This window comes from Dipodomys merriami, unplaced genomic scaffold, assembly GCF_024711535.1.
Source record: "Dipodomys merriami isolate MVZ:Mamm:240054 unplaced genomic scaffold, mDipMer1.0.p SCAF_3, whole genome shotgun sequence".
Classification (NCBI taxonomy): domain Eukaryota; kingdom Metazoa; phylum Chordata; class Mammalia; order Rodentia; family Heteromyidae; genus Dipodomys; species Dipodomys merriami.
Window position 1 is genome coordinate 70,279,086 of NW_027204492.1, and position 60,705 is coordinate 70,339,790.

The 60,705-nt window shown below is 46.6% G+C and overlaps 10 protein-coding genes across 10 annotated transcripts; all 10 read right to left on the minus strand.

Moving 5' to 3' along the window:
* Positions 1-11,205: 11,205 nt before the first annotated feature.
* Positions 11,206-11,442, minus strand: LOC138839528 (ubiquitin-like protein 5). Its single transcript, XM_070039096.1, has one exon. The coding sequence runs from the start codon at positions 11,440-11,442 to the stop codon at positions 11,221-11,223; it is 222 nt and encodes a 73-aa protein (XP_069895197.1). The 3' UTR covers positions 11,206-11,220.
* Positions 11,443-20,956: 9,514 nt separating this feature from the next.
* Positions 20,957-21,193, minus strand: LOC138839529 (ubiquitin-like protein 5). Its single transcript, XM_070039097.1, has one exon. The coding sequence runs from the start codon at positions 21,191-21,193 to the stop codon at positions 20,972-20,974; it is 222 nt and encodes a 73-aa protein (XP_069895198.1). The 3' UTR covers positions 20,957-20,971.
* A 2,981-nt stretch (positions 21,194-24,174) lies between these two features.
* On the minus strand, positions 24,175-24,411 carry LOC138839530 (ubiquitin-like protein 5). Its single transcript, XM_070039098.1, has one exon. The coding sequence runs from the start codon at positions 24,409-24,411 to the stop codon at positions 24,190-24,192; it is 222 nt and encodes a 73-aa protein (XP_069895199.1). The 3' UTR covers positions 24,175-24,189.
* A 3,016-nt stretch (positions 24,412-27,427) lies between these two features.
* On the minus strand, positions 27,428-27,664 carry LOC138839531 (ubiquitin-like protein 5). The gene has a single exon (XM_070039099.1). It carries the CDS (start codon positions 27,662-27,664, stop codon positions 27,443-27,445), a length of 222 nt encoding a protein of 73 aa, XP_069895200.1. The 3' UTR covers positions 27,428-27,442.
* Positions 27,665-30,650: 2,986 nt separating this feature from the next.
* LOC138839532 (ubiquitin-like protein 5) lies at positions 30,651-30,887 on the minus strand. The gene has a single exon (XM_070039101.1). The coding sequence runs from the start codon at positions 30,885-30,887 to the stop codon at positions 30,666-30,668; it is 222 nt and encodes a 73-aa protein (XP_069895202.1). The 3' UTR covers positions 30,651-30,665.
* A 2,997-nt stretch (positions 30,888-33,884) lies between these two features.
* Positions 33,885-34,121, minus strand: LOC138839533 (ubiquitin-like protein 5). Its single transcript, XM_070039102.1, has one exon. The coding sequence runs from the start codon at positions 34,119-34,121 to the stop codon at positions 33,900-33,902; it is 222 nt and encodes a 73-aa protein (XP_069895203.1). The 3' UTR covers positions 33,885-33,899.
* Positions 34,122-37,106: 2,985 nt separating this feature from the next.
* Positions 37,107-37,343, minus strand: LOC138839534 (ubiquitin-like protein 5). The gene has a single exon (XM_070039103.1). The coding sequence runs from the start codon at positions 37,341-37,343 to the stop codon at positions 37,122-37,124; it is 222 nt and encodes a 73-aa protein (XP_069895204.1). The 3' UTR covers positions 37,107-37,121.
* A 2,981-nt stretch (positions 37,344-40,324) lies between these two features.
* LOC138839535 (ubiquitin-like protein 5) lies at positions 40,325-40,561 on the minus strand. Its single transcript, XM_070039104.1, has one exon. It carries the CDS (start codon positions 40,559-40,561, stop codon positions 40,340-40,342), a length of 222 nt encoding a protein of 73 aa, XP_069895205.1. The 3' UTR covers positions 40,325-40,339.
* Positions 40,562-43,564: 3,003 nt separating this feature from the next.
* Positions 43,565-43,801, minus strand: LOC138839536 (ubiquitin-like protein 5). Its single transcript, XM_070039105.1, has one exon. The coding sequence runs from the start codon at positions 43,799-43,801 to the stop codon at positions 43,580-43,582; it is 222 nt and encodes a 73-aa protein (XP_069895206.1). The 3' UTR covers positions 43,565-43,579.
* A 16,018-nt stretch (positions 43,802-59,819) lies between these two features.
* Positions 59,820-60,056, minus strand: LOC138839537 (ubiquitin-like protein 5). Its single transcript, XM_070039106.1, has one exon. The coding sequence runs from the start codon at positions 60,054-60,056 to the stop codon at positions 59,835-59,837; it is 222 nt and encodes a 73-aa protein (XP_069895207.1). The 3' UTR covers positions 59,820-59,834.
* Between the last annotated feature and the right edge of the window lie 649 nt (positions 60,057-60,705).

Genomic DNA, 60,705 nt, shown 5'->3' on the forward strand with positions numbered 1-60,705 from the left:
TCTCTCTCTCTCTCTCTCTCCCTCTGGTGGTTGTGGGGCCTGAACTCTGGGCCTGGGCACTGTCCCTCAGCTCTTCAGCTCAAGGCTAGTGCTCTACCACTTGAGCCACAGCTCCACTTCAGGTTTTTTCTGCTTATATGGTGCATATAGAACCCAGGGCCTCATGAATGCAAGGCGCGCACTCTACCACTGAGCCACCTTCCCAACCCTGGATTCTTCTCTTGAAGACAGAACTCATCCTTTGTTTAAAGGGATGCTCAAACATCTATATCATAATGACCCAAAGTCAATAAGTGGACTTTGAAATCTCTGGGCACAATTGATCAAATAATTTAACAATAAGAATGATAGAATGTACCAGATGCCAGATCAAATGGAAACACATACTCTAAAGTGAATATGAGCAAACTCTTACCTACTTTTCCACCACATATACCCTTAATGTTACAACACTCATGACACCTATTCTCAGATGTGTCAGTACCCAGCTCTGAGTGCTGTTCTCTTTCTCCTTCCTTTGCTTTGAATTACTAATAAACTTTCTTGGTGCCAATCTTGATGTGTCCTCAAATTCGTGTGTGTGTGTGTGTGTGTGTGTGTGTGTGTGTACCAGTATTGGGTCTTGAGCTCAGGGTCCAGGCACTTCTTTGAGCTTTTGTTCTCAAGGCCAGCACCCTACCACTGGAGCCACAGCTGTACTTCTGGTTATTTGCTGGTTAATCAGAGATAAGAGTCTCATGAACTTTCCTGTCCAGACTGGGTTCAAACTAGGATCCTCAGATCTTAGCCTTCTGTGTACTATGATTACAGGCATGTGCCACCTGCACCTCACTTTAAATTCTTTTTTAAGATATTACAACATCAAATACAATGAAAGCAGGGGTTGGGGGACATACAAAGCAACAACGAAATCATGTTATAAATATGTTAGAAACAATCGCAAGAAAGAAAAAACATTTGAGGGGCTGGGAAGGTCGCTCAGTGGCAGAGCGCTTGCCTTGCATGCCTGAGGCACTAGGTTCGATTCCTCAGCACCACATAAAGAAAAAAGCCAGAAGTGGCACTTTGGTCAAGTGGTAGAGCGTTAACCTTGAGCTGAAGAGCTGAGGGACAGCACCCAGACCCAGAGTTCAGGCCCCACGACCGGACCCAAAAAAAAGAAAAAGAAAAAAACATTTGAGTCCTTATCTTGGGGATCATTTCGCCCAACATCAACTTATTTGACCATATCTGCTTGTCTCAGACATATACTAGTTTTTGCAAATAAGGGAAACCATGGGATCTCTGTTTCTTTGGGCCGGGCTTACTTCACTTAATATAATTTTTCCCAAGTCTTTCCATTTCCTAACATATGGGGCAATGTCATTCTTTCTGATAGGGATACAGGTGGACCCATTGCAAAAATGAGATGTACAAGTCGTTATGTCGAAAAATGAACTATACAACTTTGGCGGAGGTGTGGGGGTGTGGGGGGGGAAGATGGGAAGGGATGGGAAGGGGAAACAAAGGAGGAGGCAAGAACACCCGACTTCGGGTGTCCCCCATATCAGGACCTCCCTGCCCCAAGCACCAGTCAGACGACACCAGATGCAAAAGGCAAGAGGGTTTTATTTGGGCATGCCCAGGTTCCCAGGTGCACGTGACCTCGAGATCCGCAAGGTTCGGGTCAGTGGCTGGGAACCCCGAGCAGTCCCGGGGATGGTCCTTTTATGGGACCCCTCTGTCCGTCACAGGAGTGCCCGCGCTTTTTCAGCCAGTAAATTTAAAGTATTACAACCTGGTCTGCACGCAGGCAGCCAATCCATTTAAAACAAATCATGTGTTTTGGCCAATCACTGTTCGAGGGGGTCCCTCGGTGTACATGCCCCGAGTTGTGTGTCTCCCGCCCTTGGTATGAGGAAGTGACCTTTGTCAGCGCCTGTCCTTCGCTCACACCAGGGGGCTGACTGCGGGGTGGGATTAGTTAGTAGGGTGTGGGCTTGTTGATTAACTGGTGAGGTTAGTTATCAAAGGGGGAGTGTGGGGTAATAGAAAAGCAAAGCATGTTACAGAAGCCAGAAATAGCTTGGTTAGATACAAAACTCTGTTCCCCTACAAAGAGGCTCAGGGCCTGGTTGGTTGGGGAGGGGGTCTTTCATTCCCCCATTTCTTTTGTTAGTGCCTCTAACCTTAGAGGCCGGTGTTGTACTTTTTCATATTAACTACCAGTTTCCTGTTGCCTGAGGGCTTGATATTGTTGGGTCAAAACTAGGGCCTGTACTACCGATAGGCGGTCTTTTACAAATTGTATCAAGCGGTTCACAATGCAAGGGCCTAAAGTAAGGATTAGCATTAGTAGTATAAGTGGTCCCATCAAGGAGGATAATAGGGTAGTGAACCAGGAGACTTGTTCCATAATCCTTCATACCAGCTCTGTTGGGACTCAAATTCCCGCTTTCTTTTATCTAGCCTCTCTTTGAGTTTGTCTAGGGTCTCGATTATTACTCCTGTTTTGTTAGCGTAAAAACAACACTCTTCTTTTAAGGCTGCACATAGGCCCCCTTCCTTTAGAAAAAGCAAGTCTAACCCCCTTAGATTTTGGAGGACTACCTCAGCTAAGGAGCTTACGGAGTCTGTCAACGCCCGGACAGACTTTTCTAGGGTCTTTAAGTCTTTATTTACAGCCTGATGTAGGAGCATGTATTGATCTGCCTTCATCAGGGCTGTGGTTCCTGTGGCGATTCCGGCCATTATTCCTCCAAGGCCCAAAAGAACAGCTAGGGAGAGAGTTACAGGTTCTCTGTTGTCCCTGTATACAGGGTTCTCGAAATACTGGAGGACAAATTCATCGGGATGGTAGGTGATGGGGGGGCCAAATTTGCACTAGTACACAATAATCCCTAGTTGGGTTAAAAACGGCTGCTGACACACAAGGGGTAATTCCAGTGTTACAAGCCCAATTTTCCTTTGGCTTGCAGAACCTTTATCTTAGAACAGCCTTAAGGCACCACTGTGATGCAGAAGCTTGCTAGATTTTAAGGCTAAGAGTATTACCTCCATTGATAACACACTCAGGTTATTACCATACCAGAGCCAAACTAGGCTGTGACCATAGAGTGGATTTCCAGTCATTATGCACTGAAGTGCCTAAGACAAGCAAGCCAGTGATATCCTTGTCCCCAATATCCACTGTGGGAAGAGAGGGTTTCTGGATATCACCCAAAAGAATGTCCCACAAGATCTTAGATTTAGCAGCAGTCAACCAGGAAGCAGACTCAGGTGATGGAATCAAGCAGGAGTTCCTCCAAGTGACTGTCAGGCCGTCGTTGAACTTTACCCATTAGGGTATGCAGCAGCAGCAGCAACTGTAACAGCAGCAGCAGCAGCAGCAACAGCAGGATCTCTCAGTGGCTCCAAGGGACTGTCACACCTCATGCTCGGCTGTAAATTCCTACACAGACTGGTTAAGGATACATTGCATAGGCTTGGCAGGCTTTGATCCTGCTGGTTTTTAAGATCTTTTAAACAATAGCTCAGGACAATTTACCAAAATCACAACTTTTTTACTATCCAGATATTTTAGTAAATAGACACAGAAGGCTTAGTCTTGTAACCATCTCTGACAAATGCAGTCTCCACACCTTGCACACCTACAAGAGTTAACACTATTTTTTATGCCCTTTTTAAAAAATTATTTTATCTATTTTGCCTCATTTTTCCAAAACTGACTCTGGACCCTTGATCTTAAAATGGGGGTAGAAGGGCGAAGGTCCATCTTCTGTAACTTCTTCAAGCTGACTTTAGGGGCGTTGATCTTACCTAGCCAGGAGCCTATAACCTTAGCCTATTTTACAAAGAGGCCATCAGGGTTAGATGTCATTAAGAACAATATTTAACTTTTGACAACTGCACAGACCTTTTCTCCAGCTATAGCAGTGTAGCTTGTTTAGCACTCTGGTTTGTAAAAGCATCTTTCTGGATGACTTAGGAATGTGATCTCTAGTGACCCTAACACAATGCCTGAGTTACCTTTGCAGGCCTTTAGACAGTTATCAATAGAAACACACTCTCAGGTTTACAAACTTTTTCCTGAGAAGATGAATTTCATGTAACTGGTGTCAGCTCAATATTACTGCCAATTAGAGCTTTTGGCACATAAAGGGGTTAAGATTTAAACTACCCCCCACATTTTATAACATTAGCTTTTTATTATCACAGAGGACTGGCAAGTTCCTGTCCCTTACAAGGTAGTCATGAACATTAGGCATGCTTCCAAACTATCTTCCTATGACCTCCCGGCTCTGATCAGTTTTGAAGGGCCACACACAAATGACTCTAGGATCTGACATTTCTGCCATCCAAGCAGTGGCTTACTGCCTCTGGATGCTCCACCATTGCTTTTGTCCCAGGAGTGTCTTCTCTACATTGGGATAAATGCCTCATTGGCATTTTCCTTAGCTGGTTTCTGGACTTGAACTCGGGGCCTGAGCACTGTCCCTCAGCTCTACAGCTCAAGGCTAGCACTCTGCCACTTTGAGTCCCAGACTCGGGGCTTGAATGCTGTCCCTTAACTCTTCAGTCCAGGGCTAGTACTCTGCCACTGTGAGTCCCAAAGCATCTCTGCTTGCTCTTTCAGCACTCTGCTGGCTGAGTAGAGGTGACAGTCTCACAGGGACCTTTTTCTGCCCGGGCTGGCTTTGAACCAGTTTGCAGATCAATGAGTCTTATAAAAGGCCACTTTACTCCAATTGAAAGCAACAAGGTGGTCAACATAGAAGTAGCTTTTAAGCATGCTCTTACCTGAAACTTATTAAGAGTCAAAGTTACATCTGACAAACTGTAGGAATCCTCTGTGCTTTGCTCTGGACTTTGCTGGAAACTCGAAAAACCTATAAGAGCAAACTAGAATAGCAATTATTTTGGTAATCCTAATTTTTCCTTTGTGCACATTGAGGCCAATGTCAAGAACAATTTTACATTTAATCTTTATATCCAAAAATCCATTCCCTATTTTTTAAACCTCTTATTAATCACCTTTAATATTTTATACTTTAGTTATTATTTGCGTTTTGAAAAGATCCCTTGAAATCTTGAGGCCAAGTGTCACTCATTGCCTCTTGGCTTCTTGTTTTAAAACAGACATACATTAAGATTTTTAAACTCAGATGACAATTTTTCCTTAATGAGAAAATAACAATCATCATAACTGAACCAAAAAGTTAGACTTAGCGTCTTTATGACTTTTAAAAACATCCTAATTGTAAACATTAAAAGCAAGTCACATTATACAAATAACTTTTTAACCCTCTTTTTAAGGCCTTCCTAATTTTAATGTTAACACATCCAAGGGGAAGTTTTAGCAATACTAATCAGATCATCACATCACTCATTTTAATCATGTTTTCAGTGGCTATCCACAGGGAAAAGAGACAGAACAACGATGGGCCACTTGGCCCCTCCTATGGAATAGGCAGGCACACACCCAATCCGACTCTTTAGGGTTAGATGAACTGCGTTTGTGCCAGCTTGCCTCACCATGGGTGGACTCCTCCCAGGGCCTGTCCAACCATGCATGACCAGCTGAACTGCACTTCTGCTTGTTCACCCCTTACCCCTAAAGATAGGTCTTCTGTTGGCTTCTAAGTTTTTCCCCCTGTCTCTTCTCTTGGTTCTCGAATGAAATACACAGTTTTAGACAGACAGAACAGGTAACATCTTTGACAGTGTTAAACTAACATTTACATTTAAATTTTTATTATTTTTCCCCAAATTTTAGCCAAAGGAATTAAATGCCAAACTGCCAATGCATTTTGTTAAGCCAGATAACTTGATTACAGTATAAACAGACTTATGCATTTTAAAATATTAGCTTTTAAAATACCAGATTTTCTAATTTGCAAGTTAAAGAATCTTTAAAAAGCCATTTAAAACAATGTGAAGATTCTTTAAAATTTTTGGTAATGTCCAAACCTCATAATCTTTTGAATTTTAAATTTAAACTCACCCAATTGTTACAGCATGCTGACAATTCTCATCTTTGAACATGTTCACAGACACACACAAAACACTCACACAGATCTTAAAGTGCGCAAAAATCAAAATCAGTTGTATGTACGCCTTCTAAAGTTTTTAAACAAAAATTTAAGACAGTATTTCTTTTAGAACTAGGTACCTTTGTTGGGCTTCATTTTCACAGAGCTTGCTTGTTAGCAAGGCTTTTGAATCTCTTCTGAGTTGGAGGAGGGCTGGGGGAGGGAGTCACCTAAAACAAAACTGGCCTGATTTATTTATTTATTTATTTTACCCAATTTACGCTCTCGCCTGTCCTCCAGCAGCCTCCACTGGGAGAAGGTGCAGCCTGAGGCTTGAAGGGAACCAAACTAGCCCAGTAACCTTCCATGCCCCGCAGGGAGGGTGGGCATAGCAGGTCTGTGACCAAGCCCAGTTGGAACTTTTATTCCCTCAGAGATGTTTAAATAAATAAATAACAAAAACACAGATACACACAAAAACCAAGGATCCACATTTAAAACTGGTACCAATTTTAAAACAGAACTAGACAAGAACCAAAGGCTGAGTTGGGGACTAATGGGCCCCAGTTTATCCCTACCGGAACTCTGTGCTGTTCTCACTCAGCAAGCTGAATCCAGAGTCTGCTGGGTGAGCCTGCCACACTCACCCAGAACTTTCCTACCCCAGAAAACATAAAACAAACACACTAAAGTTAACAAGACAAACAAGTGGCCACAAAGACAAAATCAGGTCTCAGTGAATGGGGCGACATCTCACCACTTACCAGGGGACTCAACACCCCCTCTACTCATTCCAGAGAAATTTTTCTATTAGATTCCTGCAGACGTTGACCCAGGGGCCTTCCAAGGCAGAGGAGAATTCCCAGTCATCTTGGGGCAAGGGAAAGAAGTCCCTAGCGGCCGTCCCCTCAGACTGACAGGTTCTCCCCCACGCTCAGACCCCCTAAGCCAAGGCCTGAGGCTGAGATCTAACTGGGGCCACTCGCAGGTGGTCAGTGGCAATTTCATAATTGACAAACAAGCAAGTTCCCAAAACCTGACAATCTCGGCTCAGGCTGTAACTTCCAGTGATCTATAGTCAGACTTAAGGGGGTTGTTAGTTGCTGCCCCATCCCTTTAAGGGCAACAAAACAGACAACAGAGACAATTAACACTAAACAGAAACAGACAAAAACAGACAGGCGCCAAACAGAAAAAGCAACTTCAGATGGGAGTGGCCGACCACGGCTAAACTCCCCGGGAAGGAGAGAGATTCCACGTTCCCTCCTTTCCCCGAGAAGGAGAGAGATTCCACGTTCCCTCCTTCCTCCAGGTCACCCTGGAGTAGGACTCCAGGGCGGGGCCAGGAAGAGAGAGTTTACTTCTCCAGTGGTCTAGGGTTAAAGACAGAGGAGTAACAACAGCCTGACCCATGTTAAAAAGAATAAGAGTTAAACCAACACTGAACACAAAAAGAACCAAAAACGGACGGGTTAAGACAAACGCTGCGCGGCTCCGGTCACGAACCGAAAGCAGATTTTCAGACGGGGAAGCAAAATCCCCGGGAAGGAGAGAGATTCCACGTTCCCTCCTTTCCCCGGGAAGGAGAGAGATTCCACGTTCCCTCCTTCCTCCAGACATGAGCTTCGAAAAATCGAGCCCCTCTAATCCCTGAGGCGTCCCCCAGGGTGGCGGGGGAGAAGTCCGAGCTCGTCAGCTCCTTCTCAAGCCGCCCAGATACAGAGCTATTACGCGTAATAGTACAGACGCTGCGCGGAGACAAACACCAGACAGACAGAGACAAAGACAAAGGCCGGCTTACCTCCTGGTGGGTCCGAGCTGGAGTGGGTCAGGGGGCGATCCCGGACGAGCCCCCATGATGAAAGACCCCCGACTTCGGGTGTCCCCCATATCAGGACCTCCCTGCCCCAAGCACCAGTCAGACGACACCAGATGCAAAAGGCAAGAGGGTTTTATTTGGGCATGCCCAGGTTCCCAGGTGCACGTGACCTCGAGATCCGCAAGGTTCGGGTCAGTGGCTGGGAACCCCGAGCAGTCCCGGGGATGGTCCTTTTATGGGACCCCTCTGTCCGTCACAGGAGTGCCCGCGCTTTTTCAGCCAGTAAATTTAAAGTATTACAACCTGGTCTGCACGCAGGCAGCCAATCCATTTAAAACAAATCATGTGTTTTGGCCAATCACTGTTCTAGGGGGTCCCTCGGTGTACATGCCCCGAGTTGTGTGTCTCCCGCCCTTGGTATGAGGAAGTGACCTTTGTCAGCGCCTGTCCTTCGCTCACACCAGGGGGCTGACTGCGGGGTGGGATTAGTTAGTAGGGTGTGGGCTTGTTGATTAACTGGTGAGGTTAGTTATCAAAGGGGGAGTGTGGGGTAATAGAAAAGCAAAGCATGTTACAGAAGCCAGAAATAGCTTGGTTAGATACAAAACTCTGTTCCCCTACAAAGAGGCTCAGGGCCTGGTTGGTTGGGGAGGGGGTCTTTCATGTACTCATTGGCTCTTTTCTAGCTCTCCCTGCTCTCTGCTCTCTGCTCTCTGCTCTCTCTCTCTCTGTTCTTTTCTAGCTCTTCTCTCTCTCTTTCCCAGCTCCGACAGCTCTCTTTCCCAGGCCTTTCCCCACCGCGTGGAGGACCAAGATGGCCTGGTGCCAGCCAGAACGATGAATAAACCTACCCCTTACCTGAATACCACGTGCGTGGTGCTGTTCTTACTCGACCACATCTTTTTAAAAACCCAACATACATTTAATGGAGTGTTGCAAGTCAATTTTTCTGCCATTCTCAGTTTTAAACAGTTTTTGCCACTGCAATTGTAGACTTCTCCAGACTTCATCTAAGGACTCATGCTACGAAGGGACAGCTGCTGCTCCCTGCCTTCTCTGGGAGGAGACCAAATTCCAGCCTTTTACCCCTATTGTCGATTAAAAGGCTGGAATATAAGGTCCGCTACTGGATGGCTAGCAGACTCCACCCTCCTCGCACAAAGTCTCCACCTAGTATCTGCGTTACCAAGGCAACTGGGACACCTGGAAGAGGTCACATCTGAGTTTTACGTGGCCATACCTTTCTCCACCCATACTCTAGATAGGGCCTAGCTCAGGCCCAGAAGCCCTCTCTCTGCTCTTTTCTAGCTCTCTCTGCTCTCTCCTCTCTCCTCTCTCTCTGCTCTCTCTGTTCTTTTCTAGCTCTTCTCTCTCTCTTTCCCAGCGCTCTTTCGAGGGCCTTTCCCCACCGAGTGGAGGACCAAGATGGCCTGGTGCCAGCCGAAACGATGAATAAACCTACTCCTTACCTGAAAAAAAAAAAATAGAAATGTACTCATTATCTTGCCAATGTAATTGTAACCCCTCTGTACGGTATTTTCACAATAAAAAAAAAAAGATACAGCAGGACCCACTGTAACAACAAAATGTATCTCATGGTCTCTGCTGCCCAGGCTGGCTTTGAACCGAGATCCTCAGATCTCAGCCTCCTGAGTAGCTAGGATTACAGGCGTGAGCCACCAGCGCCTGGCTCAAGGCACTATGTTGAAAACAAACTTTACAACTTTGTGGGGGAGAGGAGGGAAGAGTTAGGGGGTAGGGGAAAAACAAAGGAGGGAGAGTAACAATGCTGGATAGGAAATGGACTCATTACCTTGTTCATTTAACTGTAACCCCTCTGTACAGTATCATAACAATAAAAAATATTTTTTTAAAAAAATGATATTACAAACTAGGGTACCTGAGGGCCAGGCAGACAGACACCTCTGCTCTTTGCAACCAGGTCTGGTAAGAAAATAGTTATATAATCACCAGTGTTTCCTGATTTATTTATATTTTGGGGGATTGAACAAAGAGCCTTGATTAAGTCAGGTAAGCTTTCTATCATTGACCTGTTCCCTCAATCCTTGCTATTTTGGGATAATGTCTTCCTAACTGATCTCAACCTCTCAGTCCCCCTGCCTCAGCATTCTCAGTGAGAGGATTAGAGGTGTGTGTCACAGTCCCCAGTTAGGGGATATTTGTTTTTGTTTTGGGTTTGGGTTGGTCAGGAAGCATTAACTCAGGGCCAGCCAAGGTGATGTCCCTGAGCTTTTTCACTCAAAGCTAGTGCTCTATCACTTGGAGCTACAGCACCACCTCCGGTTTTTGGCGGTTAATTGGAGAGAAGAGTCTCATGACTTTTCCTGCCTGGGATGGCTTTGCAATGTGATCCCAAAATTCAAACTCTTTTTTTTTTTCTTTTTTTCTTTTTTCCAGGGCTGAGAACCGAACCCACAGGGCTGAGAACCGAACCCACAGAGCTGAGAACCGAACCCAGGGCCTTGTGCTTGCCAGGCGGGCGCCCTTCCGCTGGGCTAAAACCCCAGCCCCCAAAATTCAAACTCTTTAGTAGCTAGAATTACTGGTGTGAGCCACCAGTACCTGGTTGGGTTTTGTTGTTGTTATTTTAGGGCGGGGGAGGATGGGAAGGGATGGGAAGGGGAAACAGAGGAGGAGGCTACAATGCTTGATAAGAAATGGACTCATTATCTTGCCCATGTAATTGTAACTCCTCTGTACAGTATTTTCACAATTAAAAAAAATAAGGGGGCTGGGAAGGTGGCTCAGTGGTAGAGTGCTTGCCTGGCATGCATGAGACCCTGGGTTCAATTCCTCACCACCACATAAGCAAAAAGAAAAAAAGCCGGAAGTGATGCTGTGGCTCAAGTGGTAGAGCGCTAGCCTTGAGCTGAAGAGCTGAGGGACAGCCCCCAGGCCCAAAGTTCAAGCCCCAAGACCGGACAACCCCCCAAAAAATATTTAGTTTGATGTGGACCTTCAAACACTCAAGCAAAACAAAATACAGCCTCTTATTTAACCCTCACAACATTTACATTGTTCATTTTTTCTCCTGGTAATCAAATATGCATTACATTTTCTCTACACAAATTTACTCAACCTTATTTTTAAATTTTATTTACAATTTTTATTGTTATTATAAAAGTGATATACACAGGGGTTACAGTGACATAAGTCAGGTTAGGAGTGCATTAATTTTGTGACAATGTCCCCCCTTCCCTGGCTATCTCCCAGTTTTTCCCTCCCATCCCCTCGCCCACAAGTTGTATAGTTCATTTTTTTTTTTTGCAGCATCTAAGTCTTTATTAATGAGAAATTTTCAAAACAAACATCCATAGCAATGGGAGAGCTGAGGTTGGAGCATGAGGAGAGGACAGGAGGAGGACTTCTCTACTGGTAGTAAAGTTCCAGGTTCATTCCATCATGGATTTCATAATCCCCCAGAGACACATGGTCCTTGAAAATCGTGTACCATTTTTTAAGGACAATTTTGTTCCAACGGGTGCCAGTTTGGGCAGCGATTAACTTCTTAAGGTCCCCGATGGTGTCATCGGTGTTGCACTTAACGCGGACTTTCTTCCCCAGACGGTCGTTGCAAACAACCTCGATCATCCTGGCGGATCTCGAATCTCGTCGAACCTTCTTCCGATGCCACAAACTCCTCACTGGAAACGCTTTGGTCTCGACCAAAGGAAATACTGGTGAAACCGGAAGCAGAAGTGACACACCGGAAGTCCCGGTCTCCTTTGCGTCCGGGTTGCCTGCACATGGGCAGTTCTTTAAGGTTCCGGTGTCGAAGTGGAAGTTGAGGGAGTCAACTCGCCTCTTTGCGGGGTCCTGATGAGATCGAATGTGTGAGTGTGTGTCTGTGTGTGTGTGTGTGTGTGTGTGTGTGTGTGTGTGAGTGTGTGTGTGTGTGAGTGTGTGTGTGTGTGTGTGTCTGTCTGTCTGTCTGTCTGGGCGAGTTCATGGCCAATGCCCAGCCTCACTTGAGACCCTTTAATGTGGAGTCTTGCTCCTTTGATGGGTATCAGTGGGATTCACGGGTCGGGCTCCACAAAGCCTTTTTGCTTTCTTTTTCTTTTTGGTGCTGGTCGTAGGGTTCGAACTCAGGACTTGGCGCTCGAGCTCCGTCTCTGGGCGCTGTCGCTGGCCTTTTTTTTTTTTTGCTCAAGACTCGCACTCTGCCACAGTCACGATGAAAGCTGGAAATTGCACCATTGCAAAAACTTTTGCTTCTGTACCTTCAGGAATCATTTTGTACCAGAATTCCGAGTTTGTGGGTACTAGTCGGATAGCCCCACTCCCTGCATTTAAGCATACACCTCCTGGCAAAGGATCTGGTTGAAGATTTCTTCTCCACGGAGATTTCTTCTCTCCCACCCCGGTTCGGTGAACCTAAATTGATTATTTTTGACAGGAATCCTCTTATTTGTTGTGTTATTATTATTGTCTGTCGTGGGGCTTGAACTCTGTGCCTGGCTGCTGTCCCTCAGCTCTTCTGCTCAAGGCCAGCGCTCTACCACTTGAGCCACTGCACCAAATCTGAGCATGGTGGTCAGATCTCTGCCTTCTGAGTAGCTAGGATTACAGATGTGAGCCACCAGCGCCTAGCTGCCAACATTCATCCCCGTGAAACAGCACCGCCCCCAATGACCCAAATCACCCTCCAGTAGGCCCCCACTTCTTTTTTTTTTTGTCAGTCATGGGGGTTGAACTGTGGGCCTGGGCGCTGTCCCTCAGCTCTTCAGCTGAAGACGAGTGCTCTACCACTTGAGCTACAGCGCCACTTCTGGTTTTCTAGTGGTTTATTGGAGATAGGATTCTCACAGTCTTTCCTGCCCCGGCTGGCTTTGAACCGCGATCCCCAGATTTCAGCCTCCTGAGTAGCTAGGATTACAGGCGTGAGCCACCAGCGCCTGGCTCAAGGCACTATGTTGAAAACAAACTTTACAACTTTGTGGGGGAGAGGAGGGAAGAGTTAGGGGGTAGGGGAAAAACAAAGGAGGGAGAGTAACAATGCGGGATAGGAAATGGACTCATTACCTTGTTCATTTAACTGTAACCCCTCTGTACAGTATCCTAACAATAAAAAATATTTTTTTAAAAAAATGATTTTACAAACTAGGGTACCTGAGGGCCAGGCAGACAGACACCTCTGCTCTTTGCAACCAGGTCTGGTAAGAAAATAGTTATATAATCACCAGTGTTTCCTGATTTATTTATATTTTGGGGGATTGAACAAAGAGCCTTGAGTAAGTCAGGTAAGCTTTCTATCATTGACCTGTTCCCTCAATCCTTGCTATTTTGGGATAATGTCTTCCTAACTGATCTCAACCTCTCAGTCCCCCTGCCTCAGCATTCTCAGTGAGAGGATTAGAGGTGTGTGTCACAGTCCCCAGTTAGGGGATATTTGTTTTTGTTTTGGGTTTGGGTTGGTCAGGGAGGGTTAACTCAGGGCCAGCCAGGGTGATGTCCCTGAGCTTTTTCACTCAAAGCTAGTGCTCTATCACTTGGAGCTACAGCACCACCTCCGGTTTTTGGCGGTTAATTGGAGAGAAGAGTCTCATGACCTTTCCTGCCTGGGATGGCTTTGCAATGTGATTCCCAAATTCAAACTCTTTTTTTTTCTTTTTTTTCTTTTTTCCAGGGCTGACAACCGAACCCACAGGGCTGAGAACCGAACCCACAGAGCTGAGAACCGAACCCAGGGCCTTGTGCTTGCAAGGCGGGCGCCCTTCCGCTGGGCTAAACCCCCAGCCCCCAAAATTCAAACTCTTTAGTAGCTAGCATTACTGGTGTGAGCCACCAGTACCTGGTTGGGTTTTGTTGTTGTTGTTATTGTTGTGTTAGGGCGGGGAGGATGGGAAGGGATGGGAAGGGGAAACAGAGGAGGAGGCTACAATGCTTGATAAGAAATGGACTCATTATCTTGCCCATGTACTTGTAACTCCTCTGAACAATATTTTCACAATTAAAAAAAATAAGGGGGCTGGGAAGGTGGCTCAGTGGTAGAGTGCTTGCCTTGCATGCATGAGACCCTGGGTTCAATTCCTCAGCAACACATAAGCAAAAAGAAAAAAAGCCGGAAGTGATGCTGTGGCTCAAGTGGTAGAGCGCTAGCCTTGAGCTGAAGAGCTGAGGGACAGCCCCCAGGCCCAAAGTTCAGGCCCCACGACCGGACCACCCCCCCAAAAAAATATTTAGTTTGATGTGGACCTTCAAACACTCAAGCAAAACAAAATACAGCCACTTATTTAACCCTCACAACATTTACATTGTTCATTTTTTCTCCTGGTAATCAAATATGCATTACATTTTCTCTACACAAATTTACTCAACCTCATTTTTTAATTTTATTTACAATTTTTATTGTTATTATAAAAGTGATATACACAGGGGTTACAGTGACATAAGTCAGGTTAGGAGTGCATTTCTTTTGTGACAATGTTCCCCCTTCCCTGGATATCTCCCAGTTTTTCCCTCTCATCCCCTCGCCCACAAGTTGTACAGTTCTTTTTTTTTTTTTTTTTTTTTTTTTTGCAGCATCTATGTCTTTATTAATGAGAATTTTTCAAAACAAACATCCATAGCAATGGGAGAGCTGAGGTTGGAGCATGAGGAGAGGACAGGAGGAGGACTTCTCTACTGGTAGTAAAGTTCCAGGTTCATTCCATCATGGATTTCATAATCCCCCAGAGACACATGGTCCTTGAAAATCGTGTACCATTTTTTAAGGACAATTTTGTTCCAACGGGTGCCAGTTTGGGCAGCGATTAACTTCTTAAGGTCCCCGATGGTGTCATCGGTGTTGCACTTAATGCGGACTTTCTTCCCCAGACGGTCGTTGCAAACAACCTCGATCATCCTGGCGGGATCTCGAATCTCGTCGAACCTTCTTCCGACGCCACAAACTCCTCACTGGAAACGCTTTGGTCTCGACCAAAGGAAATACTGGTGAAACCGGAAGCGGAAGTGACACACCGGAAGTCCCGGTCTCCTTTGCGTCCGGGTTGCCTGCACCTGGCCAGTTCTTTAAGGTTCCGGTGTCGAAGTGGAAGTTGAGGGAGTCAACTCGCCTTTTTGCGGGGTCCTGATGAGATCGAGTGTGTGTGTGTGTGTGTGTGTGTGTGTGTGTGTGTGTGTGTGTGTGTGTGTGTGTGTGTGTGTGTGTGAGTGTGTGTGTGTGTGTCTGTCTGTCTGTCTGTCTGTCTGGGCGAGTTCATGGCCAATGCCCAGCCTCACTTGAGACCCTTTTAATGTGGAGTCTTGCTCCTTTGATGGGTATCAGTGGGATTCACGGGTCGGGCTCCACAAAGCCTTTTTGCTTCCTTTTTCTTTTTGGTGCTGGTCGTAGGGTTCGAACTCAGGACTTGGCGCTCGAGCTCCGTCTCTGGGCGCTGTCGCTGGCCTTTTGTTTTTTTGCTCAAGACTGGCACTCTGCCACAGTCACGATGAAAGCTGGAAATTGCACCATTGCAAAAACTTTTGCTTCTGTACCTTCAGGAATCATTTTGTACCAGAATTCCGAGTTTGTGGGTACTAGTCGGATAGCCCCACTCCCTGCATTTAAGCATACACCTCCTGGCAAAGGATCTGGTTGAAGATTTCTTCTCCACGGAGATTTCTTCTCTCCCACCCCGGTTCGGTGAACCTAAATTGATTATTTTTGACAGGAATCCTCTTATTTGTTGTGTTATTATTATTGTCTGTCGTGGGGCTTGAACTCTGTGCCTGGCTGCTGTCCCTCAGCTCTTCTGCTCAAGGCCAGCGCTCTACCACTTGAGCCACTGCACCAAATCTGAGCATGGTGGTCAGATCTCTGCCTTCTGAGTAGCTAGGATTACAGATGTGAGCCACCAGCGCCTAGCTGCCAACATTCATCCCCGTGAAATGCACCCCCCGAATGACCCAAATCACCCTCCAGTAGGCCCCCACTTCTTTTTTTTTTTTTGTCAGTCATGGGGGTTGAACTCTGGGCCTGGGCGCTGTCCCTCAGCTCTTCAGCTGAAGACGAGTGCTCTACCACTTGAGCTACAGCGCCACTTCTGGTTTTCTAGTGGTTTATTGGAGATAGGATTCTCACAGTCTTTCCTGCCCGGGCTGGCTTTGAACCGCGATCCCCGGATCTCAGCCTCCTGAGTAGCTAGGATTACAGGCGTGAGCCACCAGCGCCTGGCTCAAGGCACTATGTTGAAAACAAACTTTACAACTTTGTGGGGGAGAGGAGGGAAGAGTTAGGGGGTAGGGGAAAAACAAAGGAGGGAGAGTAACAATGCTGGATAGGAAATAGACTCATTACCTTGTTCATTTAACTGTAACTCCTCTGTACAGTATCCTAACAATAAAAAATATTTTTTTTAAAAAATGATATTACAAACTAGGGTACCTGAGGGCCAGGCAGACAGACACCTCTGCTCTTTGCAACCAGGTCTGGTAAGAAAATAGTTATATAATCACCAGTGTTTCCTGATTTATTTATATTTTGGGGGATTGAACAAAGAGCCTTGAGTAAGTCAGGTAAGCTTTCTATCATTGACCTGTTCCCTCAATCCTTGCTATTTTGGGATAATGTCTTCCTAACTGATCTCAACCTCTCAGTCCCCCTGCCTCAGCATTCTCAGTGAGAGGATTAGAGGTGTGTGTCACAGTCCCCAGTTAGGGGATATTTGTTTTTGTTTTGGGTTTGGGTTGGTCAGGAAGGGTTAACTCAGGGCCAGCCAGGGTGATGTCCCTGAGCTTTTTCACTCAAAGCTAGTGCTCTATCACTTGGAGCTACAGCACCACCTCCGGTTTTTGGCGGTTAATTGGAGAGAAGAGTCTCATGACCTTTCCTGCCTGGGATGGCTTTGCAATGTGATTCCCAAATTCAAACTCTTTTTTTTTCTTTTTTTTCTTTTTTCCAGGGCTGAGAACCGAACCCACAGAGCTGAGAACCGTACCCAGGGCCTTGTGCTTGCCAGGCGGGCGCCCTTCCGCTGGGCTAAACCCCCAGCCCCCAAAATTCAAACTCTTTAGTAGCTAGGATTACTGGTGTGAGCTACCAGTACCTGGTTGGGTTTTGTTGTTGTTGTTGTTGTTGTTTTAGGGCGGGAGCATGGGAAGGGATGGGAAGGGGAAACAGAGGAGGAGGCTACAATGCTTGATAAGAAATGGACTCATTATCTTGCCCATGTACTTGTAACTCCTCTGAACTGTATTTTCACAATTAAAAAAAATAAGGGGGCTGGGAAGGTGGCTCAGTGGTAGAGTGCTTGCCTTGCATGCATGAGACCCTGGGTTCAATTCCTCAGCAACACATAAGCAAAAAGAAAAAAAGCCGGAAGTGATGCTGTGGCTCAAGTGGTAGAGCGCTAGCCTTGAGCTGAAGAGCTGAGGGACAGCCCCCAGGCCCAAAGTTCAGGCCCCACGACCGGACCCCCACCCCAAAAAAATATTTAGTTTGATGTGGACCTTCAAACACTCAAGCAAAACAAAATACAGCCACTTATTTAACCCTCACAACATTTACAATGTTCATTTTTTCTCCTGGTAATCAAATATGCATTACATTTTCTCTACACAAATTTACTCAACCTTATTTTTTAATTTTATTTACAATTTTTATTGTTATTATAAAAGTGATATACACAGGGGTTACAGTGACATAAGTCAGGTTAGGAGTGCATTAATTTTGTGACAATGTCCCCCCTTCCCTGGCTATCTCCCAGTTTTTCCCTCCCATCCCCTCGCCCACAAGTTGTATAGTTCATTTTTTTTTTTTGCAGCATCTAAGTCTTTATTAATGAGAATTTTTCAAAACAAACATCCATAGCAATGGGAGAGCTGAGGTTGGAGCATGAGGAGAGGACAGGAGGAGGACTTCTCTACTGGTAGTAAAGTTCCAGGTTCATTCCATCATGGATTTCATAATCCCCCAGAGACACATGGTCCTTGAAAATCGTGTACCATTTTTTAAGGACAATTTTGTTCCAATGGGTGCCAGTTTGGGCAGCGATTAACTTCTTAAGGTCCCCGATGGTGTCATCGGTGTTGCACTTAACGCGGACTTTCTTCCCCAGACGGTCGTTGCAAACAACCTCGATCATCCTGGCGGGATCTCGAATCTCGTCGAACCTTCTTCCGACGCCACAAACTCCTCACTGGAAACGCTTTGGTCTCGACCAAAGGAAATACTGGTGAAACCGGAAGCGGAAGTGACACACCGGAAGTCCCGATCTCCTTTGCGTCCGGGTTGCCTGCACCTGGCCAGTTCTTTAAGGTTCCGGTGTCGAAGTGGAAGTTGAGGGAGTCAACTCGCCTCTTTGCGGGGTCCTGATGAGATCGACTGTGTGTGTGTGTGTGTGTGTGTGTGTGTGTGTGTGTGTGTGTGTGTGTGTGTGTGTGTGTGTGTGTGTGTGTGTGTGTGTGTGTGTGAGTGTTTGTGTGTGTGAGTGTGTGTGTGTGTGTGTGTGTGTGTCTGTCTGTCTGTCTGTCTGGGCGAGTTCATGGCCAATGCCCAGCCTCACTTGAGACCCTTTTAATGTGGAGTCTTGCTCCTTTGATGGGTATCAGTGGGATTCACGGGTCGGGCTCCACAAAGCCTTTTTGCTTTCTTTTTCTTTTTGGTGCCGGTCGTAGGGTTCGAACTCAGGACTTGGCGCTCGAGCTCCGTCTCTGGGCGCTGTCGCTGGCCTTTTTTTTTTTTTGCTCAAGACTCGCACTCTGCCACAGTCACGATGAAAGCTGGAAATTGCACCATTGCAAAAACTTTTGCTTCTGTACCTTCAGGAATCATTTTGTACCAGAATTCCGAGTTTGTGGGTACTAGTCGGATAGCCCCACTCCCTGCATTTAAGCATACACCTCCTGGCAAAGGATCTGGTTGAAGATTTCTTCTCCACGGAGATTTCTTCTCTCCCACCCCGGTTCGGTGAACCTAAATTGATTATTTTTGACAGGAATCCTCTTATTTGTTGTGTTATTATTATTGTCTGTCGTGGGGCTTGAACTCTGTGCCTGGCTGCTGTCCCTCAGCTCTTCTGCTCAAGGCCAGCGCTCTACCACTTGAGCCACTGCACCAAATCTGAGCATGGTGGTCAGATCTCTGCCTTCTGAGTAGCTAGGATTACAGATGTGAGCCACCAGCGCCTAGCTGCCAACATTCATCCCCGTGAAACAGCACCCCCCCAATGACCCAAATCACCCTCCAGTAGGCCCCCACTTCTTTTTTTTTTTTGTCAGTCATAGGGGTTGAACTGTGGGCCTGGGCGCTGTCCCTCAACTCTTCAGCTGAAGACGAGTGCTCTACCACTTGAGCTACAGCGCCACTTCTGGTTTTCTAGTGGTTTATTGGAGATAGGATTCTCACAGTCTTTCCTGCCCGGGCTGGCTTTGAACCGCGATCCCCGGATCTCAGCCTCCTGAGTAGCTAGGATTACAGGCGTGAGCCACCAGCGCCCGGCTCAAGGCACTATGTTGAAAACAAACTTTACAACTTTGTGGGGGAGAGGAGGGAAGAGTTAGGGGGTAGGGGAAAAACAAAGGAGGGAGAGTAACAATGCTGGATAGGAAATGGACTCATTACCTTGTTCATTTAACTGTAACTCCTCTGTACAGTATCCTAACAATAAAAAATATTTTTTTTAAAAAAATGATATTACAAACTAGGGTACCTGAGGGCCAGGCAGACAGACACCTCTGCTCTTTGCAACCAGGTCTGGTAAGAAAATAGTTATATATTCACCAGTGTTTCCTGATTTATTTATATTTTGGGGGATTGAACAAAGAGCCTTGAGTAAGTCAGGTAAGCTTTCTATCATTGACCTGTTCCCTCAATCCTTGCTATTTTGGGATAATGTCTTCCTAACTGATCTCAACCTCTCAGTCCCCCTGCCTCAGCATTCTCAGTGAGAGGATTAGAGGTGTGTGTCACAGTCCCCAGTTAGGGGATATTTGTTTTTGTTTTGGGTTTGGGTTGGTCAGGAAGGGTTAACTCAGGGCCAGCCAGGGTGATGTCCCTGAGCTTTTTCACTCAAAGCTAGTGCTCTATCACTTGGAGCTACAGCACCACCTCCGGTTTTTGGCGGTTAATTGGAGAGAAGAGTCTCATGACCTTTCCTGCCTGGGATGGCTTTGCAATGTGATTCCCAAATTCAAACTCTTTTTTTTTCTTTTTTTTCTTTTTTCCAGGGCTGAGAACCGAACCCACAGAGCTGAGAACCGTACCCAGGGCCTTGTGCTTGCCAGGCGGGCGCCCTTCCGCTGGGCTAAACCCCCAGCCCCCAAAATTCAAACTCTTTAGTAGCTAGGATTACTGGTGTGAGCCACCAGTACCTGGTTGGGTTTTGTTGTTGTTGTTGTTGTTGTTGTTTTAGGGCGGGGAGGATGGGAAGGGATGGGAAGGGGAAACAGAGGAGGAGGCTACAATGCTTGATAAGAAATGGACTCATTATCTTGCCCATGTACTTGTAACTCCTCTGAACAGTATTTTCACAATTAAAAAAAATAAGGGGGCTGGGAAGGTGGCTCAGTTGTAGAGTGCTTGCCTTGCATGCGTGAGACCCTGGGTTCAATTCCTCAGCAACACATAAGCAAAAAGAAAAAAAGCCGGAAGTGATGCTGTGGCTCAAGTGGTAGAGCGCTAGCCTTGAGCTGAAGAGCTGAGGGACAGCCCCCAGGCCCAAAGTTCAAGCCCCACGACCGGAACCCCCCCAAAAAAATATTTAGTTTGATGTGGACCTTCAAACACTCAAGCAAAACAAAATACAGCCACTTATTTAACCCTCACAACATTTACATTGTTCATTTTTTCTCCTGGTAATCAAATATGCATTACATTTTCTCTACACAAATTTACTCAAACTTATTTTTTAATTGTATTTACAATTTTTATTGTTATTATAAAAGTGATATACACAGGGGTTACAGTGACATAAGTCAGGTTAGGAGTGCATTTCTTTTGTGACAATGTTCCCCCTTCCCTGGATATCTCCCAGTTTTTCCCTCCCATCCCCTCGCCCACAAGTTGTACAGTTCTTTTTTTTTTTTTTTTTTTTTGCAGCATCTATGTCTTTATTAATGAGAATTTTTCAAAACAAACATCCATAGCAATGGGAGAGCTGAGGTTGGAGCATGAGGAGAGGACAGGAGGAGGACTTCTCTACTGGTAGTAAAGTTCCAGGTTCATTCCATCATGGATTTCATAATCCCCCAGAGACACATGGTCCTTGAAAATCGTGTACCATTTTTTAAGGACAATTTTGTTCCAACGGGTGCCAGTTTGGGCAGCGATTAACTTCTTAAGGTCCCCGATGGTGTCATCGGTGTTGCACTTAACGCGGACTTTCTTCCCCAGACGGTCGTTGCAAACAACCTCGATCATCCTGGCAGGATCTCGAATCTCGTCGAACCTTCTTCCGATGCCACAAACTCCTCACTGGAAACGCTTTGGTCTCGACCAAAGGAAATACTGGTGAAACCGGAAGCGGAAGTGACACACCGGAAGTCCCGGTCTCCTTTGCGTCCGGGTTGCCTGCACCTGGCCAGTTCTTTAAGGTTCCGGTATCGAAGTGGAAGTTGAGGGAGTCAACTCGCCTTTTTGCGGGGTCCTGATGAGATCGAGTGTGTGTGTGTGTGTGTGTGTGTGTGTGTGTGTGTGTGTGTGTGTGTGTGTGTGTGTGTGTGTGAGTGTGTGTGTGTGTGTCTGTCTGTCTTTCTGTCTGTCTGGGCGAGTTCATGGCCAATGCCCAGCCTCACTTGAGACCCTTTTAATGTGGAGTCTTGCTCCTTTGATGGGTATCAGTGGGATTCACGGGTCGGGCTCCACAAAGCCTTTTTGCTTCCTTTTTCTTTTTGGTGCTGGTCGTAGGGTTCGAACTCAGGACTTGGCGCTCGAGCTCCGTCTCTGGGCGCTGTCGCTGGCCTTTTTTTTTTTTTGCTCAAGACTCGCACTCTGCCACAGTCACGATGAAAGCTGGAAATTGCACCATTGCAAAAACTTTTGCTTCTGTACCTTCAGGAATCATTTTGTACCAGAATTCCGAGTTTGTGGGTACTAGTCGGATAGCCCCACTCCCTGCATTTAAGCATACACCTCCTGGCAAAGGATCTGGTTGAAGATTTCTTCTCCACGGAGATTTCTTCTCTCCCACCCCGGTTCGGTGAACCTAAATTGATTATTTTTGACAGGAATCCTCTTATTTGTTGTGTTATTATTATTGTCTGTCATGGGGCTTGAACTCTGTGCCTGGCTGTTGTCCCTCAGCTCTTCTGCTCAAGGCCAGCGCTCTACCACTTGAGCCACTGCACCAAATCTGAGCATGGTGGTCAGATCTCTGCCTTCTGAGTAGCTAGGATTACAGATGTGAGCCACCAGCGCCTAGCTGCCAACATTCATCCCCGTGAAATGCACCCCCCGAATGACCCAAATCACCCTCCAGTAGGCCCCCACTTTTTTTTTTTTTTTTGTCAGTCATGGGGGTTGAACTCTGGGCCTGGGCGCTGTCCCTCAGCTCTTCAGCTGAAGACGAGTGCTCTACCACTTGAGCTACAGCGCCACTTCTGGTTTTCTAGTGGTTTATTGGAGATAGGATTCTCACAGTCTTTCCTGCCCGGGCTGGCTTTGAACCGCGATCCCCGGATCTCAGCCTCCTGAGTAGCTAGGATTACAGGCGTGAGCCACCAGCGCCTGGCTCAAGGCACTATGTTGAAAACAAACTTTACAACTTTGTGGGGGAGAGGAGGGAAGAGTTAGGGGGTAGGGGAAAAACAAAGGAGGGAGAGTAACAATGCTGGATAGGAAATAGACTCATTACCTTGTTCATTTAACTGTAACTCCTCTGTACAGTATCCTAACAATAAAAAATATTTTTTTTAAAAAATGATATTACAAACTAGGGTACCTGAGGGCCAGGCAGACAGACACCTCTGCTCTTTGCAACCAGGTCTGGTAAGAAAATAGTTATATAATCACCAGTGTTTCCTGATTTATTTATATTTTGGGGGATTGAACAAAGAGCCTTGAGTAAGTCAGGTAAGCTTTCTATCATTGACCTGTTCCCTCAATCCTTGCTATTTTGGGATAATGTCTTCCTAACTGATCTCAACCTCTCAGTCCCCCTGCCTCAGCATTCTCAGTGAGAGGATTAGAGGTGTGTGTCACAGTCCCCAGTTAGGGGATATTTGTTTTTGTTTTGGGTTTGGGTTGGTCAGGAAGGGTTAACTCAGGGCCAGCCAGGGTGATGTCCCTGAGCTTTTTCACTCAAAGCTAGTGCTCTATCACTTGGAGCTACAGCACCACCTCCGGTTTTTGGCGGTTAATTGGAGAGAAGAGTCTCATGAACTTTCCTGCCTGGGATGGCTTTGCAATGTGATTCCCAAATTCAAACTCTTTTTTTTTCTTTTTTTTCTTTTTTCCAGGGCTGAGAACCGAACCCACAGAGCTGAGAACCGTACCCAGGGCCTTGTGCTTGCCAGGCGGGCGCCCTTCCGCTGGGCTAAACCCCCAGCCCCCAAAATTCAAACTCTTTAGTAGCTAGGATTACTGGTGTGAGCTACCAGTACCTGGTTGGGTTTTGTTGTTGTTGTTGTTGTTGTTTTAGGGCGGGAGCATGGGAAGGGATGGGAAGGGGAAACAGAGGAGGAGGCTACAATGCTTGATAAGAAATGGACTCATTATCTTGCCCATGTACTTGTAACTCCTCTGAACTGTATTTTCACAATTAAAAAAAATAAGGGGGCTGGGAAGGTGGCTCAGTGGTAGAGTGCTTGCCTTGCATGCATGAGACCCTGGGTTCAATTCCTCAGCAACACATAAGCAAAAAGAAAAAAAGCCGGAAGTGATGCTGTGGCTCAAGTGGTAGAGCGCTAGCCTTGAGCTGAAGAGCTGAGGGACAGCCCCCAGGCCCAAAGTTCAGGCCCCACGACCGGACCCCCACCCCAAAAAAATATTTAGTTTGATGTGGACCTTCAAACACTCAAGCAAAACAAAATACAGCCACTTATTTAACCCTCACAACATTTACATTGTTCATTTTTTCTCCTGGTAATCAAATATGCATTACATTTTCTCTACACAAATTTACTCAACCTTATTTTTTAATTTTATTTACAATTTTTATTGTTATTATAAAAGTGATATACACAGGGGTTACAGTGACATAAGTCAGGTTAGGAGTGCATTAATTTTGTGACAATGTCCCCCCTTCCCTGGCTATCTCCCAGTTTTTCCCTCCCATCCCCTCGCCCACAAGTTGTATAGTTCATTTTTTTTTTTTGCAGCATCTAAGTCTTTATTAATGAGAATTTTTCAAAACAAACATCCATAGCAATGGGAGAGCTGAGGTTGGAGCATGAGGAGAGGACAGGAGGAGGACTTCTCTACTGGTAGTAAAGTTCCAGGTTCATTCCATCATGGATTTCATAATCCCCCAGAGACACATGGTCCTTGAAAATCGTGTACCATTTTTTAAGGACAATTTTGTTCCAACGGGTGCCAGTTTGGGCAGCGATTAACTTCTTAAGGTCCCCGATGGTGTCATCGGTGTTGCACTTAACGCGGACTTTCTTCCCCAGACGGTCGTTGCAAACAACCTCGATCATCCTGGCGGGATCTCGAATCTCGTCGAACCTTCTTCCGACGCCACAAACTCCTCACTGGAAACGCTTTGGTCTCGACCAAAGGAAATACTGGTGAAACCGGAAGCGGAAGTGACACACCGGAAGTCCCGGTCTCCTTTGCGTCCGGGTTGCCTGCACCTGGCCAGTTCTTTAAGGTTCCGGTGTCGAAGTGGAAGTTGAGGGAGTCAACTCGCCTCTTTGCGGGGTCCTGATGAGATCGAGTGTGTGTGTGTGTGTGTGTGTGTGTGTGTGTGTGTGTGTGTGTGTGTGTGTGTGTGTGTGTGTGTGTGTGTGTGTGTGTGTGAGTGTTTGTGTGTGTGAGTGTGTGTGTGTGTGTGTCTGTCTGTCTGTCTGTCTGTCTGGGCGAGTTCATGGCCAATGCCCAGCCTCACTTGAGACCCTTTTAATGTGGAGTCTTGCTCCTTTGATGGGTATCAGTGGGATTCACGGGTCGGGCTCCACAAAGCCTTTTTGCTTTCTTTTTCTTTTTGGTGCCGGTCGTAGGGTTCGAACTCAGGACTTGGCGCTCGAGCTCCGTCTCTGGGCGCTGTCGCTGGCCTTTTTTTTTTTTTGCTCAAGACTCGCACTCTGCCACAGTCACGATGAAAGCTGGAAATTGCACCATTGCAAAAACTTTTGCTTCTGTACCTTCAGGAATCATTTTGTACCAGAATTCCGAGTTTGTGGGTACTAGTCGGATAGCCCCACTCCCTGCATTTAAGCATACACCTCCTGGCAAAGGATCTGGTTGAAGATTTCTTCTCCACGGAGATTTCTTCTCTCCCACCCCGGTTCGGTGAACCTAAATTGATTATTTTTGACAGGAATCCTCTTATTTGTTGTGTTATTATTATTGTCTGTCGTGGGGCTTGAACTCTGTGCCTGGCTGCTGTCCCTCAGCTCTTCTGCTCAAGGCCAGCGCTCTACCACTTGAGCCACTGCACCAAATCTGAGCATGGTGGTCAGATCTCTGCCTTCTGAGTAGCTAGGATTACAGATGTGAGCCACCAGCGCCTAGCTGCCAACATTCATCCCCGTGAAACAGCACCCCCCCAATGACCCAAATCACCCTCCAGTAGGCCCCCACTTCTTTTTTTTTTTGTCAGTCATAGGGGTTGAACTGTGGGCCTGGGCGCTGTCCCTCAACTCTTCAGCTGAAGACGAGTGCTCTACCACTTGAGCTACAGCGCCACTTCTGGTTTTCTAGTGGTTTATTGGAGATAGGATTCTCACAGTCTTTCCTGCCCGGGCTGGCTTTGAACCGCGATCCCCGGATCTCAGCCTCCTGAGTAGCTAGGATTACAGGCGTGAGCCACCAGCGCCCGGCTCAAGGCACTATGTTGAAAACAAACTTTACAACTTTGTGGGGGAGAGGAGTGAAGAGTTAGGGGGTAGGGGAAAAACAAAGGAGGGAGAGTAACAATGCTGGATAGGAAATAGACTCATTACCTTGTTCATTTAACTGTAACTCCTCTGTACAGTATCCTAACAATAAAAAATATTTTTTTTAAAAAATGATATTACAAACTAGGGTACCTGAGGGCCAGGCAGACAGACACCTCTGCTCTTTGCAACCAGGTCTGGTAAGAAAATAGTTATATAATCACCAGTGTTTCCTGATTTATTTATATTTTGGGGGATTGAACAAAGAGCCTTGAGTAAGTCAGGTAAGCTTTCTATCATTGACCTGTTCCCTCAATCCTTGCTATTTTGGGATAATGTCTTCCTAACTGATCTCAACCTCTCAGTCCCCCTGCCTCAGCATTCTCAGTGAGAGGATTAGAGGTGTGTGTCACAGTCCCCAGTTAGGGGATATTTGTTTTTGTTTTGGGTTTGGGTTGGTCAGGAAGGGTTAACTCAGGGCCAGCCAGGGTGATGTCCCTGAGCTTTTTCACTCAAAGCTAGTGCTCTATCACTTGGAGCTACAGCACCACCTCCGGTTTTTGGCGGTTAATTGGAGAGAAGAGTCTCATGAACTTTCCTGCCTGGGATGGCTTTGCAATGTGATTCCCAAATTCAAACTCTTTTTTTTTCTTTTTTTTCTTTTTTCCAGGGCTGAGAACCGAACCCACAGAGCTGAGAACCGTACCCAGGGCCTTGTGCTTGCCAGGCGGGCGCCCTTCCGCTGGGCTAAACCCCCAGCCCCCAAAATTCAAACTCTTTAGTAGCTAGGATTACTGGTGTGAGCTACCAGTACCTGGTTGGGTTTTGTTGTTGTTGTTGTTGTTGTTTTAGGGCGGGAGCATGGGAAGGGATGGGAAGGGGAAACAGAGGAGGAGGCTACAATGCTTGATAAGAAATGGACTCATTATCTTGCCCATGTACTTGTAACTCCTCTGAACTGTATTTTCACAATTAAAAAAAATAAGGGGGCTGGGAAGGTGGCTCAGTGGTAGAGTGCTTGCCTTGCATGCATGAGACCCTGGGTTCAATTCCTCAGCAACACATAAGCAAAAAGAAAAAAAGCCGGAAGTGATGCTGTGGCTCAAGTGGTAGAGCGCTAGCCTTGAGCTGAAGAGCTGAGGGACAGCCCCCAGGCCCAAAGTTCAGGCCCCACGACCGGACCCCCACCCCAAAAAAATATTTAGTTTGATGTGGACCTTCAAACACTCAAGCAAAACAAAATACAGCCACTTATTTAACCCTCACAACATTTACATTGTTCATTTTTTCTCCTGGTAATCAAATATGCATTACATTTTCTCTACACAAATTTACTCAACCTTATTTTTTAATTTTATTTACAATTTTTATTGTTATTATAAAAGTGATATACACAGGGGTTACAGTGACATAAGTCAGGTTAGGAGTGCATTAATTTTGTGACAATGTCCCCCCTTCCCTGGCTATCTCCCAGTTTTTCCCTCCCATCCCCTCGCCCACAAGTTGTATAGTTCATTTTTTTTTTTTGCAGCATCTAAGTCTTTATTAATGAGAATTTTTCAAAACAAACATCCATAGCAATGGGAGAGCTGAGGTTGGAGCATGAGGAGAGGACAGGAGGAGGACTTCTCTACTGGTAGTAAAGTTCCAGGTTCATTCCATCATGGATTTCATAATCCCCCAGAGACACATGGTCCTTGAAAATCGTGTACCATTTTTTAAGGACAATTTTGTTCCAACGGGTGCCAGTTTGGGCAGCGATTAACTTCTTAAGGTCCCCGATGGTGTCATCGGTGTTGCACTTAACGCGGACTTTCTTCCCCAGACGGTCGTTGCAAACAACCTCGATCATCCTGGCGGGATCTCGAATCTCGTCGAACCTTCTTCCGACGCCACAAACTCCTCACTGGAAACGCTTTGGTCTCGACCAAAGGAAATACTGGTGAAACCGGAAGCGGAAGTGACACACCGGAAGTCCCGGTCTCCTTTGCGTCCGGGTTGCCTGCACCTGGCCAGTTCTTTAAGGTTCCGGTGTCGAAGTGGAAGTTGAGGGAGTCAACTCGCCTCTTTGCGGGGTCCTGATGAGATCGAGTGTGTGTGTGTGTGTGTGTGTGTGTGTGTGTGTGTGTGTGTGTGTGTGTGTGAGTGTTTGTGTGTGTGAGTGTGTGTGTGTGTGTGTCTGTCTGTCTGTCTGTCTGTCTGGGCGAGTTCATGGCCAATGCCCAGCCTCACTTGAGACCCTTTTAATGTGGAGTCTTGCTCCTTTGATGGGTATCAGTGGGATTCACGGGTCGGGCTCCACAAAGCCTTTTTGCTTTCTTTTTCTTTTTGGTGCCGGTCGTAGGGTTCGAACTCAGGACTTGGCGCTCGAGCTCCGTCTCTGGGCGCTGTCGCTGGCCTTTTTTTTTTTTTGCTCAAGACTCGCACTCTGCCACAGTCACGATGAAAGCTGGAAATTGCACCATTGCAAAAACTTTTGCTTCTGTACCTTCAGGAATCATTTTGTACCAGAATTCCGAGTTTGTGGGTACTAGTCGGATAGCCCCACTCCCTGCATTTAAGCATACACCTCCTGGCAAAGGATCTGGTTGAAGATTTCTTCTCCACGGAGATTTCTTCTCTCCCACCCCGGTTCGGTGAACCTAAATTGATTATTTTTGACAGGAATCCTCTTATTTGTTGTGTTATTATTATTGTCTGTCGTGGGGCTTGAACTCTGTGCCTGGCTGCTGTCCCTCAGCTCTTCTGCTCAAGGCCAGCGCTCTACCACTTGAGCCACTGCACCAAATCTGAGCATGGTGGTCAGATCTCTGCCTTCTGAGTAGCTAGGATTACAGATGTGAGCCACCAGCGCCTAGCTGCCAACATTCATCCCCGTGAAACAGCACCCCCCCAATGACCCAAATCACCCTCCAGTAGGCCCCCACTTCTTTTTTTTTTTGTCAGTCATAGGGGTTGAACTGTGGGCCTGGGCGCTGTCCCTCAACTCTTCAGCTGAAGACGAGTGCTCTACCACTTGAGCTACAGCGCCACTTCTGGTTTTCTAGTGGTTTATTGGAGATAGGATTCTCACAGTCTTTCCTGCCCGGGCTGGCTTTGAACCGCGATCCCCGGATCTCAGCCTCCTGAGTAGCTAGGATTACAGGCGTGAGCCACCAGCGCCCGGCTCAAGGCACTATGTTGAAAACAAACTTTACAACTTTGTGGGGGAGAGGAGTGAAGAGTTAGGGGGTAGGGGAAAAACAAAGGAGGGAGAGTAACAATGCTGGATAGGAAATAGACTCATTACCTTGTTCATTTAACTGTAACTCCTCTGTACAGTATCCTAACAATAAAAAATATTTTTTTTAAAAAATGATATTACAAACTAGGGTACCTGAGGGCCAGGCAGACAGACACCTCTGCTCTTTGCAACCAGGTCTGGTAAGAAAATAGTTATATAATCACCAGTGTTTCCTGATTTATTTATATTTTGGGGGATTGAACAAAGAGCCTTGAGTAAGTCAGGTAAGCTTTCTATCATTGACCTGTTCCCTCAATCCTTGCTATTTTGGGATAATGTCTTCCTAACTGATCTCAACCTCTCAGTCCCCCTGCCTCAGCATTCTCAGTGAGAGGATTAGAGGTGTGTGTCACAGTCCCCAGTTAGGGGATATTTGTTTTTGTTTTGGGTTTGGGTTGGTCAGGAAGGGTTAACTCAGGGCCAGCCAGGGTGATGTCCCTGAGCTTTTTCACTCAAAGCTAGTGCTCTATCACTTGGAGCTACAGCACCACCTCCGGTTTTTGGCGGTTAATTGGAGAGAAGAGTCTCATGAACTTTCCTGCCTGGGATGGCTTTGCAATGTGATTCCCAAATTCAAACTCTTTTTTTTTCTTTTTTTTCTTTTTTCCAGGGCTGAGAACCGAACCCACAGAGCTGAGAACCGTACCCAGGGCCTTGTGCTTGCCAGGCGGGCGCCCTTCCGCTGGGCTAAACCCCCAGCCCCCAAAATTCAAACTCTTTAGTAGCTAGGATTACTGGTGTGAGCTACCAGTACCTGGTTGGGTTTTGTTGTTGTTGTTGTTGTTGTTTTAGGGCGGGAGCATGGGAAGGGATGGGAAGGGGAAACAGAGGAGGAGGCTACAATGCTTGATAAGAAATGGACTCATTATCTTGCCCATGTACTTGTAACTCCTCTGAACTGTATTTTCACAATTAAAAAAAATAAGGGGGCTGGGAAGGTGGCTCAGTGGTAGAGTGCTTGCCTTGCATGCATGAGACCCTGGGTTCAATTCCTCAGCAACACATAAGCAAAAAGAAAAAAAGCCGGAAGTGATGCTGTGGCTCAAGTGGTAGAGCGCTAGCCTTGAGCTGAAGAGCTGAGGGACAGCCCCCAGGCCCAAAGTTCAGGCCCCACGACCGGACCCCCACCCCAAAAAAATATTTAGTTTGATGTGGACCTTCAAACACTCAAGCAAAACAAAATACAGCCACTTATTTAACCCTCACAACATTTACATTGTTCATTTTTTCTCCTGGTAATCAAATATGCATTACATTTTCTCTACACAAATTTACTCAACCTTATTTTTTAATTTTATTTACAATTTTTATTGTTATTATAAAAGTGATATACACAGGGGTTACAGTGACATAAGTCAGGTTAGGAGTGCATTAATTTTGTGACAATGTCCCCCCTTCCCTGGCTATCTCCCAGTTTTTCCCTCCCATCCCCTCGCCCACAAGTTGTATAGTTCATTTTTTTTTTTTGCAGCATCTAAGTCTTTATTAATGAGAATTTTTCAAAACAAACATCCATAGCAATGGGAGAGCTGAGGTTGGAGCATGAGGAGAGGACAGGAGGAGGACTTCTCTACTGGTAGTAAAGTTCCAGGTTCATTCCATCATGGATTTCATAATCCCCCAGAGACACATGGTCCTTGAAAATCGTGTACCATTTTTTAAGGACAATTTTGTTCCAACGGGTGCCAGTTTGGGCAGCGATTAACTTCTTAAGGTCCCCGATGGTGTCATCGGTGTTGCACTTAACGCGGACTTTCTTCCCCAGACGGTCGTTGCAAACAACCTCGATCATCCTGGCGGGATCTCGAATCTCGTCGAACCTTCTTCCGACGCCACAAACTCCTCACTGGAAACGCTTTGGTCTCGACCAAAGGAAATACTGGTGAAACCGGAAGCGGAAGTGACACACCGGAAGTCCCGGTCTCCTTTGCGTCCGGGTTGCCTGCACCTGGCCAGTTCTTTAAGGTTCCGGTGTCGAAGTGGAAGTTGAGGGAGTCAACTCGCCTCTTTGCGGGGTCCTGATGAGATCGAGTGTGTGTGTGTGTGTGTGTGTGTGTGTGTGTGTGTGTGTGTGTGTGTGTGTGAGTGTTTGTGTGTGTGAGTGTGTGTGTGTGTGTGTCTGTCTGTCTGTCTGTCTGTCTGGGCGAGTTCATGGCCAATGCCCAGCCTCACTTGAGACCCTTTTAATGTGGAGTCTTGCTCCTTTGATGGGTATCAGTGGGATTCACGGGTCGGGCTCCACAAAGCCTTTTTGCTTTCTTTTTCTTTTTGGTGCCGGTCGTAGGGTTCGAACTCAGGACTTGGCGCTCGAGCTCCGTCTCTGGGCGCTGTCGCTGGCCTTTTTTTTTTTTTGCTCAAGACTCGCACTCTGCCACAGTCACGATGAAAGCTGGAAATTGCACCATTGCAAAAACTTTTGCTTCTGTACCTTCAGGAATCATTTTGTACCAGAATTCCGAGTTTGTGGGTACTAGTCGGATAGCCCCACTCCCTGCATTTAAGCATACACCTCCTGGCAAAGGATCTGGTTGAAGATTTCTTCTCCACGGAGATTTCTTCTCTCCCACCCCGGTTCGGTGAACCTAAATTGATTATTTTTGACAGGAATCCTCTTATTTGTTGTGTTATTATTATTGTCTGTCGTGGGGCTTGAACTCTGTGCCTGGCTGCTGTCCCTCAGCTCTTCTGCTCAAGGCCAGCGCTCTACCACTTGAGCCACTGCACCAAATCTGAGCATGGTGGTCAGATCTCTGCCTTCTGAGTAGCTAGGATTACAGATGTGAGCCACCAGCGCCTAGCTGCCAACATTCATCCCCGTGAAACAGCACCCCCCGAATGACCCAAATCACCCTCCAGTAGGCCCCCACTTCTTTTTTTTTTTGTCAGTCATAGGGGTTGAACTGTGGGCCTGGGCGCTGTCCCTCAACTCTTCAGCTGAAGACGAGTGCTCTACCACTTGAGCTACAGCGCCACTTCTGGTTTTCTAGTGGTTTATTGGAGATAGGATTCTCACAGTCTTTCCTGCCCGGGCTGGCTTTGAACCGCGATCCCCGGATCTCAGCCTCCTGAGTAGCTAGGATTACAGGCGTGAGCCACCAGCGCCCGGCTCAAGGCACTATGTTGAAAACAAACTTTACAACTTTGTGGGGGAGAGGAGTGAAGAGTTAGGGGGTAGGGGAAAAACAAAGGAGGGAGAGTAACAATGCTGGATAGGAAATGGACTCATTACCTTGTTCATTTAACTGTAACTCCTCTGTACAGTATCCTAACAATAAAAAATATTTTTTTTAAAAAAATGATATTACAAACTAGGGTACCTGAGGGCCAGGCAGACAGACACCTCTGCTCTTTGCAACCAGGTCTGGTAAGAAAATAGTTATATAATCACCAGTGTTTCCTGATTTATTTATATTTTGGGGGATTGAACAAAGAGCCTTGAGTAAGTCAGGTAAGCTTTCTATCATTGACCTGTTCCCTCAATCCTTGCTATTTTGGGATAATGTCTTCCTAACTGATCTCAACCTCTCAGTCCCCCTGCCTCAGCATTCTCAGTGAGAGGATTAGAGGTGTGTGTCACAGTCCCCAGTTAGGGGATATTTGTTTTTGTTTTGGGTTTGGGTTGGTCAGGAAGGGTTAACTCAGGGCCAGCCAGGGTGATGTCCCTGAGCTTTTTCACTCAAAGCTAGTGCTCTATCACTTGGAGCTACAGCACCACCTCCGGTTTTTGGCGGTTAATTGGAGAGAAGAGTCTCATGACCTTTCCTGCCTGGGATGGCTTTGCAATGTGATTCCCAAATTCAAACTCTTTTTTTTTCTTTTTTTTCTTTTTTCCAGGGCTGAGAACCGAACCCACAGAGCTGAGAACCGTACCCAGGGCCTTGTGCTTGCCAGGCGGGCGCCCTTCCGCTGGGCTAAACCCCCAGCCCCCAAAATTCAAACTCTTTAGTAGCTAGGATTACTGGTGTGAGCCACCAGTACCTGGTTGGGTTTTGTTGTTGTTGTTGTTGTTGTTGTTTTAGGGCGGGGAGGATGGGAAGGGATGGGAAGGGGAAACAGAGGAGGAGGCTACAATGCTTGATAAGAAATGGACTCATTATCTTGCCCATGTACTTGTAACTCCTCTGAACAGTATTTTCACAATTAAAAAAAATAAGGGGGCTGGGAAGGTGGCTCAGTTGTAGAGTGCTTGCCTTGCATGCATGAGACCCTGGGTTCAATTCCTCAGCAACACATAAGCAAAAAGAAAAAAAGCCGGAAGTGATGCTGTGGCTCAAGTGGTAGAGCGCTAGCCTTGAGCTGAAGAGCTGAGGGACAGCCCCCAGGCCCAAAGTTCAAGCCCCACGACCGGAACCCCCCCAAAAAAATATTTAGTTTGATGTGGACCTTCAAACACTCAAGCAAAACAAAATACAGCCACTTATTTAACCCTCACAACATTTACATTGTTCATTTTTTCTCCTGGTAATCAAATATGCATTACATTTTCTCTACACAAATTTACTCAAACTTATTTTTTAATTGTATTTACAATTTTTATTGTTATTATAAAAGTGATATACACAGGGGTTACAGTGACATAAGTCAGGTTAGGAGTGCATTTCTTTTGTGACAATGTTCCCCCTTCCCTGGATATCTCCCAGTTTTTCCCTCCCATCCCCTCGCCCACAAGTTGTACAGTTCTTTTTTTTTTTTTTTTTTTTTGCAGCATCTATGTCTTTATTAATGAGAATTTTTCAAAACAAACATCCATAGCAATGGGAGAGCTGAGGTTGGAGCATGAGGAGAGGACAGGAGGAGGACTTCTCTACTGGTAGTAAAGTTCCAGGTTCATTCCATCATGGATTTCATAATCCCCCAGAGACACATGGTCCTTGAAAATCGTGTACCATTTTTTAAGGACAATTTTGTTCCAACGGGTGCCAGTTTGGGCAGCGATTAACTTCTTAAGGTCCCCGATGGTGTCATCGGTGTTGCACTTAACGCGGACTTTCTTCCCCAGACGGTCGTTGCAAACAACCTCGATCATCCTGGCAGGATCTCGAATCTCGTCGAACCTTCTTCCGATGCCACAAACTCCTCACTGGAAACGCTTTGGTCTCGACCAAAGGAAATACTGGTGAAACCGGAAGCGGAAGTGACACACCGGAAGTCCCGGTCTCCTTTGCGTCCGGGTTGCCTGCACCTGGCCAGTTCTTTAAGGTTCCGGTATCGAAGTGGAAGTTGAGGGAGTCAACTCGCCTTTTTGCGGGGTCCTGATGAGATCGAGTGTGTGTGTGTGTGTGTGTGTGTGTGTGTGTGTGTGTGTGTGTGTGTGTGTGTGTGTGTGTGTGTGTGTGAGTGTGTGTGTGTGTGTCTGTCTGTCTGTCTGTCTGTCTGGGCGAGTTCATGGCCAATGCCCAGCCTCACTTGAGACCCTTTTAATGTGGAGTCTTGCTCCTTTGATGGGTATCAGTGGAATTCACGGGTCGGGCTCCACAAAGCCTTTTTGCTTCCTTTTTCTTTTTGGTGCTGGTCGTAGGGTTCGAACTCAGGACTTGGCGCTCGAGCTCCGTCTCTGGGCGCTGTCGCTGGCCTTTTTTTTTTTTTGCTCAAGACTCGCACTCTGCCATAGTCACGATGAAAGCTGGAAATTGCACCATTGCAAAAACTTTTGCTTCTGTACCTTCAGGAATCATTTTGTACCAGAATTCCGAGTTTGTGGGTACTAGTCGGATAGCCCCACTCCCTGCATTTAAGCATACACCTCCTGGCAAAGGATCTGGTTGAAGATTTCTTCTCCACGGAGATTTCTTCTCTCCCACCCCGGTTCGGTGAACCTAAATTGATTATTTTTGACAGGAATCCTCTTATTTGTTGTGTTATTATTATTGTCTGTCGTGGGGCTTGAACTCTGTGCCTGGCTGTTGTCCCTCAGCTCTTCTGCTCAAGGCCAGCGCTCTACCACTTGAGCCACTGCACCAAATCTGAGCATGGTGGTCAGATCTCTGCCTTCTGAGTAGCTAGGATTACAGATGTGAGCCACCAGCGCCTAGCTGCCAACATTCATCCCCGTGAAATGCACCCCCCGAATGACCCAAATCACCCTCCAGTAGGCCCCCACTTCTTTTTTTTTTTTTTGTCAGTCATGGGGGTTGAACTCTGGGCCTGGGCGCTGTCCCTCAGCTCTTCAGCTGAAGACGAGTGCTCTACCACTTGAGCTACAGCGCCACTTCTGGTTTTCTAGTGGTTTATTGGAGATAGGATTCTCACAGTCTTTCCTGCCCGGGCTGGCTTTGAACCGCGATCCCCGGATCTCAGCCTCCTGAGTAGCTAGGATTACAGGCGTGAGCCACCAGCGCCTGGCTCAAGGCACTATGTTGAAAACAAACTTTACAACTTTGTGGGGGAGAGGAGGGAAGAGTTAGGGGGTAGGGGAAAAACAAAGGAGGGAGAGTAACAATGCTGGATAGGAAATAGACTCATTACCTTGTTCATTTAACTGTAACTCCTCTGTACAGTATCCTAACAATAAAAAATATTTTTTTTAAAAAATGATATTACAAACTAGGGTACCTGAGGGCCAGGCAGACAGACACCTCTGCTCTTTGCAACCAGGTCTGGTAAGAAAATAGTTATATATTCACCAGTGTTTCCTGATTTATTTATATTTTGGGGGATTGAACAAAGAGCCTTGAGTAAGTCAGGTAAGCTTTCTATCATTGACCTGTTCCCTCAATCCTTGCTATTTTGGGATAATGTCTTCCTAACTGATCTCAACCTCTCAGTCCCCCTGCCTCAGCATTCTCAGTGAGAGGATTAGAGGTGTGTGTCACAGTCCCCAGTTAGGGGATATTTGTTTTTGTTTTGGGTTTGGGTTGGTCAGGAAGGGTTAACTCAGGGCCAGCCAGGGTGATGTCCCTGAGCTTTTTCACTCAAAGCTAGTGCTCTATCACTTGGAGCTACAGCACCACCTCCGGTTTTTGGCGGTTAATTGGAGAGAAGAGTCTCATGACCTTTCCTGCCTGGGATGGCTTTGCAATGTGATTCCCAAATTCAAACTCTTTTTTTTTCTTTTTTTTCTTTTTTCCAGGGCTGAGAACCGAACCCACAGAGCTGAGAACCGTACCCAGGGCCTTGTGCTTGCCAGGCGGGCGCCCTTCCGCTGGGCTAAACCCCCAGCCCCCAAAATTCAAACTCTTTAGTAGCTAGGATTACTGGTGTGAGCTACCAGTACCTGGTTGGGTTTTGTTGTTGTTGTTGTTGTTTTAGGGCGGGAGCATGGGAAGGGATGGGAAGGGGAAACAGAGGAGGAGGCTACAATGCTTGATAAGAAATGGACTCATTATCTTGCCCATGTACTTGTAACTCCTCTGAACTGTATTTTCACAATTAAAAAAAATAAGGGGGCTGGGAAGGTGGCTCAGTGGTAGAGTGCTTGCCTTGCATGCATGAGACCCTGGGTTCAATTCCTCAGCAACACATAAGCAAAAAGAAAAAAAGCCGGAAGTGATGCTGTGGCTCAAGTGGTAGAGCGCTAGCCTTGAGCTGAAGAGCTGAGGGACAGCCCCCAGGCCCAAAGTTCAGGCCCCACGACCGGACCCCCACCCCAAAAAAATATTTAGTTTGATGTGGACCTTCAAACACTCAAGCAAAACAAAATACAGCCACTTATTTAACCCTCACAACATTTACATTGTTCATTTTTTCTCCTGGTAATCAAATATGCATTACATTTTCTCTACACAAATTTACTCAACCTCATTTTTAAATTTTATTTACAATTTTTATTGTTATTATAAAAGTGATATACACAGGGGTTACAGTGACATAAGTCAGGTTAGGAGTGCATTAATTTTGTGACAATGTCCCCCCTTCCCTGGCTATCTCCCAGTTTTTCCCTCCCATCCCCTCGCCCACAAGTTGTATAGTTCATTTTTTTTTTTTGCAGCATCTAAGTCTTTATTAATGAGAATTTTTCAAAACAAACATCCATAGCAATGGGAGAGCTGAGGTTGGAGCATGAGGAGAGGACAGGAGGAGGACTTCTCTACTGGTAGTAAAGTTCCAGGTTCATTCCATCATGGATTTCATAATCCCCCAGAGACACATGGTCCTTGAAAATCGTGTACCATTTTTTAAGGACAATTTTGTTCCAACGGGTGCCAGTTTGGGCAGCGATTAACTTCTTAAGGTCCCCGATGGTGTCATCGGTGTTGCACTTAACGCGGACTTTCTTCCCCAGACGGTCGTTGCAAACAACCTCGATCATCCTGGCGGGATCTCGAATCTCGTCGAACCTTCTTCCGACGCCACAAACTCCTCACTGGAAACGCTTTGGTCTCGACCAAAGGAAATACTGGTGAAACCGGAAGCGGAAGTGACACACCGGAAGTCCCGGTCTCCTTTGCGTCCGGGTTGCCTGCACCTGGCCAGTTCTTTAAGGTTCAGGGGTCGAAGTGGAAGTTGAGGGAGTCAACTCGCCTCTTTGCGGGGTCCTGATGAGATCGAGTGTGTGTGTGTGTGTGTGTGTGTGTGTGTGTGTGTGTGTGTGTGTGTGTGTGTGTGTGTGTGTGTGTGTGTGTCTGTCTGTCTGTCTGTCTGTCTGGGCGAGTTCATGGCCAATGCCCAGCCTCACTTGAGACCCTTTTAATGTGGAGTCTTGCTCCTTTGATGGGTATCAGTGGGATTCACGGGTCGGGCTCCACAAAGCCTTTTTGCTTTCTTTTTCTTTTTGGTGCCGGTCGTAGGGTTCGAACTCAGGACTTGGCGCTCGAGCTCCGTCTCTGGGCGCTGTCGCTGGCCTTTTTTTTTTTTTGCTCAAGACTCGCACTCTGCCACAGTCACGATGAAAGCTGGAAATTGCACCATTGCAAAAACTTTTGCTTCTGTACCTTCAGGAATCATTTTGTACCAGAATTCCGAGTTTGTGGGTACTAGTCGGATAGCCCCACTCCCTGCATTTAAGCATACACCTCCTGGCAAAGGATCTGGTTGAAGATTTCTTCTCCACGGAGATTTCTTCTCTCCCACCCCGGTTCGGTGAACCTAAATTGATTATTTTTGACAGGAATCCTCTTATTTGTTGTGTTATTATTATTGTCTGTCGTGGGGCTTGAACTCTGTGCCTGGCTGCTGTCCCTCAGCTCTTCTGCTCAAGGCCAGCGCTCTACCACTTGAGCCACTGCACCAAATCTGAGCATGGTGGTCAGATCTCTGCCTTCTGAGTAGCTAGGATTACAGATGTGAGCCACCAGCGCCTAGCTGCCAACATTCATCCCCGTGAAACAGCACCCCCCCAATGACCCAAATCACCCTCCAGTAGGCCCCCACTTCTTTTTTTTTTTTGTCAGTCATAGGGGTTGAACTGTGGGCCTGGGCGCTGTCCCTCAACTCTTCAGCTGAAGACGAGTGCTCTACCACTTGAGCTACAGCGCCACTTCTGGTTTTCTAGTGGTTTATTGGAGATAGGATTCTCACAGTCTTTCCTGCCCGGGCTGGCTTTGAACCGCGATCCCCGGATCTCAGCCTCCTGAGTAGCTAGGATTACAGGCGTGAGCCACCAGCGCCCGGCTCAAGGCACTATGTTGAAAACAAACTTTACAACTTTGTGGGGGAGAGGAGGGAAGAGTTAGGGGGTAGGGGAAAAACAAAGGAGGGAGAGTAACAATGCTGGATAGGAAATGGACTCATTACCTTGTTCATTTAACTGTAACTCCTCTGTACAGTATCCTAACAATAAAAAATATTTTTTTTAAAAAAATGATATTACAAACTAGGGTACCTGAGGGCCAGGCAGACAGACACCTCTGCTCTTTGCAACCAGGTCTGGTAAGAAAATAGTTATATAATCACCAGTGTTTCCTGATTTATTTATATTTTGGGGGATTGAACAAAGAGCCTTGAGTAAGTCAGGTAAGCTTTCTATCATTGACCTGTTCCCTCAATCCTTGCTATTTTGGGATAATGTCTTCCTAACTGATCTCAACCTCTCAGTCCCCCTGCCTCAGCATTCTCAGTGAGAGGATTAGAGGTGTGTGTCACAGTCCCCAGTTAGGGGATATTTGTTTTTGTTTTGGGTTTGGGTTGGTCAGGAAGGGTTAACTCAGGGCCAGCCAGGGTGATGTCCCTGAGCTTTTTCACTCAAAGCTAGTGCTCTATCACTTGGAGCTACAGCACCACCTCCGGTTTTTGGCGGTTAATTGGAGAGAAGAGTCTCATGACCTTTCCTGCCTGGGATGGCTTTGCAATGTGATTCCCAAATTCAAACTCTTTTTTTTTCTTTTTTTTCTTTTTTCCAGGGCTGAGAACCGAACCCACAGAGCTGAGAACCGTACCCAGGGCCTTGTGCTTGCCAGGCGGGCGCCCTTCCGCTGGGCTAAACCCCCAGCCCCCAAAATTCAAACTCTTTAGTAGCTAGGATTACTGGTGTGAGCCACCAGTACCTGGTTGGGTTTTGTTGTTGTTGTTGTTGTTGTTGTTTTAGGGCGGGGAGGATGGGAAGGGATGGGAAGGGGAAACAGAGGAGGAGGCTACAATGCTTGATAAGAAATGGACTCATTATCTTGCCCATGTACTTGTAACTCCTCTGAACAGTATTTTCACAATTAAAAAAAATAAGGGGGCTGGGAAGGTGGCTCAGTTGTAGAGTGCTTGCCTTGCATGCATGAGACCCTGGGTTCAATTCCTCAGCAACACATAAGCAAAAAGAAAAAAAGCCGGAAGTGATGCTGTGGCTCAAGTGGTAGAGCGCTAGCCTTGAGCTGAAGAGCTGAGGGACAGCCCCCAGGCCCAAAGTTCAAGCCCCACGACCGGAACCCCCCCAAAAAAATATTTAGTTTGATGTGGACCTTCAAACACTCAAGCAAAACAAAATACAGCCACTTATTTAACCCTCACAACATTTACATTGTTCATTTTTTCTCCTGGTAATCAAATATGCATTACATTTTCTCTACACAAATTTACTCAAACTTATTTTTTAATTGTATTTACAATTTTTATTGTTATTATAAAAGTGATATACACAGGGGTTACAGTGACATAAGTCAGGTTAGGAGTGCATTTCTTTTGTGACAATGTTCCCCCTTCCCTGGATATCTCCCAGTTTTTCCCTCCCATCCCCTCGCCCACAAGTTGTACAGTTCTTTTTTTTTTTTTTTTTTGCAGCATCTATGTCTTTATTAATGAGAATTTTTCAAAACAAACATCCATAGCAATGGGAGAGCTGAGGTTGGAGCATGAGGAGAGGACAGGAGGAGGACTTCTCTACTGGTAGTAAAGTTCCAGGTTCATTCCATCATGGATTTCATAATCCCCCAGAGACACATGGTCCTTGAAAATCGTGTACCATTTTTTAAGGACAATTTTGTTCCAACGGGTGCCAGTTTGGGCAGCGATTAACTTCTTAAGGTCCCCGATGGTGTCATCGGTGTTGCACTTAACGCGGACTTTCTTCCCCAGACGGTCGTTGCAAACAACCTCGATCATCCTGGCGGGATCTCGAATCTCGTCGAACCTTCTTCCGACGCCACAAACTCCTCACTGGAAACGCTTTGGTCTCGACCACAGGAAATACTGGTGAAACCGGAAGCGGAAGTGACACACCGGAAGTCCCGGTCTCCTTTGCGTCCGGGTTGCCTGCACCTGGCCAGTTCTTTAAGGTTCCGGTATCGAAGTGGAAGTTGAGGGAGTCAACTCGCCTTTTTGCGGGGTCCTGATGAGATCGAGTGTGTGTGTGTGTGTGTGTGTGTGTGTGTGTGTGTGTGTGTGTGTGTGTGTGTGTGTGTGTGTGTGTGTGTGTGTGTGTGTGTGTGAGTGTGTGTGTGTGTGTGTGTCTGTCTGTCTGTCTGTCTGGGCGAGTTCATGGCCAATGCCCAGCCTCACTTGAGACCCTTTTAATGTGGAGTCTTGCTCCTTTGATGGGTATCAGTGGGATTCACGGGTCGGGCTCCACAAAGCCTTTTTGCTTCCTTTTTCTTTTTGGTGCTGGTCGTAGGGTTCGAACTCAGGACTTGGCGCTCGAGCTCCGTCTCTGGGCGCTGTCGCTGGCCTTTTTTTTTTTTTGCTCAAGACTCGCACTCTGCCACAGTCACGATGAAAGCTGGAAATTGCACCATTGCAAAAACTTTTGCTTCTGTACCTTCAGGAATCATTTTGTACCAGAATTCCGAGTTTGTGGGTACTAGTCGGATAGCCCCACTCCCTGCATTTAAGCATACACCTCCTGGCAAAGGATCTGGTTGAAGATTTCTTCTCCACGGAGATTTCTTCTCTCCCACCCCGGTTCGGTGAACCTAAATTGATTATTTTTGACAGGAATCCTCTTATTTGTTGTGTTATTATTATTGTCTGTCGTGGGGCTTGAACTCTGTGCCTGGCTGTTGTCCCTCAGCTCTTCTGCTCAAGGCCAGCGCTCTACCACTTGAGCCACTGCACCAAATCTGAGCATGGTGGTCAGATCTCTGCCTTCTGAGTAGCTAGGATTACAGATGTGAGCCACCAGCGCCTAGCTGCCAACGTTCATCCCCGTGAAATGCACCCCCCGAATGACCCAAATCACCCTCCAGTAGGCCCCCACTTCTTTTTTTTTTTTTGTCAGTCATGGGGGTTGAACTCTGGGCCTGGGCGCTGTCCCTCAGCTCTTCAGCTGAAGACGAGTGCTCTACCACTTGAGCTACAGCGCCACTTCTGGTTTTCTAGTGGTTTATTGGAGATAGGATTCTCACAGTCTTTCCTGCCCGGGCTGGCTTTGAACCGCGATCCCCGGATCTCAGCCTCCTGAGTAGCTAGGATTACAGGCGTGAGCCACCAGCGCCTGGCTCAAGGCACTATGTTGAAAACAAACTTTACAACTTTGTGGGGGAGAGGAGGGAAGAGTTAGGGGGTAGGGGAAAAACAAAGGAGGGAGAGTAACAATGCTGGATAGGAAATAGACTCATTACCTTGTTCATTTAACTGTAACTCCTCTGTACAGTATCCTAACAATAAAAAATATTTTTTTTAAAAAATGATATTACAAACTAGGGTACCTGAGGGCCAGGCAGACAGACACCTCTGCTCTTTGCAACCAGGTCTGGTAAGAAAATAGTTATATAATCACCAGTGTTTCCTGATTTATTTATATTTTGGGGGATTGAACAAAGAGCCTTGAGTAAGTCAGGTAAGCTTTCTATCATTGACCTGTTCCCTCAATCCTTGCTATTTTGGGATAATGTCTTCCTAACTGTTCTCAACCTCTCAGTCCCCCTGCCTCAGCATTCTCAGTGAGAGGATTAGAGGTGTGTGTCACAGTCCCCAGTTAGGGGATATTTGTTTTTGTTTTGGGTTTGGGTTGGTCAGGAAGGGTTAACTCAGGGCCAGCCAGGGTGATGTCCCTGAGCTTTTTCACTCAAAGCTAGTGCTCTATCACTTGGAGCTACAGCACCACCTCCGGTTTTTGGCGGTTAATTGGAGAGAAGAGTCTCATGACCTTTCCTGCCTGGGATGGCTTTGCAATGTGATTCCCAAATTCAAACTCTTTTTTTTTCTTTTTTTTCTTTTTTCCAGGGCTGAGAACCGAACCCACAGAGCTGAGAACCGTACCCAGGGCCTTGTGCTTGCCAGGCGGGCGCCCTTCCGCTGGGCTAAACCCCCAGCCCCCAAAATTCAAACTCTTTAGTAGCTAGGATTACTGGTGTGAGCTACCAGTACCTGGTTGGGTTTTGTTGTTGTTGTTGTTGTTGTTTTAGGGCGGGAGCATGGGAAGGGATGGGAAGGGGAAACAGAGGAGGAGGCTACAATGCTTGATAAGAAATGGACTCATTATCTTGCCCATGTACTTGTAACTCCTCTGAACTGTATTTTCACAATTAAAAAAAATAAGGGGGCTGGGAAGGTGGCTCAGTGGTAGAGTGCTTGCCTTGCATGCATGAGACCCTGGGTTCAATTCCTCAGCAACACATAAGCAAAAAGAAAAAAAGCCGGAAGTGATGCTGTGGCTCAAGTGGTAGAGCGCTAGCCTTGAGCTGAAGAGCTGAGGGACAGCCCCCAGGCCCAAAGTTCAGGCCCCACGACCGGACCCCCACCCCAAAAAAATATTTAGTTTGATGTGGACCTTCAAACACTCAAGCAAAACAAAATACAGCCACTTATTTAACCCTCACAACATTTACATTGTTCATTTTTTCTCCTGGTAATCAAATATGCATTACATTTTCTCTACACAAATTTACTCAACCTTATTTTTTAATTTTATTTACAATTTTTATTGTTATTATAAAAGTGATATACACAGGGGTTACAGTGACATAAGTCAGGTTAGGAGTGCATTAATTTTGTGACAATGTCCCCCCTTCCCTGGCTATCTCCCAGTTTTTCCCTCCCATCCCCTCGCCCACAAGTTGTATAGTTCATTTTTTTTTTTTGCAGCATCTAAGTCTTTATTAATGAGAATTTTTCAAAACAAACATCCATAGCAATGGGAGAGCTGAGGTTGGAGCATGAGGAGAGGACAGGAGGAGGACTTCTCTACTGGTAGTAAAGTTCCAGGTTCATTCCATCATGGATTTCATAATCCCCCAGAGACACATGGTCCTTGAAAATCGTGTACCATTTTTTAAGGACAATTTTGTTCCAACGGGTGCCAGTTTGGGCAGCGATTAACTTCTTAAGGTCCCCGATGGTGTCATCGGTGTTGCACTTAACGCGGACTTTCTTCCCCAGACGGTCGTTGCAAACAACCTCGATCATCCTGGCGGGATCTCGAATCTCGTCGAACCTTCTTCCGATGCCACAAACTCCTCACTGGAAACGCTTTGGTCTCGACCAAAGGAAATACTGGTGAAACCGGAAGCGGAAGTGACACACCGGAAGTCCCGGTCTCCTTTGCGTCCGGGTTGCCTGCACCTGGCCAGTTCTTTAAGGTTCCGGTATCGAAGTGGAAGTTGAGGGAGTCAACTCGCCTTTTTGCGGGGTCCTGATGAGATCGAGTGTGTGTGTGTGTGTGTGTGTGTGTGTGTGTGTGTGTGTGTGTGTGTGTGTGTGTGTGTGTGTGTGTGTGTGTGTGAGTGTGAGTGTGTGTGTGTGTGTGTCTGTCTGTCTGTCTGTCTGTCTGGGCGAGTTCATGGCCAATGCCCAGCCTCACTTGAGACCCTTTTAATGTGGAGTCTTGCTCCTTTGATGGGTATCAGTGGGATTCACGGGTCGGGCTCCACAAAGCCTTTTTGCTTTCTTTTTCTTTTTGGTGCCGGTCGTAGGGTTCGAACTCAGGACTTGGCGCTCGAGCTCCGTCTCTGGGCGCTGTCGCTGGCCTTTTTTTTTTTTTGCTCAAGACTCGCACTCTGCCACAGTCACGATGAAAGCTGGAAATTGCACCATTGCAAAAACTTTTGCTTCTGTACCTTCAGGAATCATTTTGTACCAGAATTCCGAGTTTGTGGGTACTAGTCGGATAGCCCCACTCCCTGCATTTAAGCATACACCTCCTGGCAAAGGATCTGGTTGAAGATTTCTTCTCCACGGAGATTTCTTCTCTCCCACCCCGGTTCGGTGAACCTAAATTGATTATTTTTGACAGGAATCCTCTTATTTGTTGTGTTATTATTATTGTCTGTCGTGGGGCTTGAACTCTGTGCCTGGCTGCTGTCCCTCAGCTCTTCTGCTCAAGGCCAGCGCTCTACCACTTGAGCCACTGCACCAAATCTGAGCATGGTGGTCAGATCTCTGCCTTCTGAGTAGCTAGGATTACAGATGTGAGCCACCAGCGCCTAGCTGCCAACATTCATCCCCGTGAAACAGCACCCCCCCAATGACCCAAATCACCCTCCAGTAGGCCCCCACTTCTTTTTTTTTTTTGTCAGTCATAGGGGTTGAACTGTGGGCCTGGGCGCTGTCCCTCAACTCTTCAGCTGAAGACGAGTGCTCTACCACTTGAGCTACAGCGCCACTTCTGGTTTTCTAGTGGTTTATTGGAGATAGGATTCTCACAGTCTTTCCTGCCCGGGCTGGCTTTGAACCGCGATCCCCGGATCTCAGCCTCCTGAGTAGCTAGGATTACAGGCGTGAGCCACCAGCGCCCGGCTCAAGGCACTATGTTGAAAACAAACTTTACAACTTTGTGGGGGAGAGGAGGGAAGAGTTAGGGGGTAGGGGAAAAACAAAGGAGGGAGAGTAACAATGCTGGATAGGAAATGGACTCATTACCTTGTTCATTTAACTGTAACTCCTCTGTACAGTATCCTAACAATAAAAAATATTTTTTTTAAAAAAATGATATTACAAACTAGGGTACCTGAGGGCCAGGCAGACAGACACCTCTGCTCTTTGCAACCAGGTCTGGTAAGAAAATAGTTATATAATCACCAGTGTTTCCTGATTTATTTATATTTTGGGGGATTGAACAAAGAGCCTTGAGTAAGTCAGGTAAGCTTTCTATCATTGACCTGTTCCCTCAATCCTTGCTATTTTGGGATAATGTCTTCCTAACTGATCTCAACCTCTCAGTCCCCCTGCCTCAGCATTCTCAGTGAGAGGATTAGAGGTGTGTGTCACAGTCCCCAGTTAGGGGATATTTGTTTTTGTTTTGGGTTTGGGTTGGTCAGGAAGGGTTAACTCAGGGCCAGCCAGGGTGATGTCCCTGAGCTTTTTCACTCAAAGCTAGTGCTCTATCACTTGGAGCTACAGCACCACCTCCGGTTTTTGGCGGTTAATTGGAGAGAAGAGTCTCATGACCTTTCCTGCCTGGGATGGCTTTGCAATGTGATTCCCAAATTCAAACTCTTTTTTTTTCTTTTTTTTCTTTTTTCCAGGGCTGAGAACCGAACCCACAGAGCTGAGAACCGTACCCAGGGCCTTGTGCTTGCCAGGCGGGCGCCCTTCCGCTGGGCTAAACCCCCAGCCCCCAAAATTCAAACTCTTTAGTAGCTAGGATTACTGGTGTGAGCCACCAGTACCTGGTTGGGTTTTGTTGTTGTTGTTGTTTTAGGGCGGGGAGGATGGGAAGGGATGGGAAGGGGAAACAGAGGAGGAGGCTACAATGCTTGATAAGAAATGGACTCATTATCTTGCCCATGTACTTGTAACTCCTCTGAACAGTATTTTCACAATTAAAAAAAATAAGGGGCCTGGGAAGGTGGCTCAGTGGTAGAGTGCTTGCCTTGCATGCATGAGACCCTGGGTTCAATTCCTCAGCAACACATAAGCAAAAAGAAAAAAAGCCGGAAGTGATGCTGTGGCTCAAGTGGTAGAGCGCTAGCCTTGAGCTGAAGAGCTGAGGGACAGCCCCCAGGCCCAAAGTTCAAGCCCCACGACCGGAACCCCCCCAAAAAAATATTTAGTTTGATGTGGACCTTCAAACACTCAAGCAAAACAAAATACAGCCACTTATTTAACCCTCACAACATTTACATTGTTCATTTTTTCTCCTGGTAATCAAATATGCATTACATTTTCTCTACACAAATTTACTCAAACTTATTTTTTAATTGTATTTACAATTTTTATTGTTATTATAAAAGTGATATACACAGGGGTTACAGTGACATAAGTCAGGTTAGGAGTGCATTTCTTTTGTGACAATGTTCCCCCTTCCCTGGATATCTCCCAGTTTTTCCCTCCCATCCCCTCGCCCACAAGTTGTACAGTTCTTTTTTTTTTTTTTTTTTTTGCAGCATCTATGTCTTTATTAATGAGAATTTTTCAAAACAAACATCCATAGCAATGGGAGAGCTGAGGTTGGAGCATGAGGAGAGGACAGGAGGAGGACTTCTCTACTGGTAGTAAAGTTCCAGGTTCATTCCATCATGGATTTCATAATCCCCCAGAGACACATGGTCCTTGAAAATCGTGTACCATTTTTTAAGGACAATTTTGTTCCAACGGGTGCCAGTTTGGGCAGCGATTAACTTCTTAAGGTCCCCGATGGTGTCATCGGTGTTGCACTTAATGCGGACTTTCTTCCCCAGACGGTCGTTGCAAACAACCTCGATCATCCTGGCGGGATCTCGAATCTCGTCGAACCTTCTTCCGATGCCACAAACTCCTCACTGGAAACGCTTTGGTCTCGACCAAAGGAAATACTGGTGAAACCGGAAGCGGAAGTGACACACCGGAAGTCCCGGTCTCCTTTGCGTCCGGGTTGCCTGCACCTGGCCAGTTCTTTAAGGTTCCGGTATCGAAGTGGAAGTTGAGGGAGTCAACTCGCCTTTTTGCGGGGTCCTGATGAGATCGAGTGTGTGTGTGTGTGTGTGTGTGTGTGTGTGTGTGTGTGTGTGTGTGTGTGTGTGTGTGTGTGTGTGTGTGTGTGTGTGTGTGTGTGTGTGAGTGTGTGTGTGTGTGTCTGTCTGTCTGTCTGTCTGTCTGGGCGAGTTCATGGCCAATGCCCAGCCTCACTTGAGACCCTTTTAATGTGGAGTCTTGCTCCTTTGATGGGTATCAGTGGGATTCACGGGTCGGGCTCCACAAAGCCTTTTTGCTTCCTTTTTCTTTTTGGTGCTGGTCGTAGGGTTCGAACTCAGGACTTGGCGCTCGAGCTCCGTCTCTGGGCGCTGTCGCTGGCCTTTTTTTTTTTTTGCTCAAGACTCGCACTCTGCCACAGTCACGATGAAAGCTGGAAATTGCACCATTGCAAAAACTTTTGCTTCTGTACCTTCAGGAATCATTTTGTACCAGAATTCCGAGTTTGTGGGTACTAGTCGGATAGCCCCACTCCCTGCATTTAAGCATACACCTCCTGGCAAAGGATCTGGTTGAAGATTTCTTCTCCACGGAGATTTCTTCTCTCCCACCCCGGTTCGGTGAACCTAAATTGATTATTTTTGACAGGAATCCTCTTATTTGTTGTGTTATTATTATTGTCTGTCGTGGGGCTTGAACTCTGTGCCTGGCTGCTGTCCCTCAGCTCTTCTGCTCAAGGCCAGCGCTCTACCACTTGAGCCACTGCACCAAATCTGAGCATGGTGGTCAGATCTCTGCCTTCTGAGTAGCTAGGATTACAGATGTGAGCCACCAGCGCCTAGCTGCCAACATTCATCCCCGTGAAACAGCACCCCCCCAATGACCCAAATCACCCTCCAGTAGGCCCCCACTTCTTTTTTTTTTTTGTCAGTCATAGGGGTTGAACTGTGGGCCTGGGCGCTGTCCCTCAGCTCTTCAGCTGAAGACGAGTGCTCTACCACTTGAGCTACAGCGCCACTTCTGGTTTTCTAGTGGTTTATTGGAGATAGGATTCTCACAGTCTTTCCTGCCCGGGCTGGCTTTGAACCGCGATCCCCGGATCTCAGCCTCCTGAGTAGCTAGGATTACAGGCGTGAGCCACCAGCGCCCGGCTCAAGGCACTATGTTGAAAACAAACTTTACAACTTTGTGGGGGAGAGGAGGGAAGAGTTAGGGGGTAGGGGAAAAACAAAGGAGGGAGAGTAACAATGCTGGATAGGAAATGGACTCATTACCTTGTTCATTTAACTGTAACTCCTCTGTACAGTATCCTAACAATAAAAAATATTTTTTTTAAAAAAATGATATTACAAACTAGGGTACCTGAGGGCCAGGCAGACAGACACCTCTGCTCTTTGCAACCAGGTCTGGTAAGAAAATAGTTATATAATCACCAGTGTTTCCTGATTTATTTATATTTTGGGGGATTGAACAAAGAGCCTTGAGTAAGTCAGGTAAGCTTTCTATCATTGACCTGTTCCCTCAATCCTTGCTATTTTGGGATAATGTCTTCCTAACTGATCTCAACCTCTCAGTCCCCCTGCCTCAGCATTCTCAGTGAGAGGATTAGAGGTGTGTGTCACAGTCCCCAGTTAGGGGATATTTGTTTTTGTTTTGGGTTTGGGTTGGTCAGGAAGGGTTAACTCAGGGCCAGCCAGGGTGATGTCCCTGAGCTTTTGCACTCAAAGCTAGTGCTCTATCACTTGGAGCTACAGCACCACCTCCGGTTTTTGGCGGTTAATTGGAGAGAAGAGTCTCATGACCTTTCCTGCCTGGGATGGCTTTGCAATGTGATTCCCAAATTCAAACTCTTTTTTTTTCTTTTTTTTCTTTTTTCCAGGGCTGAGAACCGAACCCACAGAGCTGAGAACCGTACCCAGGGCCTTGTGCTTGCCAGGCGGGCGCCCTTCCGCTGGGCTAAACCCCCAGCCCCCAAAATTCAAACTCTTTAGTAGCTAGGATTACTGGTGTGAGCCACCAGTACCTGGTTGGGTTTTGTTGTTGTTGTTGTTGTTGTTGTTTTAGGGCGGGGAGGATGGGAAGGGATGGGAAGGGGAAACAGAGGAGGAGGCTACAATGCTTGATAAGAAATGGACTCATTATCTTGCCCATGTACTTGTAACTCCTCTGAACAGTATTTTCACAATTAAAAAAAATAAGGGGCCTGGGAAGGTGGCTCAGTGGTAGAGTGCTTGCCTTGCATGCATGAGACCCTGGGTTCAATTCCTCAGCAACACATAAGCAAAAAGAAAAAAAGCCGGAAGTGATGCTGTGGCTCAAGTGGTAGAGCGCTAGCCTTGAGCTGAAGAGCTGAGGGACAGCCCCCAGGCCCAAAGTTCAAGCCCCACGACCGGAACCCCCCCAAAAAAATATTTAGTTTGATGTGGACCTTCAAACACTCAAGCAAAACAAAATACAGCCACTTATTTAACCCTCACAACATTTACATTGTTCATTTTTTCTCCTGGTAATCAAATATGCATTACATTTTCTCTACACAAATTTACTCAAACTTATTTTTTAATTGTATTTACAATTTTTATTGTTATTATAAAAGTGATATACACAGGGGTTACAGTGACATAAGTCAGGTTAGGAGTGCATTTCTTTTGTGACAATGTTCCCCCTTCCCTGGATATCTCCCAGTTTTTCCCTCCCATCCCCTCGCCCACAAGTTGTACAGTTCTTTTTTTTTTTTTTTTTTTGCAGCATCTATGTCTTTATTAATGAGAATTTTTCAAAACAAACATCCATAGCAATGGGAGAGCTGAGGTTGGAGCATGAGGAGAGGACAGGAGGAGGACTTCTCTACTGGTAGTAAAGTTCCAGGTTCATTCCATCATGGATTTCATAATCCCCCAGAGACACATGGTCCTTGAAAATCGTGTACCATTTTTTAAGGACAATTTTGTTCCAACGGGTGCCAGTTTGGGCAGCGATTAACTTCTTAAGGTCCCCGATGGTGTCATCGGTGTTGCACTTAATGCGGACTTTCTTCCCCAGACGGTCGTTGCAAACAACCTCGATCATCCTGGCGGGATCTCGAATCTCGTCGAACCTTCTTCCGATGCCACAAACTCCTCACTGGAAACGCTTTGGTCTCGACCAAAGGAAATACTGGTGAAACCGGAAGCGGAAGTGACACACCGGAAGTCCCGGTCTCCTTTGCGTCCGGGTTGCCTGCACCTGGCCAGTTCTTTAAGGTTCCGGTATCGAAGTGGAAGTTGAGGGAGTCAACTCGCCTTTTTGCGGGGTCCTGATGAGATCGAGTGTGTGTGTGTGTGTGTGTGTGTGTGTGTGTGTGTGTGTGTGTGTGTGTGTGTGTGTGTGTGTGTGTGTGTGTGTGTGTGTGTGTGTGTCTGTGTGTGAGTGTGTGTGTGTGTGTCTGTCTGTCTGTCTGTCTGTCTGGGCGAGTTCATGGCCAATGCCCAGCCTCACTTGAGACCCTTTTAATGTGGAGTCTTGCTCCTTTGATGGGTATCAGTGGGATTCACGGGTCGGGCTCCACAAAGCCTTTTTGCTTCCTTTTTCTTTTTGGTGCTGGTCGTAGGGTTCGAACTCAGGACTTGGCGCTCGAGCTCCGTCTCTGGGCGCTGTCGCTGGCCTTTTTTTTTTTTTGCTCAAGACTCGCACTCTGCCACAGTCACGATGAAAGCTGGAAATTGCACCATTGCAAAAACTTTTGCTTCTGTACCTTCAGGAATCATTTTGTACCAGAATTCCGAGTTTGTGGGTACTAGTCGGATAGCCCCACTCCCTGCATTTAAGCATACACCTCCTGGCAAAGGATCTGGTTGAAGATTTCTTCTCCACGGAGATTTCTTCTCTCCCACCCCGGTTCGGTGAACCTAAATTGATTATTTTTGACAGGAATCCTCTTATTTGTTGTGTTATTATTATTGTCTGTCGTGGGGCTTGAACTCTGTGCCTGGCTGCTGTCCCTCAGCTCTTCTGCTCAAGGCCAGCGCTCTACCACTTGAGCCACTGCACCAAATCTGAGCATGGTGGTCAGATCTCTGCCTTCTGAGTAGCTAGGATTACAGATGTGAGCCACCAGCGCCTAGCTGCCAACATTCATCCCCGTGAAACAGCACCCCCCCAATGACCCAAATCACCCTCCAGTAGGCCCCCACTTCTTTTTTTTTTTTGTCAGTCATAGGGGTTGAACTGTGGGCCTGGGCGCTGTCCCTCAGCTCTTCAGCTGAAGACGAGTGCTCTACCACTTGAGCTACAGCGCCACTTCTGGTTTTCTAGTGGTTTATTGGAGATAGGATTCTCACAGTCTTTCCTGCCCGGGCTGGCTTTGAACCGCGATCCCCGGATCTCAGCCTCCTGAGTAGCTAGGATTACAGGCGTGAGCCACCAGCGCCCGGCTCAAGGCACTATGTTGAAAACAAACTTTACAACTTTGTGGGGGAGAGGAGGGAAGAGTTAGGGGGTAGGGGAAAAACAAAGGAGGGAGAGTAACAATGCTGGATAGGAAATGGACTCATTACCTTGTTCATTTAACTGTAACTCCTCTGTACAGTATCCTAACAATAAAAAATATTTTTTTTAAAAAAATGATATTACAAACTAGGGTACCTGAGGGCCAGGCAGACAGACACCTCTGCTCTTTGCAACCAGGTCTGGTAAGAAAATAGTTATATAATCACCAGTGTTTCCTGATTTATTTATATTTTGGGGGATTGAACAAAGAGCCTTGAGTAAGTCAGGTAAGCTTTCTATCATTGACCTGTTCCCTCAATCCTTGCTATTTTGGGATAATGTCTTCCTAACTGATCTCAACCTCTCAGTCCCCCTGCCTCAGCATTCTCAGTGAGAGGATTAGAGGTGTGTGTCACAGTCCCCAGTTAGGGGATATTTGTTTTTGTTTTGGGTTTGGGTTGGTCAGGAAGGGTTAACTCAGGGCCAGCCAGGGTGATGTCCCTGAGCTTTTGCACTCAAAGCTAGTGCTCTATCACTTGGAGCTACAGCACCACCTCCGGTTTTTGGCGGTTAATTGGAGAGAAGAGTCTCATGACCTTTCCTGCCTGGGATGGCTTTGCAATGTGATTCCCAAATTCAAACTCTTTTTTTTTCTTTTTTTTCTTTTTTCCAGGGCTGAGAACCGAACCCACAGAGCTGAGAACCGTACCCAGGGCCTTGTGCTTGCCAGGCGGGCGCCCTTCCGCTGGGCTAAACCCCCAGCCCCCAAAATTCAAACTCTTTAGTAGCTAGGATTACTGGTGTGAGCCACCAGTACCTGGTTGGGTTTTGTTGTTGTTGTTGTTGTTGTTGTTTTAGGGCGGGGAGGATGGGAAGGGATGGGAAGGGGAAACAGAGGAGGAGGCTACAATGCTTGATAAGAAATGGACTCATTATCTTGCCCATGTACTTGTAACTCCTCTGAACAGTATTTTCACAATTAAAAAAAATAAGGGGCCTGGGAAGGTGGCTCAGTGGTAGAGTGCTTGCCTTGCATGCATGAGACCCTGGGTTCAATTCCTCAGCAACACATAAGCAAAAAGAAAAAAAGCCGGAAGTGATGCTGTGGCTCAAGTGGTAGAGCGCTAGCCTTGAGCTGAAGAGCTGAGGGACAGCCCCCAGGCCCAAAGTTCAAGCCCCACGACCGGAACCCCCCCAAAAAAATATTTAGTTTGATGTGGACCTTCAAACACTCAAGCAAAACAAAATACAGCCACTTATTTAACCCTCACAACATTTACATTGTTCATTTTTTCTCCTGGTAATCAAATATGCATTACATTTTCTCTACACAAATTTACTCAAACTTATTTTTTAATTGTATTTACAATTTTTATTGTTATTATAAAAGTGATATACACAGGGGTTACAGTGACATAAGTCAGGTTAGGAGTGCATTTCTTTTGTGACAATGTTCCCCCTTCCCTGGATATCTCCCAGTTTTTCCCTCCCATCCCCTCGCCCACAAGTTGTACAGTTCTTTTTTTTTTTTTTTTTTTGCAGCATCTATGTCTTTATTAATGAGAATTTTTCAAAACAAACATCCATAGCAATGGGAGAGCTGAGGTTGGAGCATGAGGAGAGGACAGGAGGAGGACTTCTCTACTGGTAGTAAAGTTCCAGGTTCATTCCATCATGGATTTCATAATCCCCCAGAGACACATGGTCCTTGAAAATCGTGTACCATTTTTTAAGGACAATTTTGTTCCAACGGGTGCCAGTTTGGGCAGCGATTAACTTCTTAAGGTCCCCGATGGTGTCATCGGTGTTGCACTTAATGCGGACTTTCTTCCCCAGACGGTCGTTGCAAACAACCTCGATCATCCTGGCGGGATCTCGAATCTCGTCGAACCTTCTTCCGATGCCACAAACTCCTCACTGGAAACGCTTTGGTCTCGACCAAAGGAAATACTGGTGAAACCGGAAGCGGAAGTGACACACCGGAAGTCCCGGTCTCCTTTGCGTCCGGGTTGCCTGCACCTGGCCAGTTCTTTAAGGTTCCGGTATCGAAGTGGAAGTTGAGGGAGTCAACTCGCCTTTTTGCGGGGTCCTGATGAGATCGAGTGTGTGTGTGTGTGTGTGTGTGTGTGTGTGTGTGTGTGTGTGTGTGTGTGTGTGTGTGTGTGTGTGTGTGTGTGTGTGTGTGTGTGTCTGTGTGTGAGTGTGTGTGTGTGTGTCTGTCTGTCTGTCTGTCTGTCTGGGCGAGTTCATGGCCAATGCCCAGCCTCACTTGAGACCCTTTTAATGTGGAGTCTTGCTCCTTTGATGGGTATCAGTGGGATTCACGGGTCGGGCTCCACAAAGCCTTTTTGCTTCCTTTTTCTTTTTGGTGCTGGTCGTAGGGTTCGAACTCAGGACTTGGCGCTCGAGCTCCGTCTCTGGGCGCTGTCGCTGGCCTTTTTTTTTTTTTGCTCAAGACTCGCACTCTGCCACAGTCACGATGAAAGCTGGAAATTGCACCATTGCAAAAACTTTTGCTTCTGTACCTTCAGGAATCATTTTGTACCAGAATTCCGAGTTTGTGGGTACTAGTCGGATAGCCCCACTCCCTGCATTTAAGCATACACCTCCTGGCAAAGGATCTGGTTGAAGATTTCTTCTCCACGGAGATTTCTTCTCTCCCACCCCGGTTCGGTGAACCTAAATTGATTATTTTTGACAGGAATCCTCTTATTTGTTGTGTTATTATTATTGTCTGTCGTGGGGCTTGAACTCTGTGCCTGGCTGCTGTCCCTCAGCTCTTCTGCTCAAGGCCAGCGCTCTACCACTTGAGCCACTGCACCAAATCTGAGCATGGTGGTCAGATCTCTGCCTTCTGAGTAGCTAGGATTACAGATGTGAGCCACCAGCGCCTAGCTGCCAACATTCATCCCCGTGAAACAGCACCCCCCCAATGACCCAAATCACCCTCCAGTAGGCCCCCACTTCTTTTTTTTTTTTGTCAGTCATAGGGGTTGAACTGTGGGCCTGGGCGCTGTCCCTCAGCTCTTCAGCTGAAGACGAGTGCTCTACCACTTGAGCTACAGCGCCACTTCTGGTTTTCTAGTGGTTTATTGGAGATAGGATTCTCACAGTCTTTCCTGCCCGGGCTGGCTTTGAACCGCGATCCCCGGATCTCAGCCTCCTGAGTAGCTAGGATTACAGGCGTGAGCCACCAGCGCCCGGCTCAAGGCACTATGTTGAAAACAAACTTTACAACTTTGTGGGGGAGAGGAGGGAAGAGTTAGGGGGTAGGGGAAAAACAAAGGAGGGAGAGTAACAATGCTGGATAGGAAATGGACTCATTACCTTGTTCATTTAACTGTAACTCCTCTGTACAGTATCCTAACAATAAAAAATATTTTTTTTAAAAAAATGATATTACAAACTAGGGTACCTGAGGGCCAGGCAGACAGACACCTCTGCTCTTTGCAACCAGGTCTGGTAAGAAAATAGTTATATAATCACCAGTGTTTCCTGATTTATTTATATTTTGGGGGATTGAACAAAGAGCCTTGAGTAAGTCAGGTAAGCTTTCTATCATTGACCTGTTCCCTCAATCCTTGCTATTTTGGGATAATGTCTTCCTAACTGATCTCAACCTCTCAGTCCCCCTGCCTCAGCATTCTCAGTGAGAGGATTAGAGGTGTGTGTCACAGTCCCCAGTTAGGGGATATTTGTTTTTGTTTTGGGTTTGGGTTGGTCAGGAAGGGTTAACTCAGGGCCAGCCAGGGTGATGTCCCTGAGCTTTTTCACTCAAAGCTAGTGCTCTATCACTTGGAGCTACAGCACCACCTCCGGTTTTTGGCGGTTAATTGGAGAGAAGAGTCTCATGACCTTTCCTGCCTGGGATGGCTTTGCAATGTGATTCCCAAATTCAAACTCTTTTTTTTTCTTTTTTTTCTTTTTTCCAGGGCTGAGAACCGAACCCACAGAGCTGAGAACCGTACCCAGGGCCTTGTGCTTGCCAGGCGGGCGCCCTTCCGCTGGGCTAAACCCCCAGCCCCCAAAATTCAAACTCTTTAGTAGCTAGGATTACTGGTGTGAGCCACCAGTACCTGGTTGGGTTTTGTTGTTGTTGTTGTTGTTGTTGTTTTAGGGCGGGGAGGATGGGAAGGGATGGGAAGGGGAAACAGAGGAGGAGGCTACAATGCTTGATAAGAAATGGACTCATTATCTTGCCCATGTACTTGTAACTCCTCTGAACAGTATTTTCACAATTAAAAAAAATAAGGGGGCTGGGAAGGTGGCTCAGTTGTAGAGTGCTTGCCTTGCATGCATGAGACCCTGGGTTCAATTCCTCAGCAACACATAAGCAAAAAGAAAAAAAGCCGGAAGTGATGCTGTGGCTCAAGTGGTAGAGCGCTAGCCTTGAGCTGAAGAGCTGAGGGACAGCCCCCAGGCCCAAAGTTCAAGCCCCACGACCGGAACCCCCCCAAAAAAATATTTAGTTTGATGTGGACCTTCAAACACTCAAGCAAAACAAAATACAGCCACTTATTTAACCCTCACAACATTTACATTGTTCATTTTTTCTCCTGGTAATCAAATATGCATTACATTTTCTCTACACAAATTTACTCAAACTTATTTTTTAATTGTATTTACAATTTTTATTGTTATTATAAAAGTGATATACACAGGGGTTACAGTGACATAAGTCAGGTTAGGAGTGCATTTCTTTTGTGACAATGTTCCCCCTTCCCTGGATATCTCCCAGTTTTTCCCTCCCATCCCCTCGCCCACAAGTTGTACAGTTCTTTTTTTTTTTTTTTTTTTGCAGCATCTATGTCTTTATTAATGAGAATTTTTCAAAACAAACATCCATAGCAATGGGAGAGCTGAGGTTGGAGCATGAGGAGAGGACAGGAGGAGGACTTCTCTACTGGTAGTAAAGTTCCAGGTTCATTCCATCATGGATTTCATAATCCCCCAGAGACACATGGTCCTTGAAAATCGTGTACCATTTTTTAAGGACAATTTTGTTCCAACGGGTGCCAGTTTGGGCAGCGATTAACTTCTTAAGGTCCCCGATGGTGTCATCGGTGTTGCACTTAATGCGGACTTTCTTCCCCAGACGGTCGTTGCAAACAACCTCGATCATCCTGGCGGGATCTCGAATCTCGTCGAACCTTCTTCCGATGCCACAAACTCCTCACTGGAAACGCTTTGGTCTCGACCAAAGGAAATACTGGTGAAACCGGAAGCGGAAGTGACACACCGGAAGTCCCGGTCTCCTTTGCGTCCGGGTTGCCTGCACCTGGCCAGTTCTTTAAGGTTCCGGTATCGAAGTGGAAGTTGAGGGAGTCAACTCGCCTTTTTGCGGGGTCCTGATGAGATCGAGTGTGTGTGTGTGTGTGTGTGTGTGTGTGTGTGTGTGTGTGTGTGTGTGTGTGTGTGTGTGTGTGTGTGTGTGTGTGTGAGTGTGTGTGTGTGTGTCTGTCTGTCTGTCTGTCTGTCTGGGCGAGTTCATGGCCAATGCCCAGCCTCACTTGAGACCCTTTTAATGTGGAGTCTTGCTCCTTTGATGGGTATCAGTGGGATTCACGGGTCGGGCTCCACAAAGCCTTTTTGCTTCCTTTTTCTTTTTGGTGCTGGTCGTAGGGTTCGAACTCAGGACTTGGCGCTCGAGCTCCGTCTCTGGGCGCTGTCGCTGGCCTTTTTTTTTTTTTGCTCAAGACTCGCACTCTGCCACAGTCACGATGAAAGCTGGAAATTGCACCATTGCAAAAACTTTTGCTTCTGTACCTTCAGGAATCATTTTGTACCAGAATTCCGAGTTTGTGGGTACTAGTCGGATAGCCCCACTCCCTGCATTTAAGCATACACCTCCTGGCAAAGGATCTGGTTGAAGATTTCTTCTCCACGGAGATTTCTTCTCTCCCACCCCGGTTCGGTGAACCTAAATTGATTATTTTTGACAGGAATCCTCTTATTTGTTGTGTTATTATTATTGTCTGTCGTGGGGCTTGAACTCTGTGCCTGGCTGCTGTCCCTCAGCTCTTCTGCTCAAGGCCAGCGCTCTACCACTTGAGCCACTGCACCAAATCTGAGCATGGTGGTCAGATCTCTGCCTTCTGAGTAGCTAGGATTACAGATGTGAGCCACCAGCGCCTAGCTGCCAACATTCATCCCCGTGAAACAGCACCCCCCCAATGACCCAAATCACCCTCCAGTAGGCCCCCACTTCTTTTTTTTTTTTGTCAGTCATAGGGGTTGAACTGTGGGCCTGGGCGCTGTCCCTCAGCTCTTCAGCTGAAGACGAGTGCTCTACCACTTGAGCTACAGCGCCACTTCTGGTTTTCTAGTGGTTTATTGGAGATAGGATTCTCACAGTCTTTCCTGCCCGGGCTGGCTTTGAACCGCGATCCCCGGATCTCAGCCTCCTGAGTAGCTAGGATTACAGGCGTGAGCCACCAGCGCCCGGCTCAAGGCACTATGTTGAAAACAAACTTTACAACTTTGTGGGGGAGAGGAGGGAAGAGTTAGGGGGTAGGGGAAAAACAAAGGAGGGAGAGTAACAATGCTGGATAGGAAATGGACTCATTACCTTGTTCATTTAACTGTAACTCCTCTGTACAGTATCCTAACAATAAAAAATATTTTTTTTAAAAAAATGATATTACAAACTAGGGTACCTGAGGGCCAGGCAGACAGACACCTCTGCTCTTTGCAACCAGGTCTGGTAAGAAAATAGTTATATAATCACCAGTGTTTCCTGATTTATTTATATTTTGGGGGATTGAACAAAGAGCCTTGAGTAAGTCAGGTAAGCTTTCTATCATTGACCTGTTCCCTCAATCCTTGCTATTTTGGGATAATGTCTTCCTAACTGATCTCAACCTCTTAGTCCCCCTGCCTCAGCATTCTCAGTGAGAGGATTAGAGGTGTGTGTCACAGTCCCCAGTTAGGGGATATTTGTTTTTGTTTTGGGTTTGGGTTGGTCAGGAAGGGTTAACTCAGGGCCAGCCAGGGTGATGTCCCTGAGCTTTTTCACTCAAAGCTAGTGCTCTATCACTTGGAGCTACAGCACCACCTCCGGTTTTTGGCGGTTAATTGGAGAGAAGAGTCTCATGACCTTTCCTGCCTGGGATGGCTTTGCAATGTGATTCCCAAATTCAAACTCTTTTTTTTTCTTTTTTTTCTTTTTTCCAGGGCTGAGAACCGAACCCACAGAGCTGAGAACCGTACCCAGGGCCTTGTGCTTGCCAGGCGGGCGCCCTTCCGCTGGGCTAAACCCCCAGCCCCCAAAATTCAAACTCTTTAGTAGCTAGGATTACTGGTGTGAGCCACCAGTACCTGGTTGGGTTTTGTTGTTGTTGTTGTTGTTGTTGTTTTAGGGCGGGGAGGATGGGAAGGGATGGGAAGGGGAAACAGAGGAGGAGGCTACAATGCTTGATAAGAAATGGACTCATTATCTTGCCCATGTACTTGTAACTCCTCTGAACAGTATTTTCACAATTAAAAAAAATAAGGGGGCTGGGAAGGTGGCTCAGTTGTAGAGTGCTTGCCTTGCATGCATGAGACCCTGGGTTCAATTCCTCAGCAACACATAAGCAAAAAGAAAAAAAGCCGGAAGTGATGCTGTGGCTCAAGTGGTAGAGCGCTAGCCTTGAGCTGAAGAGCTGAGGGACAGCCCCCAGGCCCAAAGTTCAAGCCCCACGACCGGAACCCCCCCAAAAAAATATTTAGTTTGATGTGGACCTTCAAACACTCAAGCAAAACAAAATACAGCCACTTATTTAACCCTCACAACATTTACATTGTTCATTTTTTCTCCTGGTAATCAAATATGCATTACATTTTCTCTACACAAATTTACTCAAACTTATTTTTTAATTGTATTTACAATTTTTATTGTTATTATAAAAGTGATATACACAGGGGTTACAGTGACATAAGTCAGGTTAGGAGTGCATTTCTTTTGTGACAATGTTCCCCCTTCCCTGGATATCTCCCAGTTTTTCCCTCCCATCCCCTCGCCCACAAGTTGTACAGTTCTTTTTTTTTTTTTTTTTTTTTGCAGCATCTATGTCTTTATTAATGAGAATTTTTCAAAACAAACATCCATAGCAATGGGAGAGCTGAGGTTGGAGCATGAGGAGAGGACAGGAGGAGGACTTCTCTACTGGTAGTAAAGTTCCAGGTTCATTCCATCATGGATTTCATAATCCCCCAGAGACACATGGTCCTTGAAAATCGTGTACCATTTTTTAAGGACAATTTTGTTCCAACGGGTGCCAGTTTGGGCAGCGATTAACTTCTTAAGGTCCCCGATGGTGTCATCGGTGTTGCACTTAACGCGGACTTTCTTCCCCAGACGGTCGTTGCAAACAACCTCGATCATCCTGGCAGGATCTCGAATCTCGTCGAACCTTCTTCCGATGCCACAAACTCCTCACTGGAAACGCTTTGGTCTCGACCAAAGGAAATACTGGTGAAACCGGAAGCGGAAGTGACACACCGGAAGTCCCGGTCTCCTTTGCGTCCGGGTTGCCTGCACCTGGCCAGTTCTTTAAGGTTCCGGTATCGAAGTGGAAGTTGAGGGAGTCAACTCGCCTTTTTGCGGGGTCCTGATGAGATCGAGTGTGTGTGTGTGTGTGTGTGTGTGTGTGTGTGTGTGTGTGTGTGTGTGTGTGAGTGTGTGTGTGTGTGTCTGTCTGTCTGTCTGTCTGTCTGGGCGAGTTCATGGCCAATGCCCAGCCTCACTTGAGACCCTTTTAATGTGGAGTCTTGCTCCTTTGATGGGTATCAGTGGGATTCACGGGTCGGGCTCCACAAAGCCTTTTTGCTTCCTTTTTCTTTTTGGTGCTGGTCGTAGGGTTCGAACTCAGGACTTGGCGCTCGAGCTCCGTCTCTGGGCGCTGTCGCTGGCCTTTTTTTTTTTTTGCTCAAGACTCGCACTCTGCCACAGTCACGATGAAAGCTGGAAATTGCACCATTGCAAAAACTTTTGCTTCTGTACCTTCAGGAATCATTTTGTACCAGAATTCCGA

Bases quoted from the DNA above. Each gene is read 5' to 3' on its own strand.
- LOC138839532 (XM_070039101.1), bottom strand. From the start codon at position 30,887: ATGATCGAGGTTGTTTGCAACGACCGTCTGGGGAAGAAAGTCCGCGTT.
- LOC138839534 (XM_070039103.1), bottom strand. From the start codon at position 37,343: ATGATCGAGGTTGTTTGCAACGACCGTCTGGGGAAGAAAGTCCGCGTT.
- LOC138839537 (XM_070039106.1), bottom strand. From the start codon at position 60,056: ATGATCGAGGTTGTTTGCAACGACCGTCTGGGGAAGAAAGTCCGCGTT.
- LOC138839530 (XM_070039098.1), bottom strand. From the start codon at position 24,411: ATGATCGAGGTTGTTTGCAACGACCGTCTGGGGAAGAAAGTCCGCGTT.
- LOC138839536 (XM_070039105.1), bottom strand. From the start codon at position 43,801: ATGATCGAGGTTGTTTGCAACGACCGTCTGGGGAAGAAAGTCCGCGTT.
- LOC138839535 (XM_070039104.1), bottom strand. From the start codon at position 40,561: ATGATCGAGGTTGTTTGCAACGACCGTCTGGGGAAGAAAGTCCGCGTT.
- LOC138839528 (XM_070039096.1), bottom strand. From the start codon at position 11,442: ATGATCGAGGTTGTTTGCAACGACCGTCTGGGGAAGAAAGTCCGCGTT.
- LOC138839533 (XM_070039102.1), bottom strand. From the start codon at position 34,121: ATGATCGAGGTTGTTTGCAACGACCGTCTGGGGAAGAAAGTCCGCGTT.
- LOC138839529 (XM_070039097.1), bottom strand. From the start codon at position 21,193: ATGATCGAGGTTGTTTGCAACGACCGTCTGGGGAAGAAAGTCCGCGTT.
- LOC138839531 (XM_070039099.1), bottom strand. From the start codon at position 27,664: ATGATCGAGGTTGTTTGCAACGACCGTCTGGGGAAGAAAGTCCGCGTT.